This window comes from Bidens hawaiensis, unplaced genomic scaffold, assembly GCF_021521415.1.
Source record: "Bidens hawaiensis isolate Kalapana, Puna unplaced genomic scaffold, B.hawaiensis_p1.1 tig00028313_1, whole genome shotgun sequence".
NCBI classification, from domain to species: domain Eukaryota; kingdom Viridiplantae; phylum Streptophyta; class Magnoliopsida; order Asterales; family Asteraceae; genus Bidens; species Bidens hawaiensis.
The window spans coordinates 55,382-127,470 of record NW_027494622.1 but is presented as its reverse complement, the minus strand read 5'-3'; the positions used below and the strand labels follow the sequence as shown (position 1 = coordinate 127,470).

At 40.3% G+C, this 72,089-nt stretch overlaps 2 protein-coding genes across 2 annotated transcripts; both read right to left on the bottom strand.

Moving 5' to 3' along the window:
• Window positions 1–18,345: 18,345 nt before the first annotated feature.
• On the bottom strand, window positions 18,346–18,864 carry LOC143576835 (bet1-like protein At1g29060). The gene is made up of 3 exons (XM_077060847.1): window positions 18,729–18,864; window positions 18,602–18,658; window positions 18,346–18,513 (listed from the first exon to the last, which is right to left on the bottom strand). Exons 1-3 carry the CDS (start codon window positions 18,789–18,791, stop codon window positions 18,352–18,354), a joined length of 282 nt encoding a protein of 93 aa, XP_076916962.1. The 5' UTR covers window positions 18,792–18,864; the 3' UTR covers window positions 18,346–18,351.
• A 23,532-nt stretch (window positions 18,865–42,396) lies between these two features.
• LOC143576832 (transport inhibitor response 1-like protein) lies at window positions 42,397–45,527 on the bottom strand. Its single transcript, XM_077060845.1, has 3 exons — window positions 44,739–45,527; window positions 44,130–44,655; window positions 42,397–43,514 (listed from the first exon to the last, which is right to left on the bottom strand). Exons 1-3 carry the CDS (start codon window positions 45,221–45,223, stop codon window positions 42,750–42,752), a joined length of 1,776 nt encoding a protein of 591 aa, XP_076916960.1. The 5' UTR covers window positions 45,224–45,527; the 3' UTR covers window positions 42,397–42,749.
• Between the last annotated feature and the right edge of the window lie 26,562 nt (window positions 45,528–72,089).

Genomic DNA, 72,089 nt, shown 5'->3' with positions numbered 1-72,089 from the left:
TGATAAGGTCCCTCCCAATTGGGGGACATTTTTCCTGGGGGTATTGCGCGACTAGCTTCATTGTTTCGAAGGACAAAATCATTTTTCTTGAAGTGGCATTCTTTAACGCGCTGATTATAATATTTTTCCAGCTTTTTCTTGTATCTGGCTTCATTAATGATAGCCGCTTCTCTGCGCCCTTCAAGCAAGTTAAGGTCCAATCTTCTTTCGCGCTCGTTATCAGTTTTGCTCATCATGAGTACCCTATGGGATGGGCATCCAATTTCTGCTGGGATCATAGCCTCTGTCCCATAGGTTAGGCTGAACGGGGATTCGCCATTGCTAGTTTTGCTTAATGTCCTGTGCGCCCACAGGACATTAGGTAACTCTTCGACCCAAGAATGGGATTCTCCCTCCAACCTTTTCTTCAGCCCATTTAGCAAACTTTGATTCGCGCGCTCCACTTGACCATTCCCCTGAGGGTGGTAGACGGATGTGAAGATTTGGTTGATGTGCAATTCTCTGAGCCAGCTTGATATCTTCCTGTCAGTGAATTGTTTGCCATTGTCGCTCACAATTTCCATGGGAAGGCCAAAACGGCAAATGATGTGGCTCCAGATAAATTGCTTCATCGCCTCAGCTGTGATTTTTGCTAGTGGCTTGGCCTCAACCCATTTTGTGAAATAGTCTATCGCCACTACCAAAAATTTCACTCGCCCTTGCGCTTGCGGCAGGGGCCCTACAATATCAATGGCCCATTTGTGGAAAGGCCATGCGGAGGTGACTGGAATCAAGTTGTTCTTTGGACGCATGGTGTTTGGCGCGTAGCTCTGACATGCCTTGCATTTTTGGATTTCTTTTAGCGCATCCAAGTACATGCCTGGCCAATAGTAGCCTGAGCTCATTGCCTTGGCAACCACCATGCGTGGGCCAGCGTGAATTCCACAGATTCCTTCATGAATCTCCCTAATCACATAGGTTGCTTCTTCAGCATCCAGGCACTTCATGAGCGGTCCAAGATAAGAGCGCCGATATAATGTACCATCAAGTAATTCATAGTTCTGTGCCTTGTGTCTTATCTTTCTCGCCTGTGCGCGATCGTCCGGTAACTTCCCCTTCATCAGGAATTCTGTTATTGGAGTTATCCAGGATGAAGGGGTTGTATGAATTACAAGGACCGATTGCGTTTGCACTGACGGGCTGCTCATTACCTCCACCCTGACATCTTTGCCAAAGTGATCAAAATTAGTTGATGCCATTTTACTCAACGCGTCAGCGGACTTGTTTTCGCTGCGCGAGATGTGTATTATTCTGAAGAAGTCAAACTGCTCAACGAGCTTTTTTGCCTGCTCTAGATACAGAGGCATTGTGTTCTCCTTGGCGTCATATAGGCCGTTGACCTGAGCAGCTACCAAATAAGAATCAACATGCGCCTCTAGTCTTTTAACCCCAAACTTGCGCGCGATGCGCAGACCAGCCAGCAGGGCTTCATACTCAGCCTCATTGTTGGTACTCTTGAAGTCCAACCTGATAGCATAAGTATATTCACGATTATCAGGGTCCATCAGTTTGAGGCCCGCGCCGGACCCTTCGCTGTTGGAGGCTCCATCAGTGAATAGCCTCCAAACATCTTCTTCATCATTTGCTCGCGGAGGATCTACCTCGCGCTGAGCTTCTTCAATCTTTCCGTCTGGGATTTCCGTGATGAAATCCGCCAAAACTTGACCCTTTATCGCTGGACGGGGCTTATAAGTGATCGTGTGTTCACCTAATTCCAGCGCCCACTTTGTCAGCCTTCCGGAGAGCGCGGGGCGTCGCAAAACTTGCTGGATGTTGTAACCAGTCAGAACTTCAATAGGATGACCATTGAAGTATCTATGGAGCTTGCGCGACGCGTGTGTTAGTGACAAAACTAACTTTTCCATTATGGAATAGCGCGTCTCAGGGTCTGTGAGCACCCGACTCACATAGTATATCGGCGTTTGTATCCCCTTGCGATCCACCAATAATACTGCGCCGATCGCGCGGTCTCCAGCTGACAGGTACAATGTAAGGGTCTCGCCAGGAAGTGGAGCTGTGAGCGCTGGCAATTTAATGAGACATTCTTTTATCTCAGTGAAAGCTTGCTCAGCCTCAGGCGTCCACTTGAATTGGCTCTTCTTCAAACAGTTCCTCAAGGTGTTAACGAATGGAGTAGATTTGCTGGCGTGGTTCGCTAGGAACCTGTTGATTGACACCAATCTACCATTCAGCTTCTGAACCTCTTTCATGGTGGATGGTGAAGGCATGTCAAGGATGGCTTCCACCTTTTCAGGGTTCACCTTGAAACCATCCTTAGTGACCATTACACCAAGAAATTTCCCCTCTTCTGCGCCGAAAGTACATTTGCTCGGGTTGAGCTTCATGTTAACCTCCGTTAGGCGCTGAAGGGTTTCCTCGATGTCTTTGAGCATTTGTCTCTCCTCCCTGCTCTTGATCACCAAATCATCGACGTAGACTTCTAGATTTCTTCCGATTTGTTCACTGAAAACCGAATCCATAAGTCTCTGATAGGTTGCGCCCGCATTTTTTAAACCAAAGGGCATTTTTGTGTAACAAAAAACACCCTTGTCGGTTCTGAAGGCCGTCTTGTCTTCATCCTGTGGTGCCATTTGAATCTGGTAATAGCCTTTATAGGCATCCAGGAAACATTTGAGCTTGAATGGCGCCACGGAGTCCACCTTTGCGTCGATGTTTGGGAGGGGGTAACAATCTTTCGGACATGCTTTATTGAGGTCCTTGAAGTCAATACACATTCTCCATGACCCGTTGCTTTTCTTTACCATCACAGGATTGGCTACCCATGTCTGGTATCGAATTGGGCGGATGATGTTTGCGCGCAACAGGTCCTCCACTTGCTCATTCATGGCCTTCGCCTTTTCATCCCCCATGATTCTCTTTTTCTGTGCAATTGGCTCCACCGACTTAAACGTGTTAAGAGAATGTTGCGCCAAGTCTCGCGGGACCCCCGTCATATCGGAGTGTTGCCACGCGAAAACCGACGTGTATTTTGTAAGCAACTTTTTCATTCTCAATCTCGTTTCGTCTGAAATGGTTGCGCCAATTGTGACCGTTTGCTCTGGGAATTTTGGGTTTAAAATCCACTTCTCTGGCGCATTGTCAGCCATTGTAAGTTTCATTCTCCCTTCCCGCGGCGTGCTTGTCACTGCGCACAAATGATCGCGGTAAACAAATGCTACGCCTGTTGGTGTAGGGATCCCCAATGCGCCGTGCGCTGGCGACGGTACAGCATTAAATTGGGCAATCGTTCCCCTACCCAGGATCATATTGTGGCATGACGTGGTGGGCAAGACCAAGAAGTTGACAACTTCGGCTCGCTTGTGCTCATCATCCCCCATAGTTAGTTCAAACTGAATCTGGCCTAGGGGATGTATGATTTCATTTGAGACACCACAGATCGGTGCGTTCACAATTTCGAGCCGCGCTTGGTCTGCCGGGTCTAACTTTCTGAAACACTGCTCATACATAATGTCAGATTCGCTTCCAGTGTCCACCAGGACCTTTGACACTTCGTAATGAGCAATGTGTGTGGTAATGACTAGAGGACTGCTTATTGAAGGGCCTCCCCTGATTCTTGGGAAGATGACTTGCTGCTCGCGCCAATCTCCGTGAATTTGCGCGCTTCTCTTTCTTGACGTCTGCCCTTGTCGTCCCCCCTCAGCCACACAGATTCTTTTGTACTTCCTGCTGGCAGAGGCTCCCTCCGGTTGCTCATCTTCTATTCTTTGGCTTTTTACCAAGTGAGCCAGCCTGCCCGACTTTACATCCTTCTCGATCGCATCCTTTAAATGATGGCATGCGTCGGTGTTGTGGCCCGGGGACCTGTGAAATTCACAATATTTGCCACTGTTTTGCGGTCCCTTGTAGTGTAGTTGTTTGGGAGGCTTGAATTGGACATTCTCAGTACTTAACACCTGTGAAGGTGTTTTAGTGAGGGGAGTCCATATTCTTGGCAGAGGTCTGCTGGGATCTCTGCCGCCCTCCCTCTTGTCACCCTCCCCGTGTTTACGAGCATCCTTTTGGGGCTGGGGTGAGCTTGGTTGCGCTTGTTTTTCCGCGGACGAAAAACTTGTTGGCTGCAACCTGGACCATACAGAGTTCTGTTTGGGCCTCTTCTCTTTGCTGCGCGGTGATTCAGCCTGATGCGCTCTTTCTCTTGCCCTATCTTGGGCAATCTGTTTCTCATTTCTCGCGAAAACTCGCGATGCCTCCATTAACTTGGCCCACGTGGTGGGCATACCATCTTTGCTTACGAGAGCTCGTCGTAACTGATCACTGCGCGCGCCTTGTATAAAGGCCACGCGCAGGAGCTGCTCAGTTATGCCCCCGATTGCCAGGGACTCCTGATTGAAACGAGTGATGTAATCTTCAATCGTTTCATCATTCCTGCGTATGCAGTGCATGATGTCATCAGGATCGCGCGTGTGCCTGCGCTGCTGTACGAAGTGGGCTTGGAACTTTTCTAATAGTTCCTCGAACCCATCAATTTGCCCTGTCGGCAAGCTTTCGAACCATACCCGCGCAGCACCCGTGAGGCAGCGAGCAAACATATGACACCATGTTGGCATCGTCCAGCTCTCTAGGTTTCCCGTGTTATAGAAACCCTGCAAAAAGTCATCTGGATCTGTTGTGCCATCATATTTGCCCAGACCACTTGGCATCTTGGTCTTGTGCTGGATGGGAGCCTGCGCGATGCGCGCAGTAAACTTTGAGTGTTTTACCAGGATGGCTGGTCTGTAGGGTGTGGTTACGTCAACTTGCCCTCTGACCGGTGGGCTGTATGGCATGTGCAGATCCAGATCTGCTCTGGCCCCAGGCGCCATGTTCACAGGCGCGCGGAGCTGCGAGCCTCCTGCATGAGTATCCCTTGTCTTCCTCATGCTATGCACTTCTTCATCACTGAACTCAGTGTGTGCAGTGTGAACAGAATGCCCTTCTTCCGGCGCGCGCGGCCTTTTTGTAGGCTGCTTATCAATCGCTTGCCTTTGTGTTTGGTCGGCTAGCTTCTTCTGTTTGATCATTTCAGTGTACTTTTCCATCAGACGCCGCTGCTCATTTATGAGCCATTCATTCGGATCGTTTGCTTCATCTTCTGGACCCATTGGTCCTTTCAGCTTCGCGCCGGCCATATTTTGTAACGTGTGATCGTCTGGAGGAGTTTCAGTCTGGCCGTGAGGGGTTGTGACGAAGGGACGGTTGCTGGTGGTACGCGTAGAATCACGCGGAACCCTCAGAACCTGCTGTCCGTCGTTAACACCCTCACGTTCAATATCCTCCAGAGCTTGATCAACGTTACGAACTCCAGAAACCATGGTGATTGATTTTTTTTTTCGTAGATCTGGATGAGATCTGATTGCCGTTTGTAACAGTGGATGGCGCCAATGAAGAAACGTGGATCTACTCACTGGTAGCAGATCTACTTTCCTCGGGTATGATTAAACTGTTTCACCGATGGTTCCTTTGAATCCGTGTTCTTCCACCTACAAAATGAACAGCGCCGTTACTTACCCCTCAGAAAGGGACAGAGGGGTCCTCTTTGGGGTAACCCTCCGGCGTGAGAATCAGTATCTTTGTGGAGAAGATAATAAAGTGTGAGTCAGTGAAATCTCAAGAGTATTGCTGAATCGCTGAATACTCTTGATTGTGTGACTGTGTGTTTTTCTGTAACTGACTGTGAGTGAATATAATTCAATATGATTGAATGTGATATCACTGCTTGTAACTGTCAATGATTGAGTGTGAATGAATCTGTCATCAAAGTGGAGTTGATGCTGTATTTATAGTGCTAGGGTTTCCACTGGCTGGGCTCAGCCTCGTTGGCCTCCTCCAATCGCACTGCGCCACGTGTCCTCTGGGACACCTGGCGCTTTCTCGTTGGTTGAAATCATGTGGTAGCACATGTGTCATGCTGAGTTGTCGACCTTTCATTTGGCAGCTGTCAACATCAGCATATTCTTACTCCTTAAAAAGATGCCTTCTAGAAGAGTGTCTGACGTGCACAATCAAGGTTGCCCTGATCCTGATTTGGATAAGGACGAGGTTGATTATGTGCACGTGTGATATGCGCCCATCCTGAGGATGCGCGAAGTCTTCTTTTTATTCTCACGCGCAGATATTTCATGCGCAGGTGTGATATGCACGAGCGTGTGATATGCGCCGCGCGCTGGTGCGCCACGCGCATATGTGACACGCGAGCATATGTGATGTGCAAGAGCATGCGATATGCGCCGCGCGCATATGTGATGCGCGAGCATATGATGCCTGAGCATGTTTTGTATGCGCGATGCGCCTGGGTTTTGGCTTTGTGCCTTCATAATGTCTTTATCTTGTGGGTTGACCCACCTTGCTTGGTGTTGAGGCGGGTATATACCTCTTCAAACAAAGATATAAAGTTTTGAAGGAAGTTTCACATGAACTGCTTGGGTTCTTCATGAATAGACGTTTAGCTTGAAAACAAGACTCCAGGGACTATAAATAGGGAGTTACGCCTTAATTTGTTGGGGTTGGTTTATGTTTGAGCCACAACCCCGGGGAAGCTCACCCGGGGTGGATGAAAGTTATGTAGCCATTTTATTTTGTACTCGTCTACATTGGAATCATAGTTTTCGATTTACTACCTATTTATTTTACATTTGACTCGTAACAACCCGTCTCTATTAATTCTATCAAAAACAAGCTTGGAATGAAGGTCATGGATTCTAGAACATATAACATACACAAAAACATGCAGCCCACACATGTAATTCAGTGTGAACAGTTGTATATAAACTAACCCAAATATACATATATTCTACACGTGTATACATTAAATATCAATAAAAGTATACACCTTAGACTATAATAAAAAGGTGTGGATGTCATTTTGCTTTTCACTTCACAATGTCACGTCAACGCCATATCATACCTCATTTTACTCCACTCTATTTCACAATAACAAAGAAATGGTCATCAATTCACCACTTCTCTCTATTTTCAAATAAAAGAATAATATCTATATAACTTAAATTAAGTTAATGCAACTAAAATTAAGAGTTAAATATAAATAAAATTACTTTCATTTAAATTAATATAACTAAATAAAAACAAAATTTACAATTATTTTTAAATAATAAAATTACATTCATTAATATAATACAACTAAAAGTAAAACTAAAAATTAAATAAATATAAAATTAAATACTAATATACCTAATTCCTCAAACACCCACCTTCCTCAAATTCCTTCTCTATCATCTCTCTTCTCTGATTCTCTCTGTGCATCTTATTTAACATTCTTTGTAACAATGTTTTGAGTCTTGAGCATTCTTTTAGTTAAAAAGATTAAAAAAAAAGCCTAACTGTTTATATTGTTTTTTGTATGGAAAATTGTCAAACATATTGGCATGTTCATCGGTCATTTCTCCAACAAAAACTCACCGCCGGCGGCACCGATATGAGTGGGCCGGTGTTCATCGTCGGCACCACCTGCCACGTACACTTCTCCATCGGTACATCGAGGACCATACCTGACAGTCTTACACAAAAACATAAACCTACACTTGTGTTTATAACTTCACATGTACATATTTCAGCATCAACAATTATATATAACATACACGAAAATACACATAGCCTACAAATGTACTATTTATCAATGTTAAAATCTTCCTACATGATGTACAACCAACCATTGCACAAGTATAATGTATGCATTTAAAAGGTAAACATTAAAGTTTTTTTCTTATAATTTTATCACAATAGTTTCAAATAATTACCTTTTTAGCCTCTCAATTCTTATTACAAACTTTGTTTTATTAGACTTTTGGCATTAAGGTTTTTACACATATATTTTGGACACTTCAATTTTAGTTTCATATATTTACTTTTTGGCTCATCACCTTTAATAATGAAACTTTTGCCACAAAACTTTTGTCATAACGAATTGCACCGATATCAAGCTTCTCGCCGCATGCCTGTCGCAAAACGTTATAGTTTTCGAACATGCAGCGCATTTAACCCACTTGTGACACCCGGTAAATTTCCCAACCCCTTAAACTAAGTAATCAACCTAATAATTAGGTGATTGTAAATATTATGCGCGCCATGTTAGTCAGCGCGTGCATTTGTTATGTGCGCCCTGCGCGAGCGCGCTATGTTAAGAACCAGCGTGAGCATATGTTATATGCGCCATGCGTGAACGTATTGGCCTTATGTTTTCATGTAACTTAAACGTTATGTTGTCTATGGGTTGACCATCCCGCATGATGCTAAGGCGGGTGCATCCTACATCGTTTATGCGCGTGCGGAAGGGAACTAACCTACCCGCATGGCGGGAACTTTGAGAGCTAGTTTGTCTGAAGCTCCAGGATGGAATTGACTTCAACATGACTGATCACTATGTTGAAATACCAAAACCACCTGGAGAATCTACAAATGAAACTCAAACGTCCCTAACTGCGAGAAGGTTACGCACCTACCCGCAGCAAAGAAATGTCCTACACGCAGAAAGCTATGCGCACCAAGTTATACGCGCAGAACAACACTTAGTCAAAATGTTCAGATTTAAGGAAATTGTCCCCGCCCAAAAGAGGGCGGTTGCGTGTTTCAGAAAACTTCTACTTTTTACTGTACACTGTCTAAAGCACTGAAAAAGCAAACTGTAAAAGTCAACTGCCAGCCACCCACTCTCACCAACCACAGCCCTGCATGTCCTGTCCATATCAAATCAGAATCTTTAATCTACTTTTCTACTCTTTTTAATAAATAATAATAATTTCCATACTTTATCATCATTTCAAAAGATTACAATTCCCTAAAGCAAGGGATTATGTTCCCTTGAGTTTGCCTATAAATTTGTAGCCTAAATTATCACCCAAAACACACTTCAAAGAACTACAAACTTGCACTAATCTTTTCCCAAGCATCCATTGTTTCCAGCTCCGATCCTGTTACTAGGTAAGCCGAGATTATAACCTTGAGATCTACTTTCCAACCCTTATATCTTGATCTTAATATATATAATTGTTATTTAATCGTATTCTAGACCTTCGATTCCGAGACCAACACCAAGAAAACCCGAATCTCGATTAATCCCTTAACAAGAACCACAGGTGAGTCTCACAGCCCCATTTTTACTGTTTTCACTATTTTAAACTGTTTTCGGGGCGAGGGACACGTACTTAAATAATGTTTTATCATGGTATACTTACAAGCTAAGCAAACGATTACGTGTTTAAGTTATGTTTCATGATGAGCAATGCGAACAGTTATCTATGGTTTTTCGATGATAGTGCACCAGATTCGAGTAAGTGATCACTTTACCATTGGAACTCTAAGGGTAGGGACTGCTGGTTTGATCCGCCCACTCGTAGGGGTCGCACCTCTTACATAGACGAGTGCCTAGTATGGTCATGGGGCAGTACTATGGGTTTGAGCCCGTTCGTAGAGGTCGCTCCTCTTACGCAGACGAGCGCCTTGTTTTCCGGCACAACGTCCGCGCGTAACCCGCGGGACGGTATTACAGCATATATTCGCTCGTAGTGGCAGCGCCACTTACACAGACGAGCACAGTTTTTCCAGAAGTGTCCGCGCGTAACCCGCGGGACGGTATTACGTTATTTTAGCTCGTAGTGGCAGCGCCACTTACACAGACGAGCACAGTTCCCAGAAATGTTCGCGCGTAACCCGCGGAACGATTTTATCAGAATATGTTGATATAACTATGTTTTACCAAGCATGTGTTTAATGATGCTACCAGAATTATGTTTCAGAATGATTTGTATCAAGATTATGATGCAATACGATTTATCAAGTTACTAAAACTTGTGAACTCACTCAGTTTATACTGATTCAAATGTTTTTACGTGTCTTTCAGGAGATAACTAGGTAGCGCATGGAGTCACACTTAGAGCACCACACGCTGAACATCTAAAACAAGCTTTTTGGAAGATTTTGGTTTTATCCCCTCGATGCGCACGGTTACCCGCCGCGCAAGGGGATATGGCGAGAAAATCTTCAGTTTTTGTACTTGGATGTTTTTTATGTAATCCTTAAACAATGTAATGTATTTGTATTAAACTTCTCATGCGCAATAAAAATCTTTGAATGTTTTGCAATGGCCCGTGCTTAAGTATCAATCCCCACTCGCGCGCGCCCGGCTGTTTCCGCCGCTCAGGGCCGGGTGTGACAGATTGGTATCAGAGCACTGGTTATAGCGAACTAGGAAAAGAAGTTTTTAACCTAGACTATAACCTTTGGGGAATCGCATGAAATATTTTTCAAAGAATATTTTCAAAAGAAAAATCACACACGCACTTAGGAACACGGGTCACAGTGTCTAGAGATAAGAACATTATGTGCTCTGAGTACATGCGCTAAGTTTGTTATATTTTCTTTTTATGAAAAGAATGCCTCCAACCAGAGCCAAGGGAATTACCATGACACCCGAGGAGCTCGCAGAAATAATCGCGCAGGCGATTGCAACGCATGAGGCCAGCAAGGCCGAATCTAGTCAGGGTCGCCAAGAGAACGAGACCCCAGAACCCGAATCAGGAGCCTTGGACAAAGGATGCTCCTATAAAACATTCATGGCCTGTAGGCCTTGGCCGTTCAAAGGCACCGAAGGAGCCATTGGGCTCTACAATTGGATTGACAAGATGGAGACAGTTCTCTCCATCAGCGGATGTAGTGAAAACCAGAAGGTCCTTTACGCGACCTGCATGTTCCAAGAAGCAGCTTCGTCTTGGTGGAAGCTCCAAGTAAAGACTTTGGGGCGAGAAGTTGCTCTTCACAAGACCTGGGAAGAATTGAAAGAAATGATGATGAGAAAGTTCTGCTCTCGCGCAGAAATTCAGAGCTTGCAACAAGAATTCTGGAACCACACCATGGTAGGAACGGATATCGATGCCTACACCAATCGTTTCAACGAGCTTTGCCAGCTGGTGCCAGACATGGCAAACACAGAAGAAAAGAAAATCGAGAGGTACATCTTTGGGTTACCTCCTGTCGTTAGAGTCCCGCTCAACGCCGCCGCACCTCCGACCTTTGACGAGGCGGTTGCGCGAGCCATCACCCTTACAAGGGATACGGTTCGTGCGGGTATGTTGACTGCTCGCTTGAACGAGCAGCGAACCTCTGACTCCAAGAGGAAATGGAACTCCCACCGAGGATCAGACTTCAAGCAGCCACCGCCCAAGAAGCAGGAAAGCACAAGGGTTTACGCGATTCAAGCCGCGGAACCATCAAGGAAAGGATACAGCGGGCCTTACCCATGGTGCAACAAATGCAAGTATCACCACGAAGGCGAATGCGCGAACGTCACGTGCGCCAAATGTGGCAGACCAGGACACAAGACGGTGAATTGCCGTGCTAAAGAAGCTGGAGCCAATGACAACTGCTACGCATGCGGGAAGCCTGGACACTTCAGTCGGGATTGCCCACAGAAAGGAAACCAAGCTCGCGGGAGAGCTTTTGTGATCGGCGCGGGTGAAGCAAAGGAAGAGCCGAATGTGGTAACCGGTACGTTTTTGCTTAACGGTCATTATGCATCTGTCTTATTTGATACTGGCGCTGACCTAAGTTTTATATCCCATGAGTTTAAAAACTCCCTGGGCTTAGCGACCAGTAGGCTAGACAAACCTTATACTATAGAACTAGCCAATGGTAGGCAGTTATGCGCGAATGAAAGGACTGAGCAATGTGTGTTAGTCATGGGAGGTCATGAGTTCAATATAAACTTGTTGCCAATAGATTTGGGAAGTTTCGATATTGTGGTAGGTATGGATTGGTTGGTCGAGAATCTCGCGGAGATTGTTTGTCATGAGAAACAGGTTCGGATTCCACTGTTGAACGGAGAAACTTTGATGATTCAAGGGGAAAGAAGGGGAGTTGCGACGAAACTGATTTCATGCCTAAAGGCGCGTAAGTGCCTAAGGAAAGGGTGCTACGCCTTCCTGGCGCATGTAGTAGAGAAAGGAGATGAGCGAAGAATTGAAGACTTACCAGTAGTGCGCGAATTTCCAGAAGTTTTTCCTGAAGATTTGCCCGGGTTACCGCCGCCGCGACAAGTCGAGTTTCGTATTGATTTGGTCCCAGGAGCTGCGCCAGTAGCTCGAGCGCCTTATCGCTTAGCTCCATCTGAGATGCAAGAGCTATCCAATCAGTTACAGGAACTATTGGATAAGGGTTTCATACGCCCAAGCTTTTCACCTTGGGGAGCTCCAGTACTGTTTGTAAAGAAGAAAGATGGTTCGTTCAGAATGTGTATTGACTACAGGGAGCTGAACAAGCTGACAGTCAAAAATCGGTACCCCTTACCGAGGATTGACGACTTATTTGACCAGTTGCAGGGATCCAGTTATTATTCGAAGATAGATCTACGGTCAGGATACCACCAACTTAGGGTCCATGAGGAAGACGCGCCAAAGACAGCCTTCCGAACCAGATATGGCCATTATGAGTTCTTAGTAATGCCTTTCGGGCTAACTAATGCGCCGGCTATATTCATGGATCTGATGAACCGCGTGTGCAAACCATACTTGGACAAGTTTGTGATTGTGTTTATAGATGATATTTTGATTTACTCTCGAACCAAGGCCGAGCATGAGCAACACCTGAGATTGATTTTGGAATTGTTAAGGAAAGAAAAGTTGTATGCGAAGTTTTCCAAGTGCGAGTTTTGGCTTAGAGAAGTTCACTTTCTCGGTCACGTTGTAAACGAGAAAGGAATACACGTCGATCCTTCTAAGGTTAAAGCCATCGAAAACTGGGAAGCGCCAAAAACCCCAACTGAGGTGAGGCAATTCCTTGGACTAGCTGGCTACTATCGACGCTTCATTGAGAACTTCTCCAAGATAGCTCTACCTCTGACCGCGCTAACTCAGAAAGACAAGGCGTTTATTTGGGGCAAGAATCAGGAAGCGGCATTTCAAATGTTGAAACAGAAGTTATGTAGTGCGCCAATCTTATCCCTGCCCGAGGGGACAGATGACATCGTTGTTTACTGCGACGCTTCACATCAAGGACTCGGATGTGTCCTTATGCAGCGAGACAAAGTCATAGCGTATGCCTCGCGCCAACTTAAGACCAATGAGAAGAACTACACAACGCATGATTTAGAACTTGGAGCTGTCGTCTTCGCGCTAAAGATTTGGCGCCATTACCTCTATGGTACGAAATGTGTAATCTTTACGGATCATAAGAGCCTCCGACATATATTCGATCAGAAGGAATTAAACATGAGGCAACGAAGATGGGTTGAATTGTTGAATGATTATGATTGCGAGATCAAGTATCATCCGGGGAAAGCGAATGTGGTAGCAGACGCGCTAAGCAGAAAGGAGCGAATAAAAACGCTACGAGTCAAGGCTCTAAGGTTGACCATTCACGCAGATCTCTCTACCCGTATCCGAGACGCTCAGCAAGAAGCCTTGAAACCAGAGTTTGTTAAAAACGAATGCCTTGGGGGTATGGTTAAGAATTTGGAACTTAAAGGGAACAACACTCGATATTTTGCCAACCGCATATGGGTCCCTCTCAAGGGAGGATTGCGCGAGCAGGTATTAAACGAAGCTCACAAGACGCGATATTCCGTACATCCTGGCGCAGACAAGATGTACCAAGATGTTAAAACGCTGTATTGGTGGCCCAATCTTAAAGGCGCCATCGCGATGTATGTCAGTAAGTGCCTGACGTGTTCAAAAGTAAAGGCTGAATACCAGAAACCATCGGGGTTGCTTCAACAGCCAGAAATTCCCATGTGGAAGTGGGAACAAATCTCTATGGACTTCATCACCAAACTACCAAGGACACCTGGGGGTTATGACACAATATGGGTTATTGTGGATCGGTTAACTAAGTCAGCACACTTCCTGCCGATTAAAGAAACTGATAAAATGGAAAAGCTAGCCCGACTATATATTCGAGAAATAGTTTCAAAACATGGAGTCCCAGTGTCCATCATTTCTGATCGAGATAGTCGGTTTACATCAAGGTTTTGGAGATCGTTACATGGAGCTCTAGGTACTCGCCTTGATATGAGTACAGCTTATCATCCTCAAACGGATGGGCAAAGCGAGCGAACAATCCAGACATTGGAAGATATGCTGCGCGCAGTGCGCGATCGATTTTGGAGGTAGTTGGGATACCCACCTCCCGTTGGTTGAATTTTCTTACAATAACAGTTATCACACAAGCATTAAGGCTGCGCCGTTCGAAGCTTTATATGGGCGCAAGTGTAGATCCCCACTGTGTTGGGCGGAAGTGGGCGACAAGCAAATGACTGGTCCAGAAGTGATCCAAGAAACAACAGACAAGATTTTTCAGATAAGGGATCGCCTTAAGGCAGCACGCGACAGACAGAAAAGTTATGCTGATATGAGAAGGAAACCGTTGGAGTTTCAAGTAGGGGATAAAGTACTTTTGAAAGTCTCTCCATGGAAGGGAGTCCCCCGTTTCGGTAAGCGAGGAAAGCTAAATCCGCGCTACATTGGACCTTTTGAGATCCTGGAGAGGATCGGTCCAGTTGCTTATAAACTCCGTCTAACCGCCGAACTCAGTGGAGTTCATGATACGTTTCATGTATCCAACCTCAAGAAATGTTTATCTGACGAAACGTTGATTTTACCGGTGGAAGAAATTCATATTGACAAACAGCTGCACTTCGTAGAAGAGCCTATAGCAGTAACCGATTGGAAAGAACAAAGGTTGCGCAGAAGCAGAATCAAGTTGGTAAAAGTTCAATGGAACTCAAGGCGTGGGCCTGAATTCACTTGGGAAAGAGAAGATCAGATGCGCATAAAATACCCACACCTCTTTCAGAATATGGCTTCTGCCAGCAACGTCTCTTAAATTTCGGGACGAAATTCGTTTAACGAGGGGAGAATGTGACACCCGGTAAATTTCCCAACCCCTTAAACTAAGTAATCAACCTAATAATTAGGTGATTGTAAATATTATGCGCGCCATGTTAGTCAGCGCGTGCATTTGTTATGTGCGCCCTGCGCGAGCGCGCTATGTTAAGAACCAGCGTGAGCATATGTTATATGCGCCATGCGTGAACGTATTGGCCTTATGTTTTCATGTAACTTAAACGTTATGTTGTCTATGGGTTGACCATCCCGCATGATGCTAAGGCGGGTGCATCCTACATCGTTTATGCGCGTGCGGAAGGGAACTAACCTACCCGCATGGCGGGAACTTTGAGAGCTAGTTTGTCTGAAGCTCCAGGATGGAATTGACTTCAACATGACTGATCACTATGTTGAAATACCAAAACCACCTGGAGAATCTACAAATGAAACTCAAACGTCCCTAACTGCGAGAAGGTTACGCACCTACCCGCAGCAAAGAAATGTCCTACACGCAGAAAGCTATGCGCACCAAGTTATACGCGCAGAACAACACTTAGTCAAAATGTTCAGATTTAAGGAAATTGTCCCCGCCCAAAAGAGGGCGGTTGCGTGTTTCAGAAAACTTCTACTTTTTACTGTACACTGTCTAAAGCACTGAAAAAGCAAACTGTAAAAGTCAACTGCCAGCCACCCACTCTCACCAACCACAGCCCTGCATGTCCTGTCCATATCAAATCAGAATCTTTAATCTACTTTTCTACTCTTTTTAATAAATAATAATAATTTCCATACTTTATCATCATTTCAAAAGATTACAATTCCCTAAAGCAAGGGATTATGTTCCCTTGAGTTTGCCTATAAATTTGTAGCCTAAATTATCACCCAAAACACACTTCAAAGAACTACAAACTTGCACTAATCTTTTCCCAAGCATCCATTGTTTCCAGCTCCGATCCTGTTACTAGGTAAGCCGAGATTATAACCTTGAGATCTACTTTCCAACCCTTATATCTTGATCTTAATATATATAATTGTTATTTAATCGTATTCTAGACCTTCGATTCCGAGGCCAACACCAAGAAAACCCGAATCTCGATTAATCCCTTAACAAGAACCACAGGTGAGTCTCACAGCCCCATTTTTACTGTTTTCACTATTTTAAACTGTTTTCGGGGCGAGGGACACGTACTTAAATAATGTTTTATCATGGTATACTTACAAGCTAAGCAAACGATTACGTGTTTAAGTTATGTTTCATGATGAGCAATGCGAACAGTTATCTATGGTTTTTCGATGATAGTGCACCAGATTCGAGTAAGTGATCACTTTACCATTGGAACTCTAAGGGTAGGGACTGCTGGTTTGATCCGCCCACTCGTAGGGGTCGCACCTCTTACATAGACGAGTGCCTAGTATGGTCATGGGGCAGTACTATGGGTTTGAGCCCGTTCGTAGAGGTCGCTCCTCTTACGCAGACGAGCGCCTTGTTTTCCGGCACAACGTCCGCGCGTAACCCGCGGGACGGTATTACAGCATATATTCGCTCGTAGTGGCAGCGCCACTTACACAGACGAGCACAGTTTTTCCAGAAGTGTCCGCGCGTAACCCGCGGGACGGTATTACGTTATTTTAGCTCGTAGTGGCAGCGCCACTTACACAGACGAGCACAGTTCCCAGAAATGTTCGCGCGTAACCCGCGGAACGATTTTATCAGAATATGTTGATATAACTATGTTTTACCAAGCATGTGTTTAATGATGCTACCAGAATTATGTTTCAGAATGATTTGTATCAAGATTATGATGCAATACGATTTATCAAGTTACTAAAACTTGTGAACTCACTCAGTTTATACTGATTCAAATGTTTTTACGTGTCTTTCAGGAGATAACTAGGTAGCGCATGGAGTCACACTTAGAGCACCACACGCTGAACATCTAAAACAAGCTTTTTGGAAGATTTTGGTTTTATCCCCTCGATGCGCACGGTTACCCGCCGCGCAAGGGGATATGGCGAGAAAATCTTCAGTTTTTGTACTTGGATGTTTTTTATGTAATCCTTAAACAATGTAATGTATTTGTATTAAACTTCTCATGCGCAATAAAAATCTTTGAATGTTTTGCAATGGCCCGTGCTTAAGTATCAATCCCCACTCGCGCGCGCCCGGCTGTTTCCGCCGCTCAGGGCCGGGTGTGACACCACTCCGCTGCAACACGCATGGGTAGAAATACTTACTTGTTTAATATTAACAATAACATTTGAAGATTGTATTTTATATACATGTATAGCATATATATATATATATATATATATATATATATATATATACTTGATGCTAAAATACATACGTATGTTATATGATTTTGTATATATACTTGATGCTGAAATACATACGTATGTTATATGTTTTTGTATATATACTTGATGCTGAAACACATATGTATGTTATATGTTTTATGCAAAAGCACAAGTGTATGTTATATATTTTTGTGAAAGTTGTATATTTTTGTTAATATTAATCTACACATGTAGGATATATGTAATTTTGTGTAATGTATATAGTTATTGAGTTGTTTACATAAGTAGGTTGTATGTTTTTGTATATGTTAAACGTTTTTTGTGCTCAAAACAAGTTTAGCTTATATAATTTTGTGTAAGTTGTATATTTATTGTTGATATTTAATGGAAACATGTGTATGAATTATGAAAATATAAAATACGGGCCTAAAATAACTTAACTAAAACCAACCCGTTTGTGATTCTACTTGTTAACCTCCATGAGTTCAAAACAGGCCCAAAGCCTTCACAAACCCAACCCCCTGAGTTGCCTGGAAGAGTGGAAGGTAAATAATGACAATAAAGAACACAAAACAAAAACAAAAAATTTCTAACTAAGAATAGCATCTCCAATGCAACACGCGTATCATTGTTTCAAACTGTCAACTTAGCATGACTCATTAGATTTCAAACCAACATATAAGAAATTTTATTTCTCCTCCAATGGTTATTATCTAGTTCTTGTTTCAAACTGCCACCTCATTAGCTTTTTATCCCTTTATTTGAATGACCCGGGCCCACTCTAAACCATTTGTAAGAGTTCTTGTCCACAAACCACTTTTGTTAAATGGTGTCACTCCAATGGTGTCACTAGTTTGTTACTTTGGTTTGAAATTTTGGGATGGTGCCATATAGGCACCATTGGAGGTGCCCTAAACTTAGTTGTCCTATATGAGAAATATTATTTTTCTTCTTAGATCTCTCGTCTTTTGAACCAAAATTTGTAAAATCTAGATCAATAATCTCTACCATACTTAAAAGACAAACTTGTAAAGGTGATAACTATCTTGATTAGCGTTAGGTTTTGGACAGGGTATCAGAAACATAGTTTGTATATACGTATGATATAGACCATTGTAAACAAGTGGTATAATGTAAATCATATTTTCTAAAATACCAAAACACATATGAAACACACCTTAACAGCTCATCTTGTTGAAACTTTAGACCACATATAAACCAGGAAAACGCAAAAAAGCGCAAACAGAACAACATGAAGAACATGGTTCGATCCAGATTGAATGATGCTCTTGTTTAACTTCCTCATGTTGTTCTTCACCCCTGCTTCAGCTTTCATTAATGCCATTTGCTGCAAACAACACGACAGATTAATAAATCTTTTGTTTTCCAAATATTGTAAATTAAACCCACATGGCCACATTGTTATGAAAACTTACCAGTTGACTAATAAGCTCATTTTGATTCTTGGCTTCTGACTCTATCTCTGATGCTACCTATTACACCACAATAAAAAAACATTCTTTAACTGCTCAAAAATAAAGAATAAATATAAAACTTACTTACGTTCTTTAACTGTTTAACTTGATTATGGAGGCCGTTGATCTCATCATCCAGGTCAGCATGCATCGGATCAATGCGCAGCTGGATTTCATCAGAATTAGTAACGGGTCTGGTGGTAAGCCCTTCTCTGTTAAGATTTGAAAAAAAATGAGCATATAAATGAAGTCAGTGAATTTAAACATTCTACCAATTAACCATTTCATAATTTCTCCGTACCTTAATTAGGTCGTTTTTACATAAAAAGCTTCATACAAACCCTAACTTTCACCAATTTTCAGATGCGCGTTTTAAAACCAAGTTCAATAGGTGATGCAATTTTTACTTTTCTACTAGCTTACTGTGAAATAAACTTGAGAAAATTATAAATTATTAATACCTTGATCTAAATGGAACCGCGCCATAGTAACCGCTACCTTTGTGAGAACTAGACGCCATTAAAAAGCAAGAAAATCTGAAATTCACATGTAAAAGTTTTATTTAAACCATGTTAAATTCAGAGAGGTTAATAAATATCATATCATTATGATATGCGCCACATACAATAAGATTCAAATTAAAAAAGTGGCAGTGTTGCCCGTTTGCTGCTACTTTTTAAATAAAATCTAGTGAAAAGTTGAGAATATTATGTATGATACGAGCAACACAAAATCAGATAAAAATTCCAAGGTAAGTATAGGCAATCTAGAAGAGAGAGGATGTTTATTAAGCCATAACTTCCTAAATACATACAGTAATATATTTCGAGTGATTTGCATAAACATTGATATTTACGGTTTAATAAATCAATAACAGACGAATACATATACAGGAAAACAGAATATCGGAGGTTAATTTCTGTAATTGACTGTTCGCCGGCGATTCTTCTGATTACCAATCAAAGTCGCCTTTCGAATAGAGAAAATAAATTCGTTTAATAATAATAAATAAAAGCACAATGGAAAACCGGAAAATGATCGTGCGATGAAAGTAACTTACAAGAAAAGGAAACTTGCATACTTGTAAATCATGCATTACGAGCTGTACTTATTTCAATGAAGCAGCAGTTGATGTTCGTTATTGCTTTTGATTTTTTCAACAAAGCAAACAAATGCCAATAGGCCCCCAATAGCCACACCAAACCTTGCAATTTGCAAGATAGGTGGCCTAATTGGGCTCAAGCCCAGGCCCATACCAACTTTTGGAATAAGAAGTAAGGGATTTTATTGAGCCCGATGGTTAATATATATTATTTTCTTTTTTTTCACATTTATGTTAGTTCGTTAGCTCATAACTGAAATGACGATTCCTAGTTTAACTTTTTTTTATAACGGATAACGAATCCTTTTAATAGGCTACTGAGTAATTTCACCGCATCGGGACACACTCGTCTTTCGATTCGAGAAAACCCTCACCTAAGGCCAGCGCTCGTGAACACTCACCCGAAAGCAAGACAACGCGGTGAGATAAATGACAGGCTCGTTTGTTAAACGATTTTACTTCTCGGCTCAAGCTCGTGGCTTACTTTTACACTCGGGTTCGTTTATAAAAAAGCTTACTTTTAGGCTCGGATCGATTGAGCTTTTTCACGAGTCGATCTCGAGTAGCTCGCGAGCGACTCGACTCATTTGCACCACTACCCAAATTCATTTCATCCAACCCCCTTTGGTTTTTTACATTCCCTCTTTTCACCCTACATCACCTCCACCGCCCTCCCATTACTACCACCGACCATCACCACTACCGCTACCAACCACCATGGTCGCCACCAGCCACCCACCTACTCCCTCCCGCCGCCATCACCGCTAACACCCACCACCGCCACAACCCCTGCCCCCTTCATTAGCGCCAACCACCGCCAACCACTACCACCGCCCACACCTTTTGAGGGAGTACTCAGAGTACTCTTGGATGATAAATATAGCGAAAAATAATTACTAGATTTTATATATATATATATATATAATATGTGTGTGTGTGTGTCAAACAAACATAATTCACGTCAAAATAAGAATAATTCTTATGAAAAATAAGCATATTTCATGTTAAAATAAGAATAATTCTTATGAAAAATAAGCATAATTCAAATTATACATGCGAAACAATTCATCATGTTTGGGATTGAATTATTGTTTTAGGTTGTTTTTAAGAGTTCTTACTAAAAAAAGTCAAAATTGTTGGGTGAGTAGGGTCAAATAGCATCGAGTAGACCTAGTCTTGTGCGAGTTTGACCGTGGCCGAGTACAGTGTCTGAGTTGGAAATAGTCGCCAAGGCGGAGGACCGAGGACCGACTAATCGTCAATTTCAAAGCCTTGGAATCCGACTTTTATAGCATTGCCACTACCCATCACCACCCTCGCTACCCACTACATCACCTACCACCACCAACCACCGTCACTGACCGCCTACTGCCACCGCCAACAACCATCATTGACTGCCTCCCACCACCGTTTGTAGCCCACCACCATTATCACTACCGCCAACCACAATCACCGACCACCAATACCCACCACCACCACCACCGCTAACCACCAATTTTATTTTATTCCTTCCTTTTTATGCCTACCTAACAACATAAAGTAATAACCTACTTCATTCCTTGTTATTACATGGTAACTAAATAAGACAATAAAATAGTGATGATCCATTCAATTCCTTTGTCCATTTCATTCTCCCGTTCATTTCATTCCATTCTCTCGTCCATTCCATTACCACATCTCAAGCATACCCTTAGGTAGTGTTTGGTATGCAATAATGACCAGGAGAATGAAATGATTCATTGCGTGGAAGTGTAAAAGTGGTATTTGGTTGCTCAATGGAATGAAATTATTCATTACACATGTAATCTCATTCTATCAAAACAATTCCTTCTCACCCCTTCTTTTTTTTCATTTCATTCCTCATTTATCTTACTTTCTTAACAACATCATCACTTAACAACAACCACCACCACCACTACTATCGCCACCGCCAGCACCACCTAACCACCATCGTCGTCGTCCCCACCACCACTACCACTGCCACCTAACCGCCACCGTCATCGTCGTCGTCGCCACCACCATCGTCGTCGTAAGCACCGCAACCATTGTCACCACCGTAGCCTGACCATCACTACCACCATCGCTGTCGTTTCTTGACCACCACCATTGTCACCACCACCCTACCATCGCCATCACTACCGCCGCCACCCCCACCACCATTATAACCACAACCCCTGCCGCCTGACCGCCACACGATCGTCGCCACCGTTTTCGTCTCTGAAGCTACCACCACTGTCGCCATTGCAGTTTATTTTTGTTAAAAAAAATTGTTTTGAGATAGGAACATTTTTATTATTTTATTTTATTCCTACAATTTTTTTATACCAAAGAACATAAAGTAATAATTCATTTTATTCTCATGAGTTAACCAAATAAGACAAAGAAATGATAATGATGAATTTCATTTCCCTGTCCATTCTATTTTTTCCCGTTTCATTACCTCTAACCAAACATACCCTTAGAGCATTCACAATCCTGCCATCAACTACTCCCTTATCTAAATTTTTTTTTCTAAATATACTAAAAACTCATTACAACCTATCCATCATTTATATAACCCACCCCTATATTTTGAAAAATCGCTAGGGTAGCTTTCATATATGAAAATCTACTATTCATCCTATATCAAATTATTTTGAGAGTGTAAAAACGATAAATATAATAAAATAAGTCTTCGTGAGTAAGATAAAGATGAAAATGGTGAAAGATTTTTTAGAATGCGATAGATTCTGAAAAATATGATATTTATTTAAATTATAGAGTAAAAATAGTGATGGGAATGTTAATGCTCTTAAGTAGTGAGTATCACAACCCTAAAATTTAAAATTTAGATGTTGAACTTGCGAGTATAAAGACATAAATTTTTCTAAGACGAGAAGGTTTGTTTTTAACTAGGTGTATCATGAGGTTTCTAGGGAAAAATTATGGGTGGCTAGAAGATAGAACAATGGAGATGAGATTGAGATTTTATGGGTATGTGAAGAACAGACAAGAGACGACATAAATTAAAGTAGTTGAAACCCTCTTTGTGTAGGGGATGAAGAGTTGAAGCAGACCTAGACTCACTTGCAATGAGTGGATTGAGCGAGTTTTGTTTAGGGTTATATACCTCTGTGAATACATGATATTAAATTGGAGTTCATCGTAACGTGGTATTGTAGTTAGTGACCTTTAGGGGAGGGTATACCGGCCTAGCTTATGTGATCTTTGCTTCTTCTTATCTTCTTGTAATGTTGTATATTTAATGTTTTTATATGTTGTGTATGTTACTATTTTTTACTCTAACATGACTTCCTCTTTTAGTGATGGCTTTGTATATATTCAACTAGGTTAGTTATCCGTGTAACACACGGGTTAAAATAAGTAATTTATTAAATAATAATATAATGTGAAATAAAAAAATGTAACACATATATAAAGATAATATTATACGGTAAAAAGTTACACATTACGCAATTTGGAAATAAAAAGTCGTTAGAAAATTCATAAATAATAAATTATTTTTATGTAATTTTCTATATCAAAACTTAGTTGTAAATGACTACTTTTTAAACCAACTCGTGGACCAAAACTCATTCTAATCTTAAACTGTTTTGACATTAACAATGTTTGATACTTTAATTGATTAAAAAAACTCACCCGTTTCGTATTGGTTACTTATAAAAATCTAATATTATTAACTAATGCAATATATTTTATATTAAACAAATTACATATTTATTATGGTATTAATTCTATTAAATTAGGATGTATTAAAAATTGAAAATGAAACATTAAAAAGAGAAATGTATTTAATATGAGAGAGAGAGGAGAGAAAATTTTGTAAGGATCGATATAGTAATGACATGTGACATTTAGAAAGCTTTATTTATAGTATATATATAGATTTTGGAAACATTATTAATTAATACACTAGTACTATATATTTTGAACTATGTTTTGCATGCATGGTTTTTAAAGAGTCAAGCGTTTCATTAAAAATAACCTCTTTGCCTATATCTCGTCCTTCCCGAACACTAACAACTTTGCTATGAATTTGATTCTACATGGTGCGGATGTTTTTTCTTTATTTAATATGCATGATCATCTTATTATATAAAAAATTATTTAAACTTTATACTTTAAAAGAAAAGTAAAAGAGTGTTTAAAATCATATAACCGTCAAACCAAATCATTTTGATCAAGGTTTCCCAGTTCAGATACCCTGAACCAAGCCAAACTGGTTATAGTTGTTTTATAAAACCATAACCAATATAATTAAATAGGTTTTTTTGCTTAAACCAATCTTTCTAAAACCATAACCAGTCTAATTAAACAGGTTTTTGCTTAAACCAATTGAAGAGCTAGGTCCCAGCAGAGCCCAGTTGGACCCGCAAGACTCACCTTGAAGAGGGACGTTTGCGCAAGGACCAACTGGTTCCGCAGGACCCACCGGTTCCGCAGGACCCACCATGCTCAGAGATGAAGACCTTACGCGCAGTACGCCAGCGGTTCCCGCAGGGAAAGCCTCCCAATGGTGAAGTATCCCGCCTGTCCCCGCAGCTGCGGATACAAGCCATCAGGGAAGGCTACCAGCACTAATAGCAAGGCTACACGCACAAGGCACTCAATAATTCAGTGTCACCTGAAGGAATGAGCAAGGCGGGAATACTCCCGCCCAAATGAGCCAGTCTGTATGCTTCTGGAAGATCTTTTGTACTATACCTGCCAAGGTATGGACAAAATAGACAAGATCTGACCAAAGCAGCCCATGAACCAATCACAGGGTGACAGCTCACCGACAAACAGTACGAGGAGCATGCTCTAGTACTGTTTGTCACTATTAGCCGCTGCCTACTCACCAACCCTTGTCGCGGCACGCACATAGCCTGCAGTTGGTGGAAAGGGAACAGTACACAGCCGGCCTTGTCACTATCAGCCGCTGCCTACCCACCAACCAGCATGGCACGTGCGTAGCCCATAGTTGGTAGAACAGGAGTATTATACAGCTGGCTGTACCTGCTTGGAAACCTACCTTCGGCTATAAATACTCCAACACCTTGGAACGGTATCATGATCTGGTATTTTACCTTCACTAGCTATTTCTCTCAATATACACTTATATTCAGAGCAATCTAGTCTGATTCTCACGCCGGAGGGTGGTCACAAGGAGGAACCCCCCCCCCCCCTTCTCAGTGACGAGCTCACGGTGTCGGTTTTGTAGGTCATCTGAAGAACATCCTTCTTTGCTGGACCTAACCCTCGTGGGAAACATTACTTAACCCCCAGATTATCCGTAATCTGCCCGGGGTACATTAGTGTTTCTTCATTGGCGCCATCCGTGCATAAAAGCTAGAACTAATTCTCAGTTTTTTCAAAATTTCAGAAGAAATGGTTAACGTTACTCCGGTCCCAAGGCCAGTAAGTGACCATGAAACCCCGGTAACCACAACCCCAGCTACTGGGGGGAACACCGACGGTTATACAAATTTTACGAACACTACCCCGGTTACCCAAGCCGGGGCAAGTGCAGTAAACAATATTTCACTGGGGTTCACTGATGCCCAGTTGGAGAAACAGGCGAGGCTCCCTCGCCAAACACTCGATCAAGTTAAGGCGTGGGCCGAGGCACGTCAGAAAGAGTTCCAAGCTGAGTTGGATGAACGCTTGCGTTCACTCCAACAGGCTGACGAATTCGGAAATACTCGACAACAGCTCAACATGAACAGTGAGTGCGAGTACTCGGACAATGATCGGGAGGAATCCGACACCGACGCAAACCCTCGCCATAGGGCGAAAGGGAAGCGTAAGGAAACGGACTTCCAACCAAGAAGGAATTTTGGAGAAACCTTCAAACCAAGGAACGCGGGAGGAAACCCACGTGACTTCTCCAAAACCTTTAGACCAACTGCCGCAAATGCGGGAAAGTCCAATTTTGCAAGGGGCATCGCGGAAGCAATCGCCCCGAGAAGTGCCAAACAGATGTCCAACATCGGTACTTATGATGGTCTATCCGACCCAGACGATCACTTGAACAGATTCATAGCGGGGGCAACCGTCAGTAACTGGACGGAACCCACGTGGTGTTATATGTTCCAAATGACGCTGGTTGGAGCAGCCAGGGCGTGGTTTGATCGTTTACCAGTCCACCACATCTATGATTGGGCGGACTTTCAACACAAGTTCAGCCAACACTTCAGTCAACAGAGGAAATATACTGAAGAGCAGTGGACGATCCTCAACTGCGTGAGAGAGGAAGATGAATCTTTGCTAGACTTCATCACTCGCTTCAACTCCAAAAAGCTGAGTCTGGGCAACATAAGTGAAGATCTTGTTCGCGCCGCTTTCATCCAGGGCGCCGAATACCCGGAGCTTATCCGCACATTGACAGGTAAGGACGGCATGCCATCCACATGGGATGCCATCATGACGGCGGCCAAGCGCTTTGCCGAGACGGAGAAGCAACTGGGTAGGGATCTTCCCCAAAGTACACATCTCTACACGCAGAGGACCAGAGAAAACAATGTTCGGATCGCCCGGCAGAACAAGAAGAGGAAGCTAGGTATTTGGCAGTCAAGGGTAAACTTTGACACCTCATCCAGCTCTCGCCCTCTTGTTGGCGGAAGGGATAACACGCACCCTTCAAGCAGAAAACACCGGTGGACGCCACTCACCAAAAGCGTCACGGAGATATTTGCCACCGAAAAACTGCCATGGCCAAAAGCTCCAATGATCCGACAACGACCTAATGCGGATCAGAGCAAATTCTGTGACTTCCACGGGACAAAGGGTCACAGTACAGAGGAGTGTACATCCTTGAAGGATGTTGTTGAAACATTCGTCAAGGATGGAAGGCTTGCACACCTTGTGGCATCAATCAAGAATGGAGGAAGGAATGATAACCGGTATAAAGGCAATGAACGAAAGCCCGTTGACATCAGCATCCACATGGTTCATGGCAACATCAGTGGAAGAAAAAGACGAACGACAGAACCATGTGAATGGAAGGAAGCTGAGGTACGCTTCCCGCGAGTGCCAGGAGGACCCAGCAAGGAAGGCCCCATCGTCATCAAAAGCCAGCTGGGGCATTACATAACTTCCCGCACTCTTGCGGATAACGGCGCCTCGTCAACGGTTATGTACAGGCAGTTCTTCGACAAGCTAGACGACGAAGACAAAGAGCGCCTGGAAACGGTTAACGCCTCAATGGAAGGGTTCGACGGCAGCACAAACACCCCCTAGGTATCCTATCTTTCCCCGTCATTCTCACGGACGGGAAATACTCCCGCACAGAAGACGTGGACTTCGTCGTAATGAGCAAGCCACATCACACATACAACATTCTCTTCGGGAGAGACGGGATGGCAAGATTCAACGCCGTGGTATCTTCAGTCCACGGCATGATGGGATGGCCAACTGCTCAGGGTGTAGCGATGATCATCGGTATCCCCCAGGTATGCATCGCATCCGTTTCATATAAACCCAAACCAAAGATGGCTAAACCAACCATTACCGAACCAGAAAAATGAGCCCTCAATGGCAGATACCCTGACCAGGCTGTTACAATTGGCCCAACAATCGCTGATCCTACGTGCACCTTACTCAAACGCTTTTTACAAAGAAACGCTGACATCTTCGCGTGGACACCAGCTGATATGACTGGTGTACCGCGAAGTAAAGCAGAGCATAAGCTCAAGTGTGACTCGGCTTTTACGCCAGTCATACAAAAGCGCAGAGTAATGGGGGCGGAACAGGCTAACGCGTGTAGAACCCAAGTCAAGGAACTCCTTGACGCGGGCATCGTACGCGTTAGTAGATATCAAACATGGGTTGCAAATCCCGTTATGGTACCGAAGGCTAACAAACAATGGCGCATGTGTATAGATTTCAAAGATTTAAACAAAGCATGCCCCAAAGATTGTTACCCGTTACCCGAAATTGACCTCAAAGTGGATTCATTAGCACCGTTTCGCCTTAAATGCTTCCTTGACGCATATAAGAGGTACCATCAAATCCACATGGCTGTAGATGATCAGGACAAAACCGCATTTCGGACGCCCGATGGCACATTTTGTTATCAAATGATGCCATTCGGACTTAAGAATGCAGGGTCCACATACCAACGCCTGATGGACAAAGAGTTTCATGCCCAAATTGGGAGAAACTTGGAAGTCTACATGGATGATTTGGTCATCAAAAGCCCTGAGCCAGAAGCGATGTTGAAAGACATCGAAGAAACTTTCAACACGCTCAGAAAGATAAACATGAAGCTCAACCCGAGCAAGTGTTCCTTTGGGATGGAAGAAGGGAAGTTCTAGGGAGTCATTGTTACTAAAGATGGCTTCAGAGCGAACACTGAAAAGGTTGAAGCCATTATCAAAATGGAATCACCTACTACCATCAAGCAAGCTCAGACACTGAATGGACGCCTAGTCGCACTTAACCGCTTTTTGTCAAACCATGCGGATAGGTCGTTCCCATTCGTGTCAACATTGAGAAACTGTTTAAAGAAAACGCACTTCCGCTGGACACCAGAAGCGGAAGCAGCTTTTCAGGAAATTCGGTCATGCTTGATCGAACTCCCAACACTCACAGCACCGGAAGCGGGGGAGGAATTAATCATATACCTTTCTGCCACAGATAGAGCAACCGGGGCAGTCCTGCTAGTAGAGCGGAAAGGTATCCAGATGCCTATTTACTATGTTAGCCGTGTCCTAACAGACGTAGAAACCCGGTACTCCACCTTGGAAAAATTAGTCTTAGCACTTGTACAAGCTTCACACAGACTGAGACGATATTTCCAGGGTCACCCAATCACCATTCTCACCAACTTCAAACACGCAAACGTTCTAGGCAAACCCGAATTATCGGGACGTCTAGCCAAATGGGCAATTGAGTTGGGGGAATATGCGATAAAGTACAAGCCAAGACCAGCTATGAAAGGCCAGGTCCTGGCCGACTTTATTGCAGAAGTCCCCGCTTCGCGGGAGAAAGAGTGCCAGGAGGAGGCTCAACCCTCCCCAGCACAAGACATCAATGATGTCTGGCGACTCTATACCGATGGAGCAGCCAGCAACGAGGGTTCAGGCGCAGGGATGAAATTAACCAACCCAGCAGGCCAAGAATACACTTACGCTATTGACTGGACTTTCTAAGTACGAATAACGAAGCCGAGTACGAAGCATTCTTGGCAGGGCTGAGAATTGCGCGTAAAATGGGAGTGAAAAACTTGGAAGCCCACGTAGATTCCATGTTAGTAGCCAATCAGATAAACGGAACGTACACGGCCGTGAACGACACAATGGCCCTGTACCTTGCACAAGCAAAAACCCTTATGCGCGATTTTAATGATTGTAAAGTCATACACGTCAAGCGTAGCGAAAACAAATCTGCGGATGCGTTAAGCAAGCTTGCATCATTAGCCTTCACCCATTTGGGAAAGGACATCCGCATTGAACTACTTGAAGCACCATCAGTCCCGCACAAGGAATTTTGTGTCATCCAAACCGGTACAGAAACGTGGATAACACCAATAATAAATTACCTTGCAGCGGGTATACTACCAGAGTCAAAAACACAGGCAAGAAAAATACGTTGTAAAGCATTAAACTATCAACTTAACGATGACATCCTTTACAGACGTAACTTTCTTGGCCCACTCTTAAGATGCGTGGACAACCAGGATGCTGACTACCTCCTAAGGGAAGTACACGAAGGCATCTGTGGAGTATACGCAGGTCCACGCGCTGTTGTAGCTAAGCAAAACAACGCGGGATACTTTTGGCCGGGGATGCATACTAATGCGCTAGCATACATCAGAAAGTGTAGGTCTTGCCAGCTCTACGCACCCAACACGCATCGCCCGAAGAATGAACTTGTTCCAGTCACCTCTTCATGGCCATTTCAGAAGTGGGCCATCGATGTGACAGGCCCATTTCCTACAGCAGCAGGAAACGTTCAGTTCATAGTGGTAGCCATCAACTACTTCACCAAGTGGATAGAAGCAAAACCCTTAGCCCAAACAACCGCAAAATATATTAAAAAATTTATTTGGGAATTTATTATTTGTCTTTTTGGACTTCCACAGACTTTGGTGAGCGATAACGGCACCAACTTTGCTGACAAGAAGCTACAAAAGTGGCTAGAAGAACTTCAAATCACCCACACCTTTACCTCAGTGGCACACCCGCAAGGTAACGGTGAGGTGGAAAGAGCAAATAAAAGCATCGTCGAAGGCATAAAGAAAAGACTCCTAGAACACAGATCCGGCTGGGTAGACGAAGTTCCACACGTCCTTTGGGCAAACAGAACGCTGAAAAAGGCCAGTACGGGAGAAACCCCGTTCAGCCTCACTTATGGCACTGAAGCCATGGTCCCAGTCGAAATTGGTTTGCCCTCACCAAGGGTCTTAATTCAGCCAGAAGACAATGATGCGGAAAGACGGTTAGACCTTATGCTAACCGAGGAACGCAGAGACTTAGCCGCAGCGCGTGAAGAAAACTACAAGCTACAAATGCAAAAGTACTACAACACGCGGGTAAAACTCTGCAACTTCAATGTAGGAGACTACATATTGCGTAACAACGAGGTTTCAAACCAAGAGCGCCCAGGAAAACTGGCACCGGTCTGGGAAGGACCATACATTATCAAGAAAGTTTTGGGAAAAGGCGCATACCGGCTCGAAAGGCTCGATGGCACTCCTATCCCAAGAACATGGAACGGAGCTCAATTACGCAAATGTTACATGTAGATCAATTCCATATTTGTAAAGAAAAGGCCTAGAGCCACTTCTAATGGAAATGATTCTCCTTTCACATTGTGTTGATAGCCTTACCTTTATACTTATGAACTTCCCACGCTGCTATGCCGGTATTCACCGCATAAATATGGGAAGAAGTCGTTGCGTGTGGAAGGCGGCAAAACCCGCATAAACACATAAAACGGTAAAAATTTCTAAGGAAAACCTTCACGCAAGTCAGCTATAGGTGAAGTTTGGTCATCCCAATAAATGAAAGTGACGGTCCTACCCGCACAATCATGATAAAGGAAACTGAACATTGACCTATTGGCAACCGCGCGTCGAAAGGTTAACTTATTCAAAACACTTAGAAAATTTTAAAGGAAAGGACGAGGAAAACTTCCACGCAGGTCAGATATAGGTAAAGTTTAGCCATCCTACTAAGTGCAAGTGACGGTCTTGCCCACACAATCACGAAAGAGGAAGCAAAACTTTAACTTATTATCTGCCATGTTGAAAAGTTAACTTATCTAAGTACTAAAGAAATTGCTAAGTTAAATCAGAATATGCGTGAAATAAACAAGGCAAGGCATTAGCAAATAATCTTTATTCCATCAAAATTCAAATATTACAAAGATTGCTGGGTACATACCCGCATACAAAAGAAGCTATACAAAAATAAAAATCTACTCTAATGGTGGAAAGGGATCTAAAGGATCAAGCTTCAGGACCACTTCCACTTGGACCCGCACCTTCAGTAGAGTGTGGCGGTTCAAGGAAAGCTTTAAGGATAGCTAGCCCATCATCAGCAGCAGCAATCTCGTTCACCTTCTCCACCACCGGATGCGGGAAGGCAGCATACTGATTCACTGCTTGGTCATACGCAGCTTCAGTATCCACATTGTAAAGAGGGAAGTTGGAAGGCGGGATGCCTTGTTCAACAAACCCTAGACCAAGCAGGAAGCCAGCCTTTTCCCCATCCTGATGAGAAGCGTTGAGGGCTGCGCTCATCGCATCGTCATATGATGTGTTCGTGGACACCCGATGCACAACCTACAAAACAGAAGTTTGTCAAAAACTCAAGAGTAAGGAAAAGCGTAAAGAAGTTAGAAGTTAGGAAGCTGCGCATACCTGCGACAACGCTTCTCGAAGAAGCCATTCCTTGGCAACCAGAGCCTCCTGGAGGGCAGCTTGAGCTTCATTACGGGCGCGTTCGGCTTCGTTCTTTGTGAGGTTGGCAAGCAACACATCTTTGGCTGCAGCCTCTTCGACGCCCTTTAGCTTACGCTCAATGTGGTCAAGCACCCCCCTCTGGTCCAAGATCTCTTGGAGCTTCTTGGCATCTTCCATGGCCAAGGCATCATGAGCCTGCTGGAGCCCTTCTAATTTGGCTTTAAGTTCCTCATTTTCGATACGTAGAGGCTCAGCAGCAGCTTCAGCCTTGGTGGCCCTCTCGGTTGCGTTCCTTGCAGTTTCCTTGGCCAGCCGAAGCTGTTCGTTAACAGCTTGGGCAGCCTTGGAACGGGCCTCCAGACGAGCCTGAACGTCAACATCAAGGGCCTTGAAGGCCTTCTCCTTTTCCGCAGCAATGGCGGTAAGCTTCGCGTTCTCCTCCCGGATGGCCCGCGCCTGAGCCACTTCAAGGCTACGCGCCGTCTTCAACTTGTCGTTTTCACGACAAATTAGCTCGACGCGCGGCTGCATCCGGGCGAGAAGGATTCGGAGCTCGTTGGACAGCCTACCCTCCTGGTAGCTGGCCATGGCCTCCCCCAGCACACCTCTTGGGGCGGCGTGACGCGCCCATTCGACGCAGTCCTCAGCAGTCCGGAGGGTCGTTCCCCGGCGGATCTTCCACCGTGGAGCATACACCTCGTTGGAATCACGAATTGCAATAAAACAAAAAACAGTTAAGAGAAAGAAATGATGAAAGGCATATAGGCCAAAATAACCCTACGCACCTGTAGGGTCGACAACAGGCCGATAGCTACCAAACCCATCACCTGAACCTAAGGGATATCCATCCAAAAGGTCAAGGAGACGGGAAGGAGGCAAGGATTGGCTAGACGCCACAACCCCAAACGTACCTGAAGGACTGGCCGTAGTCGCAGGCGCCGGAGGAGACACGGTGGAGGCTGCCGCGGCGGAAACCAACGGATGTGAACTCACCGGAGGTGAACTCACAACCGTGGCCGCGGCTGCGGAAGAACCCGCAAGAGAAATCACCGCCGGCTCAGTGACGGATTCGGTGAAAATGGCACTGACAGCCGGCGGGGATAAGGTTACAGCTGGAACAGTTGGCTCAACGGGATGAGCAACTGAACCAACTGAAGCAGGCGCAGTCGCCTGGGTCATCGCCTCAGGTAGGTTGACCAAACCTACCTTCATGGGTCCAGAACTGCTACCTCCCGCTCCACCCTGGAATGCGGTAGCATCCACGCCTGCACAAAAAAGATATAAGTATAATGGTGGAAAGCTATGCAGTAAAAGTAAAGGAAGATTATACTTACGGATTTTCTTGAGCCTAAAGGTGCGAACAGGCGGGGACGAACCCGATGGAGCCGGCCTCTTCATACCGGTCACCGTCGTCGTCCTGGGCTGCTCGGAGGTGACAGTCGTCTCAGCCTCCGGAGCAGTGGTCTCAACACCACCTGGGTTCTCCGCCGCCTCCTCGCTCTCGGTCTCTGAGTTTGACCGGTTCCCCTGATCGGCGAAGGTAACCTTCGCCTTGCCCTTTCCGCCAGCAGCCTTCTTCTTCCGCGTGAAGAAAGGACCGTCTGCGGATTCCTCATCAGAAGATGACAGAATTAGAGGAATTCCAGCAGAGGTTTCAGCATTGAGAGGTCGAGGGTTGAATAACTCCTTACCTGGTTGCGTGGCGCTCAGAATCGGGTGGCCTGGCGGGTACACCTCCACAAACCGATCCCTCGTTTGCTCCAGGATGGGAAACTCGTTCTCATCAAGAGCACGAGTACCCATCCGAGCGGGACCATCAGCCTCCCGCGGATGCCGGAGCGACTGCAAGTTGTTCCCCTCTGAAATAAAAAAAGAAACAGTTAGAAGAAAAACCTATATCAACATAGAAGACAGAGCATACCGTAAGGGACAGAGTTCAAACCGTATTCGAGGACGATGGGAATCTGTGACGCCTCTTTCCACACCCGGCTCATCCCGAGCATCACCATCCCAGACTCCGCAAAGCGGTACACCGGAGTCGGGATCCGGGAGATCTTGGCGAACCATTCCGCCTACTGGTGGTTGAGGGCGTGAAGGGCGAGGATTCCTCTCCCATTCTTAAACGTCATCGCAAGGGGGATGACGCGAGCGGAGATATAAAAAAACTCCCGCTTCCACGACCGAAGACTGCGCTCGGTAGCGCAGATCTTCAAACCCTTGATCTGATTGACCAAGGTGTACCACCCTTGGATGCACCTCCAGGAGTAGAAGGTCATCAACCGATCAACGTGGGGCTCCACGCCCACAATGAGGCACACCCACTCAAAGTGGCGGATCTTGGCGATCGCCATCGGGTGTACCTCGGTCAGATGCACACCGTACCTCTCCAAGACACGGTATACAAACTTCGTCAATGGGAACCTCAGATTCCCATAGACGAAGAAAGCAGCGTACACCCATATCTTGCCATTGGGGGCATCGTACACCGTCTGATGAGGCTCCGGAAACTCAGGCTCGAAAGGCTCGAGCATGAACTTCCGGACGATGTACTGGTAGAGGTCAATAGGAAGAGCTCACTGGCACTCGCCAGCAGTGCTCTTGTCGTCCTTTTCGAACGTCGACGTCGGGTTCTCGACGAACAACTCAGACTCCTCGGCAGTGGCCTCAAAATCACGGGTAGAAGACATGTTTTGAATGTACAGAACAACGATTTCAGAAGAATGCTCGACGGAATAGTGAGTATTCGCCTGAAATCGTTTAGAAGATGAAGAGAAAGTGTGGACTAAGGTGCACCCTCTCGTCCTTTATATACTCATCGCAATTAATGCGATGAATTTAATGCGGAAGAGAGAGAAATTGCAGGTGCAATGAAACTATGACACGTGGCAAAGAGCAAGCTGGCAACAGCTGTTGAAAGGACGCGTGCCATTAATTTCGCGGCCACGCGCCCGAAAAATCGTGCCCACGCGCCTGAAAAAGCGCCTGGAATGACCATATACTGTCACTTCGCCATAACTTCCTGCACGTCTTGACACTGTCAGAAGAAACCGTCGGACGACGTTTCAACAGTTTGGACTGTTCTTATCCTTCCACCAACTCTTCGAATTTTAAAAAGATTCAAAAGTAAGCGGGAAAATACCCCTTACCTAGGCAACTAAGTAACTATAAGACAGGTGCGAGTACAGTGTCAAGGCAAAACCCTTCACATACTTAGCACCCGCAGGGAATTGAAGCCAGGAATACCTTGGAAGTAAAGTAACTATAAGACGAGTGCGGGTACAGTGTCAAGGCGAAACCCTTCACATACCTAGCACTCCGCAGGGAATTGAAACCAAAAAGGATCTTCTGGGCCATGCTTGCGGAAACGGGAATAACATCCCCGCATAGTGGGAACGTCGAGAACTAGATTGTTTGAAGCTCCAAGATGGAATTGGTTGTTTTAACATGATTGATCACTATGTTCAAAACTACCAAAACCTCATGGAGAATCTACACAAGTGGAACTCAACGCTCCTGACTTGCGAGGAGGTTACACACCTACCCGCATCATACCCAAAGATCAAGCAGAAAAGTCGGGAATTTCTGCGTGACATTAGGGAAACCGCGGAAGAATCCCCACGGACAACCTTAAAACCAAATACTTTTCAAAACCCCTTGATTAAGTCCAAAGCTCACCTCACTTATTAACAATTCATGAGAAGAACATTGGACTGGGGGGGCTTGAAGAGGTAGGTCCCAGCAGAGCCCAGTTGGACCCGCAAGACTCACCTTGAAGAGGGACGTTTGCGCAAGGACCAACTGGTTCCGCAGGACCCACCATGCTCAGAGATGAAGACCTTACGCGCAGTACGCCAGCTGTTCCCTTAGGGAAAGCGTCCCAATGGTGAAGTATCCCGCCTGTCCCTGCAGCTGCGGATACAAGCCATCAGGGAAGGCTACCCGCACTAATAGCAAGGCTACACGCACAAGGCACTCAATAATTCAGTGTCACCTGAAGGAATGAGCAAGGCGGGAATACTCCCGCCCAAATGAGCCGGTCTGTATGCTTCTGGAAGATCTTTTGTACTATACCTGCCAAGGTATGGACAAAATAGACAAGATCTGACCAAAGCAGCCCATGAACCAATCACAGGGTGACAGCTCACCGACAAACAGTACGAGGAGCATGCTCTAGTACTGTTTGTCACTATTAGCCGCTGCCTACTCACCAACCCTTGTCGCGGCACGCACATAGCCTGCAGTTGGTGGAAAGGGAACAGTACACAGCCGGCCTTGTCACTATCAGCCGCTGCCTACCCACCAACCAGCATGGCACGTGCGTAGCCCATAGTTGGTAGAACAGGAATATTATACAGCTGGCTGTACCTGCTTGGAAACCTACCTTCGGCTATAAATACTCCAACACCTTGGAACGGTATCATGATCTGGTATTTTACCTTCACTAGCTATTTCTCTCAATATACACTTATATTCAGAGCAATCTAGTCTGATTCTCACGCCGGAGGGTGGTCACAAGGAGGAACCCCCCTCTTCTCAGTGACGAGCTCACGGTGTCGGTTTTGCAGGTCATCTGAAGAACATCCTTCTTTGCTGGACCTAACCCTCGTGGGAAACATTACTTAACCCTCAGATTATCCGTAATCTGCCCGGGGTACATTAGTGTTTCTTCACCAATCAAACCAAATCATAAACACCAAGAATGTTACTGAACTAGAAATTAGGGTCCACCCATGAGAAAAGCAAATCGGCTTGCAAATTCTTGTCCGAAACTTCTTTTGACCACAAAACCACTATTTTTATTTTTAGAGCTCTTTTTTATTTGAAAGGCCAAATCTGACAACACCACTTCTACTCAATATAAAAGCCTGCAACTGTAATTCAAAAGGGTTTCAATCCATTAAAATCCATCATCCATTTGAAGACTCTTTTTAGGCTTATAGGAAATATATCCAATTTCAGTTTAATATAATAGTAACGGTTTCATAATTTTTTTAGGCTTTGTAAGTTTTCGGCTCCTAAGGTTTAAAACTTTGTTTCTACTAGGAACGGTTTTGTTATCTAAAATAAAATTGGGGTGTAGCTTGTTGCCCGTAAACTGCAACGTTATTGTGATCGTTTGAAATAAAAATGTGAAAAATAATATAAAATGATTTATTTTTATTTTCCTATTATGGCAAAATATTGTTAAATCTAAAACTCTCCCCGTATATTACGATATATGCATATTGAATGGTTGATGTGAATGATTGGTTTCATCTTTACTTTATCATAACCCAATGAAGTGCTTTCAACTAACTACACCTTTAGTGACTTCGAATAGTGATGGCCGAATTCAATGGTCGCAAATGATTATATTTAAGAATATTGCTTTTCTTATTCTCGCCGTTACTTCGATATACCTCAATATTTCATTAATTTTTTTTTATTTCAATGATATTTGATTATTAATAACAAGTATTATAACGCCTTAGATTTTGTTTAATCATACTAACATAAACAATTAAACATAACCAGCTAAACAGAAAAATATTTGTTGCTAAAAAATATAACGTTCATCATTAATTTTATAAATAACAAATCTTAATATATTTGAATATAATTCAGTCATCATAGAATAATTAAGTTGGAAAATTTGGAATGGTCGTTAGACGAATGACTTATTTCATCGCAACTCATAATTAATTAACTAGTTGCGAAACTCATTCGGTCATATTATTTTGCATGATCCATTATCGTAGAAGTTGACTCTTGTCAATGTATATGCTAGGAATGAAACATACCGTCTTGTTTGGTACTTTGGTGTAATTAGTAAACTTACTTACGAGTAATAATAGCTCGGCTTGTACTAAGTCCGGTCTGGAACCTATCTAACAAATGTGCTAAAATATGATCATACATTGAGGTTGATAAAATACAAAAGGCTAAAGATTCTTTTATCTATAATTATAATTTACATATATAGTCGATATAATAGTATACACACATCTATCTATATCTATATATATAATAAAATGACAAAATGATGGAGGAAGAAAGTGGAGCAACACCAAATATACCACACTTTAGTGGTTGACCTCGTGCTTACTTCACCCATGAATGAAACTTAAGGCAAAAGTGGTATAGAAAGGTATGGGGATATTTTCCTATTAATGGATATATTAATATTGCAATATAAAAATGTAATATATATTTTGCCTAGTTGGTAATAACTTTTGGTCATGTTACAAATAATTTATGAGTTCAATAACTATATCAAATGAGTTAATTATATTGTCATGTTGACAAAAGAAAAGGTAATGTCTCTTCACATATTAATGCATAATTAATACAAAAAAGTTTATACAAAAAAAAAGTAATTAAAATATGATAATTCAATAAGTGATTAGGGTTTTATAGTTAATCAGGTATTAGATTAGTCAGCTTTTAGAGCACCTATAACGCTCTGTCAACAGAAGGCCATGTTGGCCACACTGACTTTTATGTCATGAATGAGAATGCTCTCTCACAGAACATGATTTTCTCACTCTCCCCTCTAACAAAACTCACAAACTTATCTCACGATCCTTCTGTGGGGACAAATGATGCTCTCTCTCTCTCTCTCTACAAACCGATCGCCATTCCCCCATCTCACTTCCACATTAGAGTTTGAGGGTTGGCGGATAGTTGCAATGGTCTAAACATGTCGCTAAGTTCAGTTGGTTGATATTAAATGGATCAGGTTTTAAGTTATTCATTTAACTACAAAAAATATATATTGTCTTTTTGAGAGATCGACAACATTCAAATTGGCGAGGCACAAATACATATCTGTATAAAACTATTGAGTTCTTGTAATAGCTAAAATAGAAATATAGGACGGAGAGAAATAATACACAAATTGAATTACAACACTACAAAAATCATGTATTTATAACGTGTATGATCTCACTACTTATACGGGTAAAATGAACATATAAGTGATCAACTTGAGCCATATCCTTGTAAACATGTAAGTTCATTTTTATAACATACAAAGAAAATTTGATGAAAATACAAAACTAACAAATGTATCATGCCACCAAAAGCAAGTTATTGATAGAAACTTGGCAATATGTTAAGACCAGGTGTAGTGGCACGTTGTGCCGGACGTTATGGGCAATAACGCAGGGGGTACACCCCCCCTCCCCCCGCGTTATGTTGAATTTTTTTTTTGCGCGTCGTATCTAAAACGCGAGAATGGCACGCGGATCAAAAAAGTTACCATTTGTTTGGAGTCGTTGGAGTTTTAAAAAAAAAATAATTATATTTATACTATATAAACAAACCAAACTTATATTTTTTAACACATTCCTTCCAATCTACCAATTTACACAAATATTTATATCTTTTACACTAATATTTCTACCATCATGTTTCCAAACAACAACCAAAATATTCTCGGTTTCGGTCAATATGCCCGTCAAGCCAACCAAAATCCACAACCAAACCAATCTACCGCCCCGACGCCAACCGTACCTGTCCCGCAAATGGCCGCGTACTTTGCACTTCTACAAAACTCTATGCCAAATGCGGTGCCCGGTTTCCAAAACCCAATGACAAACATTTTTGCGGGTTCGGGTTCCCAACCCGCCCCGGAGACCCAACCGGAGGTCGAGTTCGTGCCGGAGCACAACCCGAGGGCGGTTCGAGCCAACGCGGATGTTCGAAAAAACACGCAAAGAAGCCCGCCGGCGAACCTCGGGCTAAAAAGACGGTGATATCGTGGAGTATCGACGAGTGCGTACTATGTGCTCGTGCTTGGTGCCAAATATCGGAAGATGCCAAATGCGGTAGGTTTTTAAAATGCATATATATATTTTTTAAATTTCTTATAACAAACATTAAACTTGTAATGTTTTTATTTTTTTAGCGAACTATCAAAAAATGGGGGTATTTTGGCACAAAATTATAGAGAGGTTTCACAACCTTGGCGGGGACTCGCGTCGAGAAAAAGATTCGTTACTGTCGAAATGGGGCGACATAAACACCAAATGCATGGCTTTCCATACGGTTTTCTCTCTGATGAATCGAACTAGGAGTAGCGGTGTCTCGGACGCAGAAGTCATGGATAACGCGTTGGTTGAGTTTCAACATAAGGTCGGCGGGACCTTCAACTACTTTGGCATTTGGAAAGACCTCTTGAGGTTTCACCCAAAATGGGGCTTGGTGTTGGATGCCGAAGCCGAAGCCGAAGCCGAAGGTGGTCCGCGTAAAAAAAAGTCTAAAACATCATCTTCGGTTGATCCAGACACGCCCCGTTCCGACGCTCGAAACTTCAACTAAAGCGATAATGACCCCGTGAATACTACCGACATGCCTCGGCAGGGGGTAGAAGAACCAAAGGCAAAGGAAAGGGGAAAGAGGCCGGTTCGTCGTCGGCAACGGGTTCGAATCCCGAATGGGAAAGCCAATTCCAATTAATGAACTCTCGACTTAAAGATTTACACCAACTTGGAACCCAACGACTTCAAGTAAATTTGGACGCCGTCGACCTACTTCGAAGGAATGAGATGGACAAAGACATCGAGATTTTATCAAACGAGCTATCCGAAGATGACCCGATAGTCCAATCTCTAAAAGCCAATCGACGAGCGAAAATTTTAGAAAAATATAAATGAGTTTTAGTTTTATTGGTATTATTTATGTTTTTTTTATTTTATTTTGATGTATTTTTTTTTAATTTAGTTTAATGTATTTTTTATTTGGAAGTTTAATGTAATTTTTAATTTTATGTTAATTTATTTAAATGAATTATTATTTAAAAAAAACAAATAAAATTATAATGACTGGGCGCCATGTGGCGCATTACCCCTGGATGTGGAGAGTTATGATTACAGCATGTTTTTGTACAAAACCATAAAACTGACTGGGCGCCACGTGACGCATAACCCCTGGATGTGGAGCTTTACGACTACACATGGTCTAATCTTTGTTAAATATAAACCTCAAGTATTCAGTTAAATATTGTAGAAAATATATTTCAAAAGACTAAAATTCTGTTTTGAACTTAAGTGTATAACCTTTTAACTTTACTTAAGAAACTTCAATAGAGTTCTACAAAATGAAACTTCATGCCCAACTTAAAATTTGTGGGAACCTTTGGAATAAATCTGAATTTTCATTTGTAACTGTATAACTAGAAGATATTTGAGTATCGTGAATAGGGTTTGTCTTTCTGTTGTACATTCTGGCTTTAGCTTCTTGTTAAAAGCCGTTATAATAAAAGTACTAATATATATATATATATAGAGAGATAAAGAATCTTTTTGAAATTGAGAACTATGAGAACCATTTTGGAACACAAAAAACTTAAAAATAAAAAAAAAATCATAAAATAAAAAAAAACACAAAAATCAAAAAAGTATAAAAACCAAAATTCTTATTTTATCATCCCGGTTTCATAAAAAAACTCGGTTTAGCTAAATTATATACACATATGTATAATATATACATATATGTATATTTACATGTTTTTTTTGTACACATTTGTATAATTTAAGATTAATGATACTGTACATATGTGTATATTACGTAACTGAAGATTATATAAAATTATACATATGTGTATAATAAGACGTTTTTTTTGTATTTTTTTTATTGAACCGGAATGAAATATAAGAATTTTGATTTTTTTACTTTTTTAAAATTTTTATTATTTTTTGTTTTATGATTTTTTAAAGGTGTTTTTAGTGGTCCAAAATGGTTCTCAAAGTTTTTAATTTGCAAAGGGTTCTCTTTACCCTATATATATATATATGTGGGTTCTCTTAGGATCCTTACACTATATATATATATATATATATATATATATATATATATAAATTTACTGGAATGAATAAAAAGATATTTTGGTTCCAGTTTGTCCCCTCTAATTTAAGTTTCCAAATTTGTCCCTTTGGTATCTGTCGCCGCAACATGTTAGCGAACACCGACGATGTGTTAACATAACATAGGATTGACAATGTGTTATTTTGCTAACATAGGGTAGCAGCGATGCGTTATTGTTTAAAGCAGGGGTTCCACGATGCGTTAGTTGATAACGCATCGCTGCTACCCTATGTTATGTTAGCAACATAAACGCATCGTCAACGCTATGTTATGTCAACAAGTCGTCGACGATGCGTTTATGTTGCTAACATAACATAGGGTAGCAGCGATGCGTTATCAACTAACGCATCGTGGAACCCCTGTTTAAACATTAACGCATCACTGCTATCATATGTTAGCAACATAACGTATTGTCAACCCTATGTTATGTTAACACATCGTCGGTGTTCGCTAACATGTCGCCGACGACGAGATACCAAAAGGACAAAGTTGAAAACTTGTATTTAGAGGGACAAACTTGAAACCACATTCTATGAATGAACTATTTTAAAAATTTTCACTTATTATAATTTGATTCTTTATGCTATTAAAGGTTTTGACTACTTTTAACCCTAGTTGGGAAAAAAGATTCACCAAAGGTAAAATACCTGGATGGACAAGAGGATTTCTTGTAAAGCAATTCAGGAGGTGTGACATCAAAAAGATAACATGACCCTACAAAAATCAAAACTATCCAATGAGACTTTAGCCCCACTTTGAACTTGATGTACCTCCCATCAAGCACAAAGTACAAGGTCCAGCCATCTTGTACTTCTAAATCCCTTTATTTATTATTCTAATAAACATATATAATTTGAAAAAGTACAACTAATTTTCATGATGCAACTCAACAAAACTAATTTTCATAGCTACAAAAAAAGTAATCAGTTTACAACTCTCAATGCTCAAGGTACAAGTCCATATAGCATGGTTTCAAATTTTGACAATTACATCTCAAAAGAAAAGAGTTGTCAAAACATAATAAACAAAATAACAGAAAACACTAATATGACAATCATCTATCCTCATTTGCCTAGTGCTACAAGATTACCAAATCCTTATCTAAATGTACAACACTATGCAAAAAGTACAACTCCCTAATTCCCGGAAATCGATTCCGGAACTTAATGAATAAGAAGTAAAAATACAGAAAATAAATAGCACAAAACCGTGTCGGGTCGCCCCAGGAAAAACAAATTTTCTACCGGGCCTGGCCAGGCCGTTCCGTCCAGTCACAAGATGTTGACAAACCGTGGTGCATCGGCCCGTGGGCCATCAAGAGACCGATACATATATAATGTATCGACAAAATCACTCTTCTCTCCGCCTTCTTCCTCATCCCTATGGAACACTTCCACCACCAATCGGGGCAGTTGTCGGGCCACATCCAAACATCCTTCTCGGGTCACCCGACAAGATGACATCCAAACAAATCTCATATTATAAAAGCGGTGTAAACCCGACCATAAACCCGAATCACCAAACGGGCTATCTCTAATCTCGAGTTTTTGCAAATTGGTGCATCCTTCCAACACGTATTTCAGCCCGATATCACTATCCCCCGCAAATGCAACTGATAATGTTCTCACGAGTTTACCATATTGCCCGATGTAACTAAACGCTCTATCAGTTAGTAAACCCGAAACCGCGAGCCGGGTTAGTTTCTTACAGTTTTTGACAATGGCCCCAAAGCCCTCGTCCATGGGCTCACCCGTTACATGGTCTGGTCTGAACCGACCAATTATACAAAGCCGAAAGACAACAAGATCCGGGCAATTTTTAGACATGGCTACAACCGCAGCGTTAGTCATCTGCTGGCAAAAGTAAAGAATCGATTGTAGTTTCCTACACCCAATAGATATCGCTAGCAGGCCCGTTTCTGAAACAGGCCCCTCGCCGTTTTCGGTTGCGTCTATCGGGAAAACCCGTAGCTCACGAAGATCTTTGCATGTTTCCGCCACAGCTTGAAGCCCTTCATCACCTATTGCATCAAGAGCCTGAAAAGAGGATTATTAACAAGAATAGATCTAAATTATTTAATCACCTAGATCTTTTTGGTGTAATGTACATCATAGACGTGTACGACATGACATGAAGCCAACATAAAATTCTAGAGTTTGAGTTTAGTCTAAACGGGTCAGGCTACATTTGGGTCGAACCACGGCAACCGTGTTTAGGCATTTAGCTTATGAGTCGTGTTTGGGTCGACCTGGCAGGTTTGTGGGTTGGCTCGTCTAGCCCATTTACTTAAATATATATTTTTTTTTTGAAAAAAAATACATATTATTTCATAATTTAAACGCATATACGAGAAATAAGCATCTATAAAAAAAGGTAATTATCTTATCTCCATTTGCATTTCTATTATTGTAATTTTAGAGTATTAGATTATTAATATGAAAATATTATAGAGAATACAATATTCATATCGTGTTTGGCTTCAAGTGTCCAACACGATTTCCGGGTTTGAGTCTTATTCAGGTTCACCCTGTCAAGTGTCAACCCATGAACACGACCCGTGCAACAACCCTATACGCCTTCATAAAGCTCTAATACACGCTTTTTAAATAAAGATTAGAGCCTTTTCAAGTAAGATAACGAATACGACTTACCCAAAAAACCCGAAGATTATGACAATGGCGGATAACAGGCTTTATCTGCTCGGCATTGATGTTCGCATAGCTAAGATTTAACGAACTAAGATTTGCACAAACCGGGATAATAGCCGGAAGATATTCAGGCGCGATTTCTCTAAACCCCGAAAGACAAGCAACCGACTTACAACTCGCAAATGCGGAAACATAATCCAATACCCTATTGTTATCATTTTCATGGTGTTCGTGTTGCTCGGGTTGTTCAGGCGGGCTAAACGACCCGGTTCCCAAATGGGTCAATTGCGGTGCACGGGTCATCAACCGGTGAAGCTGCGATATAGTCACAAACCGGTTCAATCTAAGTTTCTTTAACAATGGGGATCTTGCCACAAGATTCTCTAAAGATTCAAAATTTATCTGAGATTCAACACAATCAAACATTAAAGATTCCAAATTTGTCGGACCATCCGCCGGAAAACACGAAATCCAGTCCACGTAATCATCGGACACCTCATCTTCAATCAGCTCAAGAACTCTCAAACCCCTGAACCAATTCACAAATAAATCAAAACCCAGTAATATAATCAACAGATCTACACAAAACCATAATAATAATAATAATATTACCGGCAGCGGCTGACGACGGCGGCGATTCCGGCGGTACCAAAACCATCACAACAAACCAACACAAGCTCCTTAAACCGCGGGAAAGAGTTGGCAACAGCTGCCAGGTCATCATCGGTAACAGACATCCGTTTGAGGTGAATCTTTTCAAGCGTACGATAAGCGTTTGCCATACCGGAAACCCAGGGGGTGAAGTGCGCACCCCAATTAACCGGAAGCAAGCTAAAGTCAGCGAACCGGGGCTTGCCCTTGATGGTAACGGACCGGACGCGGGTGAACCGCTCGGTGACGCGGCGTGGGGCCAGCGCGTAGCAGTTTCCGATGAAGACGTCGGATCTGGTGTATGCTTCGGCACGGTACCATGACTTGCAGACGAGTGATACAGCGTTACGGTCACGACGTGAGTGTAGGAAGGCTAGAACGTTTTCGAGTACGTTTTCGAGGACTTGATCTGGGTAAGGGGTAAAATGGTCATTTGATTCGGGCATTATTATTGTTTTTCCGGTGGGTGGTGATGGGATCTGGAGTGATTTATGGGGTGGTGGTGGATGGGTTTATTGTTAAAATAAAAAAGATGGAATCTTCATCAGACAGTGAGTGAGAGAGAGAGGATTAATAATAATAATGATAATAATAATAATAATAATTTGGTTTCTCTCTCATGAAAGCATGTTGTTCATCTGCAAAATCTAATGGCTTCCCACAAGAACAAAGACAGGGATGCAAGGGACTGGTCACTCACTCCATTATTAAAGCTTTTGTCTTTTATTTTCTACACTGTAACTGTGGCCTTTTTTATTTTATTTTATTTTATTTTTCTCTCTCTCTTATCTTCAAATTATATTTCCAACTGAAACTTTTACATCAACATTTTGATTTTTTCTTTTTTAGTCTTTCTTGAGATTTGTTTGATCATATTTGCCCGATTTGTTTTTGTTCACTTTAGTTTTATAATTTTATTTTTCTTTTTAACTTGTTTGTTTCCAAAATGTATATTGCACTAATTTTGACGTTATTTTACTAATCTCGTGAAAATAACGTTAAAAGTGGCGGAAGGTTAATCAGGCATCATGTGGTGGCGTTGATAGCCGAAAGACAAGGGCACATGCACCGATCAGCCGGTGTCCCGATGATTGAGTGCTATGTGCCTTATGTCCAAGGCTTGATGCAAAACTACTATCGAGCCGGGGGTCTCACCGGAAGCAGCATCTCTATCCCTATGGGATAGAGGTAAGGCTGTCTACATCTTACCCTCCTCAGACCCTACCATAGCATTGCTATTGGTGGGATATACTGAGTACGATGATGATGATGATGATGTTTCCAAAATGTCATTTTCGTCTGATTATTTCGTTTAAACTCACGAAAGGGGGGTATTTTTGTCTTTTTAGTTATCTTCCTTAGACCATCCGTACTCGGATGGAGTTGTGGTGTTTTGAGGTCAAAACGATGGGGCACCCCCCCCCTCCCCCGGATTTTGGCTTAGCGTTTTGGGCAAAACGTTTTCTACAAAACATTATCATGGCACAAACTTTAAAATATTTGACTGTTTTTAACGGTTATATTGCCGTTCAAAAAAAAACAAAAACAATTTTTTTTCTATATAATTATCTTCATCCCCAATCAAAACTCACCAATTTATAAACATTTATTTCTTAAACTCTATATTTCCCCACACAAAATTCCCTATAAAACCTAATCTATGGATTCTCCCATTTCTATATATAACCAATTTTTCGGGCCCGACTAACAAGCCGAAGACGACGCTGAGGAAGAGGCGGTTATGAGTGCGATTGTGCTCGCGACAACTTATATGAATTCTATTAACTCTCCTCCAACCCCGGTTTCGAAAAGAACATATATCGAACGAGACCGTATTTGCGCCAACGATCGTTTGATGGCTGATTACTTCAACGACTCGCCGAGATACAAGAACCAGAAGACTTTTAGGGGTCGCTTTCGGATGTCTAAAAAATTATATATGCTAATTACTAAAGATTTGGAGTGTGAGCTTGATTACTTTAAGCTAAAACCGGACGGTCGAAGGACGCCAGGATTCACAGCTATTCAGAAGATTATGTCAGCCATACGTGATGTGCTAAAAGTAGTCAAATAATTATTAACTAAAAATAAGCTAATCTAGACACTAAGTAATAATTCTAAACTCTTAACTTAACTAAAACTACTAACCGGCAAGCGAACCGGTCGACTCTAGTACAGCTAAGTAAGCCCGGATATCGAACCCACGAGACTCTTTAAATTACGTAAATTAACTAAATTAGACTCAACTACAGATACGAATATTTATTTATTCTTAAAAGAGGGTTTTACTAAAAACTAATATTAAACTAATGATAAAACTAATAATAAAACTTACGACGACTTACATCTAGACTTAATTTAGATAATGACTAACAACCACCTAGGCTAGAATCCCTAATGCATCAATTTATCAAATGGTTGGAATTTGCTAAGTTATGAACCGGGATCTTAAACTATTCACTTAAGGGGAAACCAAACAGGACCCTCGACTTTTCTCAATGAGACACCTATGTAATCCTAATAAGCTATTAAAATTACCGGTTTAATTAAACTCACTTACGGTCGCTAATTTATTTTATGACAAGTACCTCTATAAGAAATCCTACCTTAAAGCGCGGAAATCAAAGACAATTTAAAGAATCCACTCAACTAGATAGACAAGGCAAATAAACCAACCTAGACGGATTCCTTACAGAGAACTAAATCTAGCAATTCATCAACCAAGACCTATCACATAATCTATCACCTTACAACTATTTAAATTAGCAGCACGCTTAGGTCTACTTGATTTATTAATATTGTTCCTATGGTATTATTGCAAATCAACCATAAACTAGTCAAAAACACACAGTAGATGACCTAACAGAATCCTATTATATGACAGACAATCATCAAGGAAACTGTGAAACAATAAAACTCGTCAAACAATCCTAAGCAGACATATGCATCGAATAAAAATTCAAGAAACCTTTTACTTAATCATAAACCATAGACAAAAACAAAATCCAAACCAAAATTCAAAATCAACAAAAGTTCATCATAAGCCTAGGCGGTCTAAGGGTTTAGGGTGTGTTTGTTTGAGATCTGAATGGGTCTGAATGGGTTTGAAGTCTGATTCGCTCAGACTTCAGATCGTTTGTTTCATTCCAAGCTCAGATCTGAATGCTGAATGAGGCTCTGAACCATTTAGTTTTAAAACATCGCTGAATGGAAACTGAATGAGAAGATGACCTAATTGCCCACACATCATTCATTCCTTCTTCTCTTCTGGGTGACCGACTAATGCACATCACCACCATCATCGCTCGATTTCTGCCTGATTCCCTCACAACCAGGTACGATTTCTGTCTCCCTACACTCGTCGATATTTTTTTCCTAGTCAATTAGGGTTAAAAATTGGTAAATTTGCAGATTAATTGGTCAATTAGGGTTAAAAATTGAAACATTTTTGTGCTAGAAATATGGTTCAGGTTTTGGGGTTATTTTGATTACTATGTAATTTGGAGATATCTAAAACCGAACCAGGATGCTGAAACAAAAATCGTTGGTTTGTGAATGAAACTGAAAAAACTGATCTGTAACCAAAATAAGCGAACCCAAACAAAAACCGATGGTTTGTGAATGAAACTGAAAAATGGAGCTTTAACAAGTGTTCGTTTAAGCAAAATCTGATCTGTAACCGAAATAAGCGAACTCAAACAAAAACCGGTGGTTTGTGAATGAAACTGAAAAAAATGGAGCTTTAACAAGTGTCCGTTTAAGCGAAAACTGATCTGTAACCGAAATAAGCGAACCACAATTATAATTTTCGCACCTTTTTGACAGCTTTTTTACTGAATTTGTTAAAAATCATATAAAATCAACCGAGTGTCCATTTAGAGTGTTCTTTATATGGTTGGAAACCTTGAGGAGTCTAGTTTCTATAGAAGCTTAGAACAAAAAAAAGTAAGCTCATTTAGTGGGTCAAATCAGTCGATGAACGTAGCTGCGCAGAATGCGCTGCACAACAAAATTAGTTATCTAAATATAAGTGAAAGGCGGATGTTTATACAGGCTTGATCAATAACATATATTGCTGAATTAAATTGATTCCATTCACTATCGGAGGGTGTGTTATCGGTTTAAAAGTACAAGTAAATGGGTTATGCAAGCTCCTACATTAAAATTAGTAAACGGGTCGTTTTGGCCCGTTACATTTGTAAAGTTTATCTTACACAATCTTTAGGTGAGAATGACTTAACTATTATAGTATGGATTAAACAAGATTTAGATCGGTTAACAGTCGGTTTTTTGTATAACCTTTCCCTTGGTTGGTTTTAAAAACTTTCAAACCATAAACAACAGTTTGGTTTACGGTTTTAAAATTTTCATTTGATAGCCTTCATTTGTTGAATTAATAGCCTTCATTTGCTTTCGAATCTGTTTATTGATGATAGCCTTCATGTAATGTTAGCAACATAGAAGTAGTCTGTGTAAGGATCTAGATGTATAACTACCAAATTTAATGAAATAAATATACAACTACCATATCTGTATTTTACAATTTGTAGGTAGAGAGGTTTAAATTTTTTGTGATTCATTTTCTTTTTGTGATTACTTTATATAAAAGTTATTGTGAAATACTACTTGTAAACACTACCTCTGTAATTTGCTTGAAAATTAATTACTGATAATCTATTGACATGTAAGTTTATTTATTTGACAAATTCAGTTTATTTTTTTATTTTTATTTAGGAGAGAAATGATGAGAATGTTGGTCAGCTTTTGGATACAAACCAAACATCATTTGTAAGCTGTAGCAGTAGCAGCTGATCAACCTTCGGGGTAATGTTACTCTATACAAGTCTTGCAGATTTTATTCGCAATTGACAATTTTACAGGTTCACATTTATCATGTTACTTTGTTGACTTTAGCAATAAGATTTATAAACATCAATTCACTTAACTCTCATTTCAATACGCTTTGTATGATTTTGCTTGACTCAGCGCTGTTTATGGTAGAACATATATGTTGAACCATATCATACATTTTGTTGTTTTTGTTTTCTGAACTCCAACTTTTCAAATATTATATAATGGTCACTATTAATTATTTATTATTATACCATGTTTATATGAAGCCTAGAGCTGGTTCTAATTATGATATGGACTGCAGGATGTTTTCATAATAGAAGCTTCAAGACAGAGAAAGTATGGCTGGTATATTTGAGATCATCACGGTTGTTGCTTGAAGTTCAACAAATGAATGAAGTTATAAGATTTTATTAATTTAAGGTTTCAGTTCTATCACTTGGAAGGGATGGGGTATAGGAAGTTGAATTGTAGTTTGAGTTTGTTTGGCCTTGACGTAGGTGAATTTTATGTAGAATATTATAAGGATTTGTAATATATTGGTAATAAAAGTTAATATAACACTATTAAAGCTGTGTTTTGCGTTTCGTACATGATCTAATTGCCATATTCCAAGTCGTATCCGTATCCCGCATAGCGCGGGTTCCTACTAGTATATGCAAATATGCAATAGAAACGGATATATTTCATTCAATACAGTTATTATGCACTCTGACTAAAGAGATATATTTCATTCAGCACAAAATAATACTAAGGGGTAAATTAGTCATTCCGCACAGTCATTTAGATGTCCAACCAAACAACACTTACTGGTTTAGCACTTACTGGTTCAGAGCCTCTTAATCATTCAGACCTCTTAATGGTTCAGCACTTGCGACGACTTAAATCTGGACTTAATTCAGATGATGACTAACAACCACCTAGGCTAGAATCCCTAATGCATCAATTTATCAAACGGTTGAAATTTGCTAAGTTATGAACCGGGATCTTAAACTATTCACTTAAGGGGAACCAAACAGGACCCTCGACTTTTCTCAAGGAGACACATATGGAATTCTAATAAGCTATTAAAATTACCGGTTTAATTAGACTCGCTTACGGTCGCTAATTTATTTTATGACAAGTACCTCTATAAGATCCTACCTTACAACGCGGAAATCAAAGGCAATTTAAAGAATCCACTCAACTAGATAGACAAGGCAAATAAACCAAACCTAGACGGACTCCTTACAGAGAACTAAATCTAGCAATTCATCAACCAAAACCTATCACATAATCTATAACCTTACAGCTATTTAGATTAGCAGCACGCTTAGTTCTACTTGATTTATTAATATTGTTCCTATGGTATTATTGCAAATCAACCATAAACTAGTCAAAAACATACAGTAGATGACCTAACAGAATCCTATTATATGACAGACAATCACCAAGGAAACTGTGAAACAATAAAACTCGTCAAACAATCCTAAGAAGACATATGCATCGAATGAAATTCAAGAAACCTTTACTTAATCATAAACTATAGACGAAAACAAAATCCAAACCAAAATCCAAAATCAACAAAAGTTCATCTTAAGCCTAGGCGGTCTAAGGGTTTAGCCAACAACCATACTCAAGAACATACTAAATAAATAAATTTCAAAAACTGAATTCATAAAGAAAACAATAAATTCAAACCGACTAATAATGATGCTTGGGTGAGTAGGTGTTAAACCCAAACACTCTTTGCTCGAACCAATGGCTTACTCTCTCTTCTCTCTCAATTCTTTTTACGTTCAACAGCTTCTGTCTTTTGTGGCTCTCAATTTGCGGCTCTTCTCCTGGCAGTAGGGTTCCCCCCCCCCCTCTCTTTTATTTAGCCTCCCATAATGGAATATATATGCTATTTTGTGCAAAGCCCACCACCGACCTTCCGCTCCAATACTTTTACGTCCCTAAATGTCATCCCAAATTAATGGCCTAAAACAAAATAATTATTAGATCGTAAATCTGTGTAGATATATTTACTTGATTCACATGTAGAGTAGTTTGAAGCCCATTTAATTGTTTTATTCTCATTCGTATTCCATTAAGAAAACAATCGAACTATTATCATAACATGTATTTGTTAATTAGTATCTTGATACATAGTTCTTGCTTAACCATCATTAAATTGATTTAAATTATTATTGTATAATTAAAATTTGGATAATAATTATAATAATATAGAAGATTATTTAATTATTCACTCGTTGAGCTCAAGTTTAATAAAAGTATTCAATTTTAACTTATTATCTTTTGAAACTTTTAAACTTTAAATATGAATCGAGATGTAATATAATTTAATAAAAACTAACTCAAAGCTACTCAAAAGTGTAGGGAAAAGTTATAATATTTATATCTAATTTAGTCCATATCAAATATCCCCACACTTACACTTTTTTTCGTCCCTGAAAAATATATTTTGCAATGGAATCATAATCGGAAAGTATGGTCTTAAAAACATTTAGGTTATTTTAAAGCTCAGATAAACGCAAAATCCGTGATTGCCGATATTGTTGTCCACTTAAATCCAGCCACCAGTCTATCAAGCCCCAGGCAAATTAAGCCTTTAAGTTCATATGATATCAAAAACCTATGGGTCTCACACCCTTTTAGAGTAAAGATCCGCCTACACCATCTCAAGCATAATAAATACAATTAAAAATCTGCTTGAAGCAGACTGGTTCAACCTATCACCGTAAGATAAGAACCCCTTAGTGGTAAGAAGAAAATACACTTAGATGAAATTATGATTGATAGGTCAGGTGATGTCGTACGAGCATGCCCTAAATATTATTGGACTTTTGTCTTATGTATTCCCTAAAAAAATATTTAATGACTAAAAACTTTCGAACACCAATAGTGTATCCTCAGAGTCACCATCCCCTTGGTAACACGTAAACTATCAGTCTCGTCTAGTATGTACACTTTGTCATCTGCCATGCTTTGAAGGTGGGTAGCTTCTTGGATACGCTTTATTTTCAATACTAGGATAAGCATTAGGAAAGGATGTGACATGTCTGGAAACGTCAGGACGATACAATGTTTGACGGCTGTGTAGACTGTACTTTTCCCCCTTTTCAGCTTTCTTGCTTGACGTGTCGTTGATTTAGTGGACCTCTGATATCTTTTTCTTCAACACATCTCCCATCGCATTAATAGCGATGAGTATAAATAGGAGATGCATCTTAATCGTCATTTTTCTATCTCTTTTTCATCTCTTTCTCTCTTCATCTTTTAGACTTCCATAACTAGAAAAATTGCAAATATCCCATTAGAGACTCCAAATTAACCATCATAGCTCGCTGTAATTAGTTTCTTGTTGATTTTATAATGGTTGGTGAGAAGAAAAGTTCTCCTTCAATTGACCTGGTTGTAATTAACCGGAATCAAGGGGATTTCCAAGACATAGTGAATGTCTTCGAATTTGCTCCGGAATGGGAACTGGAATTTCCTGCACTTGGATCTATTGCTAATAAACCTCCCAAAGGGAATATGGCATTGTATGCCGAAGACTTCACGACTGGAAACCTGCGCTTCCCGGTTACCAAATTTTTGGGGAATGTATTAACAAGAATTGGAATCCATATTTCACAGATGCAACCGTTCAAGCTTTTGAGGATCTGGCATTTTGAATTTTGTTGTCGTGCTCACATCCTCGTGCCCACGGTAGACAAGTTTTCACTATTTTACATAATGTCTGGTCGTGGAGGATGGTATAACTGTGCAACTACAGGCAAGGGGCTTATGGTACGGAACCACCACGAAGCGCTTATGAATGGCGAACAAAATTCTTTTGGATTTGTGAGGACGATATCCCAATCCAAATGGTCCGCCGCTCACAAAATGAAAAACTGCCAGATCTGACGTTTGCGGCATATGCTAATCTTCCCTGGTTTCTCAGAATGACCCACACTCCGACCCCGATGCGGGCTATCAACGAGGGTGTCTTGGTGCGTGCTAGGATGTGTCGTTTATGGTCGTTTGTAACATCACGAAAATTTCGGACCAAAAATACCAAAGTCCCAAAAGTTCTGGGACCAAAAATGAAAAACTTTGAATTCGCGGCCGATCGCGATACGCGACGGCCTTGGGCACAACGCCATCGCTTATCGCGAAGGCGATATCTGACAACCCGACATGTGTCCTGCCACGTGTCAACACGTGGCACTCTAACTGACACTTGTCACCACGTGGCATAAAGCCATGACAATGTGACACGTGTCCTGCCACGTGGCATAAAGCTCGCCACTTGTCACCACGTGGAACCGCGTATGCCACGTGGTAAACCTACCAGTGACTCATCATGCATGCATCGCGATACGCGATGGCATTATCAAGGGACCATCGCGTATTGCGATGGGTCCCGAGAAAAGTCTACAAATAGCAACTTTGGCCATTCATTTCTCACATACCATTTCACACACTCTTTCTCTCTCTACCATCTCTCTAAAAATACCTCGATAAACGTGTACCGACCACTTCATTTTCTGTGACCATAAAACCCCGACATATTACCTCGTAATCCGTTCCATTAAACCGACAATACCCCGAAATACCGACGGTAATATCTCGAAGTACGTGCCAACCCTAGACAAAGCGACCTTCCGCCTCGAAGTACGTACCGACCCGAGACGACCCGACCTTTCGCCTCGAAGTACGTGCCATTCCAAGACGGCCCGACATTTCCGCCTTGAAGTATGTGCCGACCCGAGACAACCCGACAACCCACACCGAAGTGCGTGCTGACGAGACTTGAAGACCGGAGTGCCTCGGTTTGCGTGCCAAGGAGGTGTTGATCAAGATTCTCGATATATGTGCCAACGTCAAAGTGCTGCCCGTGAGTTTAGAAAATAATAAGCCGAACAAGGTAGGCATAATGCCCAAATAAAATCTTAATAAAATAATAATGGCTTAGACCCTAGTTAAGGGAATAGTCTATACCTCGAAAATATACAAAAGAAAATAAAGGAAAGAAATTATATAAAGAGAAAGATATAAATATAACTATTATTATTTAAATAGATTTTAAATAATAATAATAAAAAGAAAAAGAATAAAGAAACAAATAAAATAATCTTTATTAATAAATAAAGATAAAAGTATTATTTAAAGATACTTTAAATAATAATAAGTAAATGAATATATATATATATATATATATATATATATATATATATATTATATTATTAATATAAACTAAAAGATATATATCTATATATATAAGTATACGTTTTGAAACCGTAGATTTTAGAAAAGAAAAACATGACGGACTAAAGGTCCGAATATGAGAATAAGAGATATATGATTTGAACTATAGGTTCAAACATATTATAAAAGAAAAAGGAAAAGATAAAGTAGAAAGTAGTTATAGTTGATAATGCTATTTAAGTTTATTATTATTAAATAATAAGTGAAAGAAAAATATATGTTTCTTAATGAATAAGAAACGTAAAGTTTAAGAAAAAGAAAACAAGTTAAACTAGAGGTTTATCTTGTAAAAGAAAGAGTTTTAAACTTGAAAAAGAAAAGAAAGAAATGATATTTTAAACTAAAGGTTTAAAATAAAGAAAAGATGTTTTGAATTAAAAGTTCATAAAGAAATTAAAATCGAGGTAAAGATTTTACAAAAGAGACTAGAGGTCTTAAGCCGGATTGTATATCCGACTAACAAAAAAATTATACTCGTACTATAGGTGCAAGATTGCAAAGAAGAGGGAAAGACCCTCAGACAGTGTATTGAAGCTGATCCAAAAGAAAAGGTTATACTCGTACTATAGGTGCGAGATAGCAACGGGAAAGAACCTCGGACGGTGTATTGAAGTCGATCCAAATCAAAAAGGTGAATACGCCCCAAAACTTTACAACTTGTTTTAAAATGAGTCAAAAGTGTTATATGAAAAAGGTTTACATGGGACTACGTGTCTCTATAACATTTATAAACAAAAGTAAAAGCCTATCTCTCAGGCTGTCTTGTACGTTTGTCTGGATCCTTACATATGTGGTACTACGTGGTGTGCGCATCGCACCACACATGGTCGTACTACGCTTTCCTGCGGGGAGAACAACCATGTGTATACGAACGGTACTTAACTAAGTTGAACGTTGCGGTGTTTGCTGGGGTACTTAGGTAGAGACTTGAGTTTGTAAATAGTATTATAACTTTGTTATTCCTAAGCCAAGATAGGCCGAGGCTTGCGTAACCCTCGAGGGGTAATAAAGTAAAAGAAAATATTTTAGCGTTAGCGTATTCATCAGCATATTGCTGACGTATTTTTTTTTAACATTTCAGGAAATTAAAATATCAAGAATTGGAGCATTCATGAAGTGGATGTTCGCAAGGTAGAGATGGCTCATAGTTTTAAATGAATAAAATATTGAAAAGAATATTTAAACAGGTTTTATAAAATCGAAACAAGGTTTATAAATCAACCACTTGGATATTTATTATCCAAGAAGTTTTCTAATAAATCAGAATGTTTCATTAAAGTGTATAAATAAACTAATGTTTAAATATATATATATATATATATATATATTATAAATAAAAGTTTATAAATAAATTAATATTTCAGAATATACTTTTTAAAGAATTCCTCTAAACTCTGATACATTTACAAAACAGGTACCAACTGTTGGTCACACGCCTAGGCTCTAAGTCGGGGTGAGACATCGTTCCCTGATGAAGAACCTTTTTACCAAAATCCTAATGAAAGTAAAAAAGTAAGTACATTCATATATATGTTTAATTTTATCATTCCGTTTTTATAACTTCTTTCTTTGTTAAAGGCGAGGGTTGATCAAGTGTGCCCTTTTACAAAGTGTTCCAGGTCTCATGGCGTGTCGTCCGCGAGATACCAAGGTGTTGCCCATACTTGGCCGAACTTGTGACACAATTTTGTTCCCTAGTGTCGTTCGCCCAGAATCTATGGTTTCTGAGGCCATGTATGCAAAAGGTGAGGATATTTTAAACCCTCGTCATTTGAATGCCCTTACTTCTGACGGGATTATTGTACTGCTTACATCTAGCAAAAAGTCATCACCCTGCGAAGAAGGGACATCTATAGATACTACTGCTTTTGAGGATATCTTGCATGTCATTACAAATCTAGGCCGCAAAAAGAAACATCGCTATGTATCAAGCAAAACTGCGGGTGGTAGCCAAGCTAACCCTGATGTTTCTGCCTGTGAAGAGGAGCAGCCCGCGACTGATCTTGAGACTATCGATCTTGATGTCCAGGTTCATGCGGAGAAAGAAATTGCACCTCAAATGAAGAATCTTATTAAGGCCCCACCCGATAAGAAAGCCAAGAAGGTGGACCTCAATGACAGGATTCACAATGTTGCATGCAAAGTTACTCAAGGTATTCAATTTCCCTAATGTTTTCCACATTTCATGAAACTTAGCCATATCTACTGCATTTTTAGATCCGGCCAAGATGTCGTTGAAGGGTATTATTATTCAGGAATCTTCTCCACCACCAAAGGTAGTGCATGCTGTTGATTTTTCTCCAGGCAAGGAAAAAATTGCTGATCAAGGCCCTGTTGATGCGGGACATGTTTCCCATTCTTATTTGCAAGTCCAAGATCAAGAACAGCCACTCCGTTCTCCACGTTCTTCTCCTATCTTTCTTGAAAGTGAGATGGGTTTTCATAATTTAGCCAAGGAACCTCTGCATTCATCTCCAAATGTTCTAGAAGGAAGGGATTCAGGGGAATATTATGGTCGTCCAACCCCGCAAGAAGATTCATTGATCCACCGCCCGCACGGGTCTTTAGTATAAGGCTCTCGATTATCTGATAATAATGTTTGCCACGAATTTTTGAGCCAAAGTATTCCTTCTGCAGAGCAAGCACACCAGCGCGGGCGTCCTAGATTTGAGCTTGACAATGCATATTCTTACAATATGGCCAATGCCATGTCATCATGGCAAGAAAAATACCAAGAATGGATGACCATGGGGGAATGTCACACCCCGACTTAGGCCTAGGGGTGTGACCAATAGTTGGTACATTTTGTAAATATATCAGAGTTTATGGATTAATTTTAGAGGAAAACTTTTAAGTTGATTATAATATTAATTTACATTGAAAATTTACTTAGGAATTAAATACCCAAGTATTCGTTTACAAAATGTATGTTTATATTACAAGGATTTTTAATAACAAAAGCTGAGCCATCAAGTAACGCGCATCTAACTCCATGAAGACTCCAATCGTTTCTACTTCTATAATACTTAGTTACCTACATTGGGTTGGAAATATACGTCAGATATGTGCTAGTGAACACGCATGACTCCAAAATAATTGAATAACGGTTACAATACAATTATAGTTTTCTTTTCACTCATCATAAGTATTTCTACTTTTGGGATTTGTACCACTACCCTACACACACAAAAGTGTTCCCCAAGACACGTAGCCTTTAATAGAGAACTAGTTGTGACTGTTAGCCCGTGGCCATGTAGCTTTTGACTGTTTAGGCTGAACAGTTATGTTTGGATCCAGCCACATGTGTAATCGGTCTGAGTTGCTTATATTTTCTATCTTGTATTATAACATTTTAGAGATCACGTAATCTCATGTAAACGTTGACTGACTCTTTAAGATAAACAACCCGTTCATCTTATAGAGTATAAATATGTTTTGACTGATTATAAAGGTTAACGTATTCACCTGTATCGTCGGTGTGCGTTTGAAACCTTGATTGAATGAGAATGATATTAACCTATACATAAATAGGTTCGTATAAACATTAGAATGGTGTTTCTTGATTAAGCTATGATTACTAAGCTTAAAGTTGAAATCGTTTATCTTTGTTTGTGAATGAAATACTTTGCTTTTATATGACGTTTGATATAGCATGTTTTGGCTTAATAGGTTATAACACGTTGGTGAGTTTCTCCAGGTAAGTAAACGGGTCCCTCGGTTCATTGGGATTTGTACGAACTACTTTTCCTTAGGCAAGAAACTCACTACTAATGATATCCCCCTTACTATTTACTACATGCCCGTCAAAATATATCTTTGTTAACATTACTTCATTAAGAAGTAACGTTTATGAAAACTTGTTGTGAATGTTTATAAAATATGTTCAAGGTTAAATGCCATAGCCTTGATTGATAATTAAGATATAACCATAAACGAAATTCCTACCTTAACAAGGATACTTAGAATGATAATAAGAAAAGAGATTTGACGACAGGATCTTGATCTATTCGCTTAATTTGTTTGGAACATCGTTACTTACACAAATTCCGAGAAACATAAATTCGGCTCGTCACGGCAATAGGGCACGATTTCCTTTGTTAACTATGTGAAAGTGGAGGAGTGTTTGAGTTGAAATGGTTCAATACCTATCACTCCACTTTTATAGGCAAATCCCGTAACCCATTTCAATACGCGGTGGGTTTTCTTTACCCCGTCACGTATCAAGACACCGCAATATTACGCCGCCTCTGTCACGTTGTGACACGTGGCCTGTCAAATTGTGCCACGTGTTGACACGTGGTTGGACACGTGTACTGATTACTTAACGTGGTAATCGTGCTACACAATGGTCATATAGGTTTGAGCCATCGTGTATCGTTACGCCGCCCAAAACTGGGACTGTGTGCAAATCCATCGCTATACGTGATGGGCCTTATTTTTCCCCCATCGTGTATTGCGACGTGTCAATAATATCAGAATTTTCATTTTAAGTCCCTAAACTTATAAGTTAATTATTTTTAGCTAGATCCTATGAGGTTATTTAGGTGGTGTTACAGGGAAGAATGGGGAAACATGGAGAATACGGTTGAAGAATCGAAAAAGGAGGCTGAAGAGTATAGCTTAGAAGCCAATACTGCTAACTGGAAACTCATGGATGTTGAGAAGGCTCTTCAAGCAAAGAAGGACATATTATTTATTGTTGCTAAGGCTTGGGAAGCAATTTTTAAAGAACAAAATACTACCCTTGAGGCTGCTAGTGAGCAAGTGCGTTTGAAGGAGACTGACTTAACAAAAGCTTTGGAGGCCAATACCACTTTGAAGCAGCAAATTTCCACTCAAGGAAACTTGATTACCAATTATGTTGAAGAGGTGAAGCATCTGAAGGCTGAGACGGTAGAAATAGAAAAACTTGTTTATGATCTCATCGCGGATAATGTCCGTCTCGTTGGAGAACATAGTGAGACGAAGAAACAACTTGAACAATCTGTGTGTGAAAGGAAATGACCATGTCACATGGCCTGCCTTTGGTAATGCTACTTTCTTTTTCTTTTCCGTATTCCCAGTTAATGTTTTCTCTAACTATTATATATGTAGCACAGATAATCGAGCATATCCGGGATGGGCCGGAACTTGAAGACTTTATGGCTGAGTTGCTTCACGCATCATCCCAAGCAGGCCGCAAAGCTGTTAAAAATCATTAGCTATAAGCACTAGCAAAAATAATTCAAAGCAAAATCAGATATTGGAGTTTGTTTTATACGTTATTTGAGTGTGCTTTGGCATCTATTTAATTACCATTTGACCTTAAAGGTTGTAAAAGTCGTTTGTATAATCTTGTACTATATTTTTGTTAATGAAATGTTGTATAAGTGATTTTGCACAAGTTTGTGTATGAATAATGTGTTTGATTCATTAGCATGCATGAAACTAGCTTAAACATTAGCATAAAAACAACATTAAAAAATGATTGATAATTCATAAAACACTCATTGTTAATAACCATAAACCATCTATATGTTTACAACTTACACAAAAATACTACAACGATGTTATACAAAAAACTTAACCAAAGACTAGCGTGATGCAAGAAAAATTGTCAAAAGTACGATGACAATTATAACAACTATTCATAAAACACCCTTTGTATTACCTTAACCCGCAGGTGTTAGTCCCATTACTCTTAATGACTTATGAACTAAATCTTTGACTAAGCCTTTTAAAAGTGGATCCACAATGTTATTTTTTGATTTCACGTAATAAATCGTGAAAACTCTGGATAATAATAGTTGCCTTCTTGAATTATGTCCATGTCGATTATGCCTTGATTTGTCAATAAATATTGACTTATGAACTCTGTCAAATCCTGATTGACTGTCATAATGCATAAAAAAGCCAAAAAAACCCTGAAAAAGTTTTGTCCAAAAGCAGTTTAACAAAATGCAAAATGTACCTTGATCCGTTCTGAAAGCAGTTTTGTCTTCGTCCCCAGCCACCATTCGAATATGGTGATACCCCTTATATGCTTCAAGAAAACACATGAATCTAAATTGTAACATTTGTCAATTTCGGTTTATCTTGTATTTGTATCAAAAACCCGACCCGTTTTGATCTTTCGGATCCGTTTTCATTAATGAAATATTGGATTTTATGTTCGTTTATGTTACTCACTTGTCAGATTTCGAAAACACCTTTTTACGGTTTTTAAAACGCTTTAAATCGCTTAAAACACATTGAAAACGACCAAATGACTCGCGAAACGAACCGGACCAGACCACCCCACCCCCTGACCACGCCGCGCCGCGCGGCCATGGGAGGTAGCCTGGTCGCGCGTGACCTAGCCTTACCTGCAGACCCATTTCGTTTTTCTTGTTTGTTTATGTCTTGTTTGACCACTTTAAACATACCCATTTACATGCAAACCTTAAGAGAACCTTTATAACCAACCCTTAATTCTTTCCATATATAAAAAAGCTCATATCTTTCATTTCACCTTGCTCATTTCATTTCTTTTCTCTCCCAAACAAAGAACACAACTCCATATCTTCAAGGTCTCTTAATAATCAACAAGAACCTTTCTTTAATTTTGTTTTGTTACTTAGTAATTGAAGCTTGTGGTACAACATATATATAATATGCACCCCTTGTTTCCTTTGGCTTTCACCTTCTCCGGCCATGGTAAGTTGATGTGATACGCTACAAGGCAAGGCTACATGAAGGACTCATTATAGTATTTGATTATACTATATTCCTTTTAATGCTTACTAGTCTTGTATAAATTATAAGTACTTTAGTTTCTAATTCATTTTAAATGAGTTCCATGGTATTGGGTATGTGGTCACTAGCCTCGGTTTTATCCCAAGTTGAGAATCGGACCAAAACCGAACTCTTGTTTACTAGTTTTGTTTTAAATAGTTAAATAAACATGTTTATGTAAGATTTGAATATTATAACTTCTAAAACCATTTTTATAGTTCTATGGTATTTGGGTATGTGGCAACCATCCTCGGTATCATTCGGAGTCAAGGACCGAACCAAAACCGAACTAAACCGAGTTCACTCGCTTAAGACACACAAGTGTGTTTTGGACCGCCGAAACTCATCTTTTCTTCAAGAATGTATTTTAAACTAATTTTAAGTTATTTTATCAACATACTTGATGTGTCGGAATCCAACTTGATCTTATAACAAGTTTGGACCGGTGAAACCAAATACTCGCTTAACGGACGTTAAGGTTCTTCATAATAGAACTATATACTTGGTTAAGTCTTCTGATTTTTATTGAGTTATCTCATAACATTTATCACTTTGGAAAGTTGACTTTGAGTTTGATTAATTATCAAGACTCGAATCGATAAATCCAAACACTAGATTAAAACCTCGTTTTGGTATTTATATAACAAGGGGTCTTGTAATAATGCATTATAACCCACATAATACTTGACATAGGTTGAGTAATATTTATGAATGAAATATCAAGACCTGGTTTCGAGTAAACTTATTTTTCAAGAAATATGTCTTTAATTTCTCAAATATTTACATTTTAAACCATATACTTCATTTATTTACTTTACTTTTCATAAATTTACTTTAAACTCTTTCAAGACTACTTACTAACTTAGGACCCGTTTAATCTAGGTCTTGTTTGTTAAGCCGATCTTGTTCGTTAATCTAGGTCTTGTTCGTTAATCTAGGTCTAGCTAACGTGAGTACATTTCATCTCCCGTTTTCACTTTTATATATTTTTTTTGGGGGGGGGGGGGGGTAACATGCATACTTATTCAAAACAAGAATGATTTAATATACTCAATCCTTAAACAAATACTTTAGGGTGTATGATACTTAGAATACTTGCTCTATTGTGTGTTATACGTCTCATATGTTTTACGTGCACGAGTGTTTATTTTTATGTTATTGTTGAGCCTCAATAAGTATGATCATACGCTCCCCTAACTACTTTAGCCTTGTGCTAGTAGAATAGGGCCGCATTATCCAAGTATGTCAGTTGTTACCAATTAGAAAGGATCCTCATTTACATAATTTTATATACCATGATTGATGCTTTTATTTATAGTCTTATATACGTTTGTGGATTTCGCACATATTATATATACTCAAAACTATGAAATTGCTCACCAACATACGCTTTGACAAATATTTTTTTATGCATTGTTACAGGTTTGATTATTACTTGACTTGGAGTTTGAAGACGTCATTTTATTTGATACCACTAGGTTATTAGAAGAATGAACAATATTTATTTCTTGCTTTTGGTGTTTACTTGTATGAACAAGATGTGTTACTTTGGTGATTGAATAAAATTAATGAGTTGTTTAAATATTGTCACTTTAATAGTGTCTTGTGTTCTTGAGCAATCCGTTACACCCCGGCATGTTCCGCCGCCTTTGGTCGGGTGTGACATAAATGGTGCAACCGCATCGAACTTCCGATCAATTTCAGGTAAGGGATAACAATCCTTCGGAGATGTCTTGTTTAGGTCTTTAAAGTCGATACACATCCTCCATGTTCCATTACTTTTGAGAACAATAACCGGATTTTCCACCCATGTTTGATATTGAATTTCCCTAATGATCCCAGCATTCAATAAGTCTTGTACCTGCTCATTCATTTTATTTGTTTTGTCAGGACCCATCTTCCGCTTCTTTTGAACAATATGAGTAAATGTTGGATTAACTAGCAATTTATGTTCCACAATTTCTCTTGGAACACCAGTCATTTCCGCCGGTTGCCAGGCAAAAACGTCTAAGTTCTTAGTGAGCAGTTGTTTCAAAAATGTCCTCACTATTTCATAAATAGTGGGTCCAATCGTTACAGTTTCTTATGGGAACTTTGGATTCATTGCCCATTTTTCAGGTTCAGTTCTTTCCACTATTATAGGTATCCTACTCGGCTTCGAACTTTCTGTGGTAAAACAATGTTTATTGACATGAATGATCGCTATGCCTGTTTGATTGGGATTCCTACCGCACCATGTGCAGTGTATGGATTAGCATAGAAGTCACCAATTGCATCTCTACCCAAAATTATGTCATGCTTCGATCTTGCAGGTAACACCAAAAATTTCACGTCCTCAATTCGCGAGTGAATTCCATCACTAAGAGTAACTTGGAAAGAAATGACACCATACGGATGCATAATTTCATATCCAAAACCTGAGACTGGCGCGTGAATAAGTTTCAACCTTGCCTTATCCTCCTCGTCCAGTTGTTCAAAACATTGCTCAGACATGATGTCTGACGTACTTTCCGTATAAAAGAAAACGCACTGTGACCGGTAATGCCCAACTAATGCAGTAATAATAAACTAGTACTTCGTGCTCGGACCTCCTTTGACTTGTGGAAAAACCACTGATTCACTCTTCTATTCATCACAATCAATTTCTTGTCTTTTGTATCCGCAGAGTTTTCCTCCTTGGATCATGTGAATATTTAAATCTTTAACTTGCTTTATTGGCGGTCCAGTATTAACTTGTGCGGGTGACTTGCGAGCCCTTTGCCTAACATTCTTTAGCAAATGTTCCAGTTTTCCCGACTTAATTGCTTGTTCAATCTCATTTCTTAAACTAACGCAGTCATTAGTGTGATGACCTATGTCATTGTCATACACTGCTTATTAGGATTTAAGTGCGCTCTCCGCATAATTGGTTGAGGCTTCTTAAAATCCACATTTTCTGTAGTTAAGATTTCTGAAGGAGTTTTCGTCAATGGAGTCCACTTACTACTGTCTTCTCCCCAATTACGATCCTTGTTCTTGTTTCCAATTAATAATCTTGCATCTGGTTGTTTTGAGGTTTCTGCGGGAGGTTTAATTCGATACCATATAGACTCCCCGTGATGGCCTATTCAACCGTGTGTCCTTGAATTCCACATATGCTGACTGTTTGGGACTATCTCATCCTAAAACACATTTCGTTGCCGCGAAAACCTTTGAAGCTTCTTATCCCAAGTTTTGGGCATTCCATTTCTTCCTATCATACAACAGATTATGTCACTACTACAAACATTCTTGCGGAAGGCACCCCGCAACATATCTTCACTAATTCCTCCAATGTTTAAACTTTCCTCATTGAAACGAGTAATAAAATCTTCAAAAAATTCATTATCCCACCTAATCACATCCAGACTCCCAGTCGGGTCTCGCGTGTGCTTAGTTTGCTTACTAAAATGTTGTGAAAACTTTTCCACCAAATCATTCCAATTCTGGATTTGACCATCTTATGGTTTTTCGAACCACTCACGAGCGGCACCAGTCAACGTAAGAGCAAACATATAACACCAATATGGTAGGGTCCAACCGTTGACCCCACCAACTGTAGTGAAATTAAGCAAATGATCACTAGGATCCGTCGTACCATTGTATTTCCCCAAGTTGGTAGGAATCTTTACGTGAACAGGGAACGGAGCTGTAGCAATGCACGGGATAAATTTTGACTTATCTGCAAATGATGCGAGATGATAAGGCTTTGTAAAATCCTCTTCCGCATAATTACAATACTAGTATGCCTGATCATCCCCTTTCATAGATTTGGTTGTCTTCTCTGAAGTAACTAGCCTTATTACGATGGTATGTAGGATCCTTTTGACTTCTAGAAGCGTAACTCTGATCATACTCAGTTATGCGGGAAGATCCCTGCATAACCGGACGACCTCTGTCACGACTTCTCTTTTCTTCCTCTTCCTCGGAATACACTTCAGTTCTGACACTCTCTCAAATCTGACTCCAACGAACTGCTGACGGAGGAGATGGGGATCTCAACGAAACATCTTCATACGTTAAAGTCCTTGCATGGACTCTTTCTTCACGCAATATACGTTCATATTTAGCCAAAATTTTGTTGTAACTGAAACCATTCTTCAGGAGAATGAATTTTTTCAGATCTGAGATTTTGACGAAGAGATCTCGTTGGAGGAGAACTTCCAGATTTGTCTTCCATATCCGGAATCTGACGAGTCCGGCGAGTCTCAACCGTCACACATCCCAAAAGTAGGTGCCAAAAATTTAGAAAACGTCTTTTTACCATCGGATTTTCCATCGGACATTGCTGAGATTGACTCATACTAATCAAATGATCGGAAAACTTACATATCTAGCAAAAAATACACATGGCGCCAATAGAGAAGCACAGATCTAAACCCGAATAGGTTAGACCGATGATCCCACCTAGTATGAGTTAAGTAACAAGTAATACGTTAACACGAGTGAAAGCTTAACAAGTCCGTTGACTGAAACCTGCAAGACTAAACACCGTGAGCTTGTTACGGGAAGGAAAAGAGTGGGGATCTTCCCGTAACCACCATTTGGTGTGAGAATAAGTACCGTCTTTTCACTACGTGAATATTGGCTTTTGGCCACACACATGCTCTGGGCGGTTTGCCACACCTCGGTCTAAATGTGTGGCTAAAGGTCGCTTTCGTCACACATTTGTTATTCGTGTGACTAAAAATGCACCTGTTAGAACTAAAAACACACATGCTAGAACCTTTAGCCACTCTTATTCAATTTGTGTGAAAAAAACGCAGTTGTTAGCCACATTTTCATAAAAAAATGTGATATTTATTAGCCACGCTTAATAAACTGTGGCCAAATATTATCTATGCTTACAGTAATTTGTTAATAATGTGGCTAAAGCTAATATATATGGCCACACTTACGGGTATATGTGACCATAGAGTATTGTTTGTTAGCCACTTATAAGTTTTATGTGTAGCTAAAAGTTAACGGTGACATTAAGACAAAGCGTGTGATTATTAGTAGTTAATGGTCACACTTTAGTTGTTTCATATGTGGCTAAAAATTAATAAATATGGTCACACTTAAAGGTTTATGTGACCATATAACATTGTTTGTTAGCCACTTATATATTTGATGTGTGGCTAAAAGCTAATAGTGACAGCAAAACCACAAATGTGACTATTATTAGTTAATGGCCACACTTTATGCTTCATGTGGCCATCATCTTCACCTCCTCCCAATTACAAACCTAATTCATAAACATCGATTGAAGCTCAATACTCTTCTTCATCACTTTGCTTCTTTCTCCAAACTTCATAAACCATCATGCGATCAAATCTAACGGGGTTTTAAACATGATTAATTAGAACCCCAGAGATGTGATAAACATGTTAGGGTTTGAGTTTTGTTGAGAACAGTTGGCTGACAGATTCGTTCTCCTTTATTGATTGGTCTGTAACTCGATGTTAAACAATTATTATTGATCGATTCTTGATTTTTGGATATAGTATTCTGAGTCTAGTTTCCAGAAAGGTAAATTTTGTAATTTTTGGATGAGTGTTGAATACCTTTTATGATTTTACAAAAACATATGTCAAAGCTGATACGGGGAGTTATATTCTGGTCCATTTTTCGGACACCATAACTCCCTAATGACAAACCCAAACGGGCTGGTTCCACTTCTGGAACTTAGTATTATGAGTTTAAAAGATAACCCAATTGGTCTTACACAATTTGGTTTAATGAGTTGATTGAACCATTAAATTAGTTTTTGTTGCGCAATCTGCTGAACTGTTAGTACCTATCGGTAATGGTTGAACTATTTTGAGTTTTCTATGCTTGAGAAAAATATAATAAAAACTGTTTGAGAAACCTAATTCATATATCATACTGTGGTAAATGTTTTAGAATTTATCCTTAATCTTTTTTTTGTGAATAAAATCAGTTTGTACATGCCAGAATCTGTCTCGTGAACTGAATGATCATAAGTTAAGTTGTATGATGAATATTTGGTTGCTTTGCCATGATATGATGTGTGGATACATGTTAGGACTTTCGGTACTGTTGACATTACTTATTATCACCAACGATTCTTCGGGTCAAGTTTGTGTTTGTGTGTGAGTTCATATGTGGGTCTTAGAGTCATGTATTGTTGAACATACTCTCATAACTTAAAACACTTGTACTAGGTAACAGTTAGCGAGTCAAATGCATTCATTTGGTTATGAGAAAACTCTGTTACACGCGACACCAGGATTTGATTGAAAACACGGACATACTTGCATACTGGTTTTGAAAACACTAAACATTTGCCTATACTTGTCTTCTGGATTGAAAACACAAAACGTTTTGAAGTATTGGTTATGTAACCTGCTGAAACGGGCAAAAACGAGCTGAACTTCTGATTTTTTTATTGCTGAATTGCTGCAAAACTGGTTAAATGCGTTGAAACGATATGTTAAATGCTGAAATGATCTGTTAAATGCTGAAACGAGTTAAGTGCTGAAACGGACTGAAAAATCGCTGAAACGAGCTGTTTAACATGATGTTTGCTGTAAAAACGAGTTGTTACGTGCTGAAACGAACTGAAAACTTGCTGAAACGAGCTGTTAACATGATGTTTGTTGTTAAAACGAGCTGTTAAGTGCTGAAACGGATTGAAAAATCGCTGAAACGAGCTGTCTAACATGATGTTTGCTGTAAAAATGAGCTGTTATGTGCTGAAATGAACTGAAACTTGCTGAAATGAGCTGTTTAACATGCTGTTTGTTGTTAAAACGAGCTGTTAAGTGCTGAAACGAACTGAAATATCGCTGAAACGAGCTGTTTAGCATGTTGTTTGTTGTAAAAATGAGCTGTTAAGTGGTGAAACGAACTGGACTGGAACATGAACTTTAATGATAAAACTAAAACATTTCCTCCGTTGACCCGTTCCGACCTTGACCCATTTTGACCCGGACCCGTTATAACCCGAACCTTTTGACCCTGACCCGTTCTGACCCGAACCATAACAACCTTTTTTTTAGTTGACCCGTTCCAACCCTGACACGTTTCGACCCTAACACATTCCGACCCATAACCCGTTTTGACCCAACCCAACCCATTTGCCAACCCTATGTTCAAGGCCCAATATGGCCCATTAGGACATGTATGACTTGTTTTTATCTATTATGGTCTAATATGACTCCCTATAACATGATATAACCCTTAAATATCTAATGTTACATATCACATGCCATAATAGGCCACTAAGATATTTCAAGCCCTGATATGGCCCATTAGAGCGACTATGACATGAAAAAGGATATAATGGGCCACTAACACCAACAAGGCCCAATAAGACCTATTGATGAAAGTATCACATGTTATCGGCCATTAACATCTAACTATGACTAATGACATTCCTATACAACCTTCTTAGAGCAACTATGACGTGATAAAGGCTATAATGGGCCACAAACACCAGTTAAGGTCCAATAAGGCCCATTGATGAAAGTATGACATATTATTGGGCGTTAACCAAACTATGACTCACTAAACTCATATTCAACCCTTTTATAGCAACTATGATATGATAGAGACTACAATGGGTCACTAACAACAATCAAGATCCAAGACGGCCCATTAATGCAAAGTATGACATGCTTCTGGGCGTTAACCCCAACTATGAGTCACTACACTCCTATACAACCTATTAAATTAACTATGACATGATATAGATATATTGGTCTATTAAAAACAATCAAGGCCCAATATGTTCCATTAACAAAAGTATAACATGTTATAGGGCGTTGACACATGACTATGGCTCACTACACTCATATACAACCTCCTTGTAGCGACTATGACATGATAGGTGATATAATGGGCCACTAATACCAATCAACGCCATTTGATGAGACCAACTATGACTCACTACACTCCTATACAACCTGTTAATGTAACTATGACATGATAGAGATCATACTGGCCATTAACAACAATCAAGGTCCAATAAGGCCCATTGATGAAAGTATCATATTATTGGGCGTAACCAAACTATGACTCACTAAACTCATATTCAACCCTTTTAGAGCAACTATGATATGATAGAGACTACAATGTGTCACTAACAACAATCGAAGCCCAAGACGGCCCATTAATGCAAAGTATGACGGCCAACTATGACTCACTACACTCCTATACAACCTGTTAACGTAACCATGACATGAAAGAGACGATATTGGCCATTAAAAACAATCAAGGCCCAATATGGCCCATTAATAAAAGTATGACATGTTATCGGGCGTTGACACATGCCTATGGCTCACTACACTCATATACAACCCTCTTGTAGCAACGGGGACATGATAGATGCTACAATGACCACTAATACCAATCAAGGCCCATTGATGAATGTATAACATGTTGGGCCATTGACCCAAATCAAGGCCAAATAAGGCCTATTGACGAAAGTATGGCGTGTTTCAGGCGTTAACACCTAACCATGACTAATGACACTCCTATACAACTCTTTTAGAGCAACTGTGACATGATAGATGCTATAATGGGACACTAACACCGACCGAGAACTAGTATGACCAACTAATGAAAGTACGGTTTATTGGGCGTTAACACTGATTACTACCCTCTTATACAACTCTTTTAGAGCAACTATAAATATCACTTGTATTTATTTTATATGTTTTTATATTTATATACAATTTCTTATATTATTTAAGGTTTAATTAGTTGTTATATATATATATATATATATATATATATATATATATATATATATATATATATATATATTTTCACTAACAACTCTTTATTTTAATTATTAAAATAAATTAAATTCATATTTAGTTCATATTAATTTCACTTCTCTCAAAATTTCAAATTAAATTCACCCCCCTCTTTCTTCAAAAACTTTTGAATTACCCTCACATTCTTAAATTTAATTTGACCACATATTTAACCTACTTTTTTTTCTTTCTCTTCATTCCTTCTTATTATACTTCTTCTTCATCTCTTTACACCCACCATAATCCTCAATCATTAATTCTCTAACTCACTCAATTCTTAACCAAATCTTTTGATTCTGGGCTCTAATCTAACTATTTTTGCGAGAGGAATTCACGTGTGGTGTCGGTTTCCATCAATTCTATCTCAATTTTTGCCAGATTCGTATTGAGTGTGAAGAACCCTAAGAACCAAGTTTTGGGATTTTCAATTTTAAGTGTTATTTCTTGTAATTGAAGCTTAGTACATCTTTTTTCATCGCTAAAAGTATGTATTTCACTTGTTTGATGACATATTCGTTTTCATTTATTTATTGGTATGTAACATAATGTTAAACGATGAATACTAAACGATTTTTGATTCTGGGATATAGCAGTATGAGTCTAGTTTCCAGAAAGGTAAAGTTTATAATTTTTGGACATGTTTTGACTAGTTTTTATGATTTTACAAAAACAGTGGTCAAAGGTGATTCGGGGAGTTATATTTTGTCCTGTCTTTTCGACACCATAACTCCCTAATGACAAAACCAAACGGGCTGTTTCCAATTATGATAGTTAGTATTATGAGTTTTGAAGACAACCCAATTGGTCTTGCACAATTTAGATTAATGAGTTGATAGAACCATTAAACAAGTGTTTGTTGTGCAATCTGCTGAACTGTTGGTACATATCTGTAATGGTTGAATTATTGTGAGTTTTGTATATATGAGAAAAATATAATAAAATTTTTTTGAGAAACCTAATTCATATATATAACTGTGGTAAATTTTGTAGAATTATAGTTACTCTTTTCTTAGTGAATAAAATCAGTTTGTACATGCTATAATCTGTCTCGTGAACTAAGTGATCATAAGTTAAGTTGTATGATGAATGTTTGGTTGATTTGCCATGATACGATGTGTGAATACATGTTAGGACTTTTTAGTACAGTTAACATTGATTATTACCACCAACGAGTCGTCTATTAAAGTTTTTGTTTGTGTATACATTATGTCTAATGTGACTGTGCGTGATAGTCGTCGTGCTTTGAGGTTTCGCCTCACATTAACCCTTTACTAGTTATGATGCTAATATTTTAATAATTTTAGGTTCAAAAAGTTAGAGCCGAAATGGAAAAAGATGAAAGGGAGTCAAGAAACGAGTTGGAAGAACGAGTGAAACGAATGGAATAAATAGAAACAGAACTTAAGGAAATGAAGAAAGGAGACAAAAACAATTTGATGAGTTTATGAGAAAGTTTGAGGTCGATAGTAATTAGTATTAGTTTCAAATATTTTGAATTCATAACTTATTAGTGAAGGTTTGTTAATGTAAACTTGTTTTGAATTTATGTTATTGGGTTTGTTAAACTTATGAAATAGCCACATTTATCTATGTGTGACCAAAAGTATGATAATAGCCACACTTTATATTACAAAAGCATTATGTGTGACAAATGGTAAGACAATGGGCACACCACAAACTACAAAAGAGT

Excerpts from the sequence above, each read along its gene's own strand:
- LOC143576835 (XM_077060847.1), bottom strand. The coding sequence starts at position 18,791 with ATGCATGCTGACCTGGATGATGAGATCAACGGCCTCCATAATCAAGTT. Across the intron at positions 18,659-18,728 it reads AAGTTAAACAGTTAAAGAAC|GTAGCATCAGAGATAGAGTC; the intron begins GTAAGTAAGTTT and ends GTGGTGTAATAG. Across the intron at positions 18,514-18,601 it reads ATGAGCTTATTAGTCAACTG|CAAATGGCATTAATGAAAGC; the intron begins GTAAGTTTTCAT and ends TGTTGTTTGCAG.
- LOC143576832 (XM_077060845.1), bottom strand. The coding sequence starts at position 45,223 with ATGCCCGAATCAAATGACCATTTTACCCCTTACCCAGATCAAGTCCTC. Across the intron at positions 44,656-44,738 it reads GCCGTCGTCAGCCGCTGCCG|GGGTTTGAGAGTTCTTGAGC; the intron begins GTAATATTATTA and ends GAATTGGTTCAG. Across the intron at positions 43,515-44,129 it reads ATAATCTTCGGGTTTTTTGG|GCTCTTGATGCAATAGGTGA; the intron begins GTAAGTCGTATT and ends TCCTCTTTTCAG.